The 72,089-nt window shown below is 36.1% G+C and overlaps 1 protein-coding gene across 1 annotated transcript; it reads right to left on the bottom strand.

Moving 5' to 3' along the window:
- Positions 1-12,402: 12,402 nt before the first annotated feature.
- Kif5b (kinesin family member 5B) lies at positions 12,403-56,245 on the bottom strand. Its single transcript, XM_005330815.4, has 26 exons — positions 55,642-56,245; positions 48,479-48,566; positions 41,356-41,429; positions 40,333-40,437; positions 39,775-39,823; positions 39,175-39,230; positions 38,997-39,084; positions 38,688-38,812; positions 36,858-36,962; positions 36,454-36,599; positions 35,473-35,621; positions 33,631-33,824; positions 32,931-32,999; positions 31,251-31,457; positions 28,706-28,849; positions 24,048-24,236; positions 23,322-23,439; positions 22,817-22,878; positions 22,603-22,712; positions 21,796-21,897; positions 20,639-20,699; positions 20,459-20,530; positions 20,218-20,322; positions 19,035-19,251; positions 18,377-18,527; positions 12,403-14,933 (listed from the first exon to the last, which is right to left on the bottom strand). The coding sequence occupies exons 1-25, from the start codon at positions 55,765-55,767 to the stop codon at positions 18,397-18,399; spliced, it is 2,892 nt and encodes a 963-aa protein (XP_005330872.1). The 5' UTR covers positions 55,768-56,245; the 3' UTR covers positions 12,403-14,933; positions 18,377-18,396.
- Positions 56,246-72,089: the final 15,844 nt, after the last annotated feature.

The following is a 72,089-nucleotide window of genomic DNA, read 5'->3' as shown; positions in this document are numbered from 1 at the left end:
ATCTTTAGTTCTTAAAGATGAAGCTATTGCAAATGTTCTTGTCAAAGGCTTTGCATAAATATACAAAGTAAGAGAAAGGCTGTGTCATATGCTAGGTAGAGGTTTTACTTTTTTAAATGGACAGACTTACTGCCCTCTGAAGGGAAGGTACCAATAAGAGCACAGAAGGTTTCTAATTCCTACACTTCCACACCAATGAGAAAGTTGAAAGACTCTAACTGCCTTTGAACAGAATCTCTTGGGAAGTTGAGAGTTGAGAGATGTTGAGACATTCACTGACGTTTGCAGAGGATCTCTCTTGGTGTTGAGGAGGGACTGTGAGAGAACAAGGACATGATTGGCAAGTTCAACATTTGGTTCAAAGATACCCTTTACTTAATTTCATGTAACTTCGGGTGCTTGCAGATACACACCCAAAATTGACAGAAGAATGGAGAAGATTAAAGAATTGGAAACATTATGTCTACCAGTACCTACAGTAAAACATTCAGATCGTGGTAGCAGGCCCTCAATGATGCTGGAAGGAGGAATCCATGAGTCAAGTATCCTGATGAGACTGTTGTGAAGTGACAGGTGTCAGGAAACATGTATGGATGGCTTCATCCAGACCCTCCCAAGCTATGCCATTTCAATTGAGCTACTGAAAATAGAGTTTCATCTTCTAAGGGGATGCCAAAGACACTTTTTTGTGTAAAAAATAATTCTTTACATTTTTTTGTGTAAAGAATAAATGAACAATGCAAACCATTCCCCCCCCCCATCTTTTTTCCTTCATATTTACAAAGCCTATTGTGGGATATTTTCTTTCTTCATCTTTTAATCTTATTCTCTATCCTAAATCCTGAGCAGTTGCACAAAGAAAGCTAGATGTTAATATCTGTGAATCCTAAAGTTGATTTTCTCCTGTGGAAACACCTAATTTTTTAATCCACATGAACTTTTTAATTTTAAGATGACAGAGCAGGGACACAGATTGACTTTGTGTTCTTCCTGAAACCGTATTTTGATAAATATACTCTTACCAAAATGAGTAGACCAGTGAAAGCAAGAGATTGTGGAAGTTCTCAACTACAGACAGGTTTTCATCCCTCTTGGAAAACAGTAAGGTAAACAGACAGCTGATGGACAAGATCCTCAAGGAAAGACTTGTCTAAGAAGAGGCAGTAGAGCCAGTCTGCTGAGCCCTGGTTCCAATGAAGCGAAGAAAAACTAAAAGATATAAAAAAAAGGAAATAAAATTTATTTTAAGAAAATGGCTGATGGGCCCTTCAGTATGTCCCCACATTTTTGCATAGGACGTGTGATGGAAATGGAGACAAGAAAGCAGGGAGCAAAAGGTCCAGTCACAGGTTGTCTAATATGGTTTGATTATCACTATGGCAATTGTATCCAGTGCTGACCACTCTCATTTCCTTTGATATAATGAGACTGGTGCTTTAAATACCACCAGATTTAAAGTTATCTAACCTGGCAAGTATCATTTCTGTTTATTAAATCTTTTTCTGAATTAGTGAGTTATATGCTCTTTTTGGAAAATATTTTTTTAAAAATATTTTTTGTAGTTGTCAATAGATCTTTATTTTATTTATTTATTTATTTATATGAGGTGCTGAGGATCGAACTCAGGGCCTCACACATACCAGGCAAGTGCTCCACCACTGAGCCACAACCCCAGCCCCTTGGAAAATATTTTTCCCTCATAAATTTTACTTCAACATGGGCTCTTCTTCAAAGACAAATGATCACAGAATAATCATGTGCCAGCAAATATTATTTAGCCTTGCAATGACTAATAAAAATCTACCAAACATGACTGAAAGAAAAGCACTCTGTCTATGTCTTCCTATTTTGACAAGAAAATTCAGCATTTGGATTTTTTCTGGGACATTCTTGTCCTGATTCCCTTTTACTGTCGTGAAGCCCAATATTCACCACTTAACAAATTTCATTATTTGATTTAAAGAGGAAAAAAAAGCAAAAACAAAACAAAACAAAAAACCAGACTGTAACTGATTGTTTCAAAGAAATCTGATGTGGGGTCACATTTCACAGAGTTCCTGTAGGACACCTTTGTCTCAAATTCCTACTAGTTCATTTCTGTTTAAAGAAGCCAACCTTTGGGCTGGGGATGTAGCTCAGTTGGTAGAATGCTTGCCTCACATGCACAAAGCCCTGAGTTCAATCCCCAGCACCACAAAAAATTATTTTTAAATTCTAAAACCTATATAAGAAATATTGTTACTGATAGCCATGACTCATGGTTCTGAAACTCCTTCAGGCCATGTGTCTGATACATGTCTCCCCCAGGAGAGAGAAAAACATTGTGATGAAGGAAGGAATGAAAATAAGGATCGGGGTGGCTAAAGTCAGATATGTGTAGGATTTTCCAAATTGTTTTCATCATGTTGATACCCCAAGATCCTAGTAAAATATATGTCTTTCCATTGATGTGATACCCAAGAGCATATCCCTTCTCATAGATATCTCATTTGACTTGTAGGAGACAATAATGCACGTTAAAGTATGGAAGGCTATCCTCCCACATGATTTGAGTTACCTCCCTGGCTGGGTGAGAGGCGCTTAGACACAGCTGTGTCAGAGCTTTCCCCACCCTTTTCCAGGTCCAAGGGCTTGTCCATGCAGAAGCGTGTCTGGCCACTGTCCCGAAGACCCAATCGTCACCCCTGACCTTGGGATGCTGCCCCTCCCCTAACCTTCATTGGATGGGATTTTTCCCTGGAATTTTTTGTTCCCCAATAAAAGTCCACTCCTGGTATGTTCTCTCTCTCGCTAGCCTCTTCAGTAAACCTCACTACTACTGCATTAGGTGGCTGGAGGCTGGAGCTAGGAGGAGCCATCCCAGAGCTGGTCTTAAAGGTAATTAGAGTCTTGTCTCTTTAATTTAAAACTCCCTAGCGTTTACTCATGAATTGAACCTTCTTTCATGAAGCCAGTGCTGGTCACATGGCAGATTAAGGAGTGGACCCACTGACATGCTCATATGACCACCTTTGGTTGATCTAACTTGAATCCAACACACTGCTCCCCTATTCCCTTGAAAATCCATTACATGTTGACTTTCATGACCTTTTCAAGGAAGGCCACACCAACTGGCTTTTTATCGCTCTGTGGAACAAGGCACTGCTAGATTTCGTTCTTCACAAATGCGGATGAGTCTAGAATGTGACCTTCACACATTTGGATCCCTGGAACTCTACAGAAAACAATCTGGACTGCAGGGTCCGGTTGGCAGAGGGATGGATGGATTCAGCTTTGCTGACAGGTGGTAGCCTGCATCTTTCTGAGGAGACAGGGGCCTCGTGCTGTCCTTGGTCTGCTCCTGAGTGGAACTCCCCCTGGGCAGTGGTTGTGATCCTTAGTGACAGGATGTGTTGCACAGGGCTGAAGGACTACTGGAAATAAGGTGGTGAATGCAGGATGTGTCTATTCCACATGGAGGCACACAATAGGACTTCTGGAGTCACACAGCCTGGGTGCCAGGCATGACTGGGCCACTACCAGGTGAATGACCTCAGGAAGATGTTGAGCTTTACTGTGCTTTTGGGACATGCCTTCCAATAAGTAAATGGAACTTGAAGACTGGGATGGGAGGAGGAGCTGATGGCAGCATCCATTCACCTCAGGGAACTGCTCCCTGTCTCCTGAAGCCCAGGCTCAGTGGGTGAGGCTGCACTGGCTTTGGAGAAGGGGCACCAGTTGCAAGGAGTCGTTGAGGTGTTAGAGAGATCACTGGAGGGGCCTAGCATCCAATTTTCCCCAGCCCTGTGCTTCGAACAGGACCTGCATTGCTGCTCCAAGTCCCTACCACCCTAAACTCCCCCCCAAACTCCTAATAGGGCCTCCTCCTATGCACTCCACCAGCTTCCATGTACCAGAGGGTATTGGGGCTACTCACAGTCATTGCATGCCCAAGCTTGCACTGCGCTAGGACTAGGAAGCCTTCACAATATGCACCCAGGATTTAGGAGCAATGCTGGATGGGGCAACAGAACCAACAGATCTCACATAGTGGTCCACGGGCGGCCATACACGTGTAAGGTGCAGGGGCACATTCCCAGAAGCTAGAAAATGTAGCCTGGTCGTGGACAGTGGGCCTTGCCCTTTGTTCTAGGTCACCTTCTCTTAACGGAACCAGGTGAGTCCTTTCCCCATCACATATTCCAACCAGACATCACAAGGGCTGGGCTGAACAATGCGTAGACAGTGAGCCTTTGGCTCCCACAGGACTTCGTGTCCAGGTCAAGCTCTCTTGGGATCTTCACTGGTGTGGGGGTCAGACCGTAGTAAGTGCTTTGAATGGGCACTCTGCTCAATCATCACAGTCCCAGGTGCCTACCAGCCGCTTGGTGAATCCGACACTCACCCGCCCTTTGGTCCGCCACACTTGCGCTCTGCTGATCCATCATCTAGCAAGAGTCCCATGCCTGCAGCCTGTTTGACCAGGATCTCTGTCCTCGCATACCTTATTGTTGACTGCTACAGAGTCCCTATCCCGCAGGCTGTGCTTACGTCTCTGGGGATCCTGTAGTCGATGTCCCAGGGTGACTCCCGGAAAAAACGCTGTTCTATCAACTAGCAACCCGTGGATGTTCCGAACTTCCAAACCCGAAGGATCCCTCAACCCCAGCGCAAACCCATTCTTTTGCCTTCACTACCTGAGCAGGTCCAAGGGGCTGTGGAGTTCAAGGCAATGGCTCACCTCCCTTTTACTTGTGCAATCAAACAAAGGTGAGGCCTCCAGAGCAGCCCAAAGTTGGGATGGCTGATGAGAAGGCCAAGGAGGAGAAGGAGAAGGGAAAATAGGAGTAGGGCTAGGAAGAGACAGACATGCCACAGAAGGATGGAGAAAGGGGTGTCCTTAGCAACGGAAAAGTTGCACCAGCCATTCCCAGGAGATCCAGGGAGAACTCACTGTGGTGCAATTCAGTCCTGGGCCTTAGGAGGGAAACACCTTGCCAGAGAGGGTCCAGGTGTCTCTCAGGAACTTGTGCTCTGGCCACCATGTGATCCCCAAGTGGCACAGACCTGCTGTAGATGGGTTGAAAATGAGAAAGCCTGAGACAGTGGCAGCAGTGTTTAGGAGTCAGCCCCAGGCAGCTCAGGTGCTGCCAAAGAAGTGGGTCGAGGAAGGGCTGAAAGAACTTTGGCCCAGATCTCCAAGTTTCCAAGGGTCAGGCAAAAAGGTACAGGGTGAACAGCCTTCTTTCAGTCTATTTGGGAGCTTTCCTGTACCCACAGCTGCTAGCAAGAGGCCCCACAAGAGAAGTGTTCCATGCCAGTGGCCTTGCTGCTGCTGCGAATATCGAGTAATCAAGGTAAGATGCCTTTAACTCATTAGCATCGTCTTGCTTCTTTGGAGGGAGATTTTGGCACCGTGCAAAAGAAGGTTCTGGATTAGAAAGAGAGCAGGAGTTTGGAGGATAACAGAGGGGCCTTAGAGGGTATATGTAGCAGAGGCTCTGGAGCCTGCACCACCATTCAGTCTGCCCCTTCTTCCTCCCAACTTGTGAACCCCAGGGGGACTTCAGACACAATGGCACCACCCATGGACACTTGTCAGATGCCAGCTATTCCTGCCACCTCCCTACCGGCAGACCAGGCTGCTGGGTCCCTGGTCCAGTCACTCTTCCTTCCCCCAACCTCAATAGAGATGAAGGGGAATCCCTAGCTACCTTTCTTTGCCTCCTCTCAGTTGCCCTCTTCCTTGTTTTAGGTCCAGCCCTAATGTGTGGATCCTGGCCAGTGAGAGTCAATGCCCTACTCACTTGGCAAGAGCTGCAGCACCTCCCATTTACCACCACCCTACACCTTCTATCTCAGAGCCTTTTTCTGGCAAGCCATCTCCCTGCAGAATGGAAATCCCAATCCCCACATGCACAGATTCTCCTCTTCCCTTTCCTCCTCCTCCTTTCCCCTTCCTCTTCGTTCTCTCCCACTCCTCCTCTAGTCCCTTCCATCAGCAATCCCATGAGTACTGGCCAATCCTAACACTAGCAAGTGTCTCTAGCTACCACCAGAGCCGATGCATCTGGGCTTCAGATCCAGTAGCCAGCTGTGGAACCCAAGGTCACTGCTGTGGACATTACTCCCCCTTATAAGGTGGAGATCTTCAGATCTTCCCCCAGATCCAAAGGTATCTGCTGTCCATCCCTCCGGGTGCAATCACCTAGGCAGCACAGGCAGCCAGCAGAGGGACCAGTTTCCATTGGCCCGCCTACACGTAGGGTCTCCTGCCCCAACCATTTCAATTTTTACATCCCTCTGTCTGAGCAACCGCTCCTTAGCCTACATCCAGGATCCTTCATCCACAACCAGGGAAAGCCTGTTTCTCCTGCTCCTGGTCATGGATCATGTGCTGGCCTCCTTGCTACCAGGCAGAGCTTCTGCACCATCACCCTGCAAACCTGCCACCATCAGTGCTACAGAACCATCTCTCCTTCCAAGGCTGTCTTCTTCCTGTCTTTAACTGTCTCCCACAACCACTTGGGCCCATATTCCACGTGCTTCCTGGTTCTGGGAAGTTCCCACTAAATGGCAGTATGGCCCCAGCCCCATCTCCACAAGTTAACATGCACAGTGGGTACAGGGACTGAGCACAGCTCTCTACCATCCAGCTAGGACTCCTTGTAAGCAGTGACAATACAACTTTTCTCTTCGGGCAGTCTGGGAACTCCATGCTTCCTTTCCACAGCCCCAGACAGGTGCTGACCTGCTCTTCGTCACTAGAGGTGTGTCCCTATTCTTTAGAAATATATGTTAATGTGGCCTCTTTGGCTCCTTTCACAAAACAAAATTATTTGGAGAGGAAGATACAATTCCATGTGTGTCAAAATCATGGTCCCCTTCTTGGCTGAGTAGGGTTACATGGTTTGGGCTTAGCACGGTGAGTTTTTTCACCCAGCTCTCAGGACCATGAAAAGAATGTTATTACAGGATCATCTATACCAGGCAGAGGCACCAGAGGGCAGAGCATGAGCTCTGGAGTCACACAACTTGAGTGCAAGGCCCGGCTGGGCCACTATCAGGTGACTGACCTGAGGAAGGGTGTTGGGCTTCACTGTGTTCTTAGGACATGCCCTCCAACAAGTGAATGGAACCTGTCGAGATGGAAGGGGTGGGGCAGGTGGCAGCATCCAGTCAGCCTCAGGACAGTGCTCCCTCTCCTCAGAAATACATGTGAAACTGTGTTGACCTTGGAAAAGGAATACCGGTGGCAAGGCGTCATTGAGGCACTGGAGAGGTGGCTGGAGGGGCCTGGCAGGATCTTGAGTCACCTGGCACTAGGTTTTCAACATCACTGTTGCTGCAGTGTAAAGTCCACGCCCCCTAAGTTCTCCCCACCTCCAAATCCCCATATGGCCCCACTCACTCCACCAGCCTCCGCGTTCCAGAGGAGAGTGTTGGTGACACAAAGGCACTAGGTACCCAAGCTAGCGCCCTGGGCCGAGCACCGCAGAGCCTTCAGAACCTGCCATCCAGAACGCAGAAGCTCTGCTGGATAGCGCCTCAGTCCCAACAATCCTCACATAGAGGCCCACACATTGCTACTCACAAGCAAGGGTAGGGGCACGTCCCTAAGAGCTCAAAAATGAAGCCCGGTAGTGAACCTTTCCTCCTCAAGATGGCTGCACGGCCCTATCTATGGTCACATGTTCCAGCCAGACGTCACTATACCTGGGCTGAACAGTGTGCGTTGGGCCTCCAGTAGGTGTGTCCTAGATGAGCTCCCTTGGTCGCTCCTGAAGGAAGCATCTGCTCTGTGGGCAGATTCTACTGCCTGCCCCTGTCCAACTGAGGTTTGCACTTTGGCCTGGCCCGCAGGTCTACATGGCCCTGGGGCTCCATCATCTACCAAGCGCCCTGCCTGCAGGCTCTTCAGCCGGGATCTCCATCCTCTTGGTCTGCTGGCTGCTACAGAGTCCCTTTCCTGCAGGCTGCACACACCTCTCTGGGGATCGCCCAGCTGGTGTCCTAGGGAGATTCCCAGAAAAAGCCCGTGCTGTCAACCAGCAACTCATGGGTGTTCCCATCTCCCAGAACTTTAAGGATCCTTCCTCCACGCTGCAAACACATTCTCCTACCTTCACCATTTGAGCAGGTCCACGGGGCTGTGGAGCCCATGACACCAGCTGGCCTCCCTTTTCCTCCTCCCAAAGAAAAAGAAGTGAGGACTCCAGAGCAACCCGAAGTAGGGATGACTGTGAGGAGGAGGAGGAGGATCAGGGCTAGGAAGAGACAGACCAGAGCAGGACAATGGGGAAAGCATGCTTCTCAAAACAGAAAAGCAGCACAGCCAAGCCCCTGGAGATCCAGAGAGACTTCACTGTGGTGCAGCCCATTCCTGGGCCTCAGGAGGGAAACACTTTGAGAGGACCCAGGTGGGAACTTGTGCTCTGGTTGCCATGCTGTCCCCAACAGGCACAGCCCTGCTGGGGTGTCCTGAATCTGGGGCAGTCTGATGCAGTCAGCCCCAGGCTCTGTGCTGCCAGAGAATGGGGCCAAGGAAGGCTGGATGAACACCATTTGGGGAGCTATCGAGGTTCCCATGCATCAGGCAATGGGGTGCAGGGAGAAAAGCCTTTTTGTGGTCCATTTGGAAGCTGTCCTCTGCCCATTGCTGCTAGCTGGAGGCCCCTTGAGAGAAAGAGGCCCATGCCAATGGCCCTGCCGCTGCCAATACCGAGAAATTTAGATGAGCTGCTCCCACTTTTGAAGTCTCTTCTTGTTTTCTCTGGAGGAAGACTTTGGCACCCTGCAGGAGTAGGTTCTGAGTTTGAAGAAGAATAGCAGTTTGGAGGATAACACAGAGACCTCAGAGGTTATGGTGGAGGCTGTGGCAGACTGCACTAGTACTCAGCCTGACCTTTCTTTCTCCCCACCTGGCTCCCACAGGGACTGCAGACCCACTGACCCCACCCACTGACATTTGTCAGATGCCAGCTAGCTATTCCTGCCACCTCCCAACTGGCAAACCAAGCTGCTGGGCCCCTGATTCTGTCCCTCTGCCTCCCCACCTCCACACCCAATAGGGATGAGAGGGGAATCCCTAGTTGTCTTCCTTTGTTCTTTCCAGTAGCCCTCTTCCTCTTTTTAGGTCCAGTCCTAAGATGGGGGTCCTGGCCATGACAGTCAACACTCACTTAGCAAGAGCTACAGCACCTCTGGTTTACTACAACCCTATATCTTGTATCTCAGAGCCTTTTTCTGGCAAGGCTTCTCCATGCAGAATGGAAATCCCAATCCCCATGTGCACAGATTCTCCTCTTCCCTTTCATCCTCCTCTTCTTTCTCTCCTACTCCTCCTCTAGTCCCTTCCACCAGCAACCCGATCAGCACTGGCCAGTCCCTAACTCTGGAAGTGTCACTTCCACAACCAGAGCCAATGCATCTGTGCTTCAGTCCCAGGAGCCAGCTGGAGATCCTGAGGTCACAGCCATAGGTACTATTCTTCTTTCTAAGGTGGTCATCTTCAGAATTGTCCCTGACTTTCCAGGGAGCTGCTTCCCCATTCACCCAGGTGCATTGGCCTAGGCAACACAGGCAACTGGCTGTGGTCTATTCTCCACAGGCCCACCTACACCTAGGATCTCCTTCACCAACCATTCCAGTTCACTATTTGTACCAGCAACCACTCCTCAGCCAACCTCTGGGAGCTTTCTTGGGCAATAAAGGTGACCTGTCTCTGCAACACTGCAATGCTTCTCCTGTTGCCAGTTATGGATCATGCACTCACTTCCTTACTACCAGGCAGAGCCTTTGCACCATCATCCTTCAGCCCTGCCACTGACACTGCTATGGACACCACCTCTCCTTCTAAAGCTCTGGTCTCCCACATTCTAGGGTGATTTCTGGTTCTGGGAAACTTTCACCCAGTGGTAGCACTGCCTTGGCTTATCTCCAAGGTGGGGTGCAGGAGGCACCCTTTAGTCAATAGCTAGGGTTCCTCTTGGGCAGTGACAGCACAACTTTTTCTTTTTGGGCATTCCAGGAACCCCAGAACAGGTTATGGGCTTAACCTCTGACATAGCTCAACTGGTGAGTTGGGCAGCACAAGGCAGCCAGAATTGGGCATATGATATCATCTCCAACCCCATTTGGAACATTTAACAGCTGGCCAGCCTTCCCCCAGAATCCAGGTATAGGTACAGTCACATGATCTGGCTAAGGACTTGCCACCAAGCACAGATGGCACTTCACTATTTGCCAGCATAACTCCAGCTCACAAGAGTGGAGGGAATGCTGGGTTTGGCTCCCCATCCCAAGCCCTGGACCCAAGTCTGGAGACCAATCTAGACTGTGCTGGATCTGAGGCACCCCACACTGGAGCTTTATGGATACTCAATAAAGCCCCTTCAATGTCTAGCTTGGCTGATCTGAGCTCTAGGCTTTTCCTTGCATTTGGACCTAGCTCTGATGTCCACTGCTAGTTCTCTCCTCCCTCCCTGCCATTGCTATCTTTCTCTAATGATGTGCATAAAATCCTGTTGATTCTAGTTATCTCTCAGTTTCTGTATCTTCATTGATTTGAAGCAGTGGTGGAGAAAAAAGTGGCATGATAGGTGGTGATATTTGGCGCCAGACTTTTGACAAATGTTCTCAGTCCAGGAAAAAGGACGTGAATGTGCCACTTTTATGACAGCCGGGGCAAAGGGCCAGACAGGACTTCAAGTAAAAGAAAGCAGGCTCTCTATTCTTCAGTGGTATAGCTCTTGAATATTTTGCCTGAATGGACTTCAGTTTTCCATAATGATGTATGATAATCTTATTCCACTTTAAAAATACATACACACACATATTTGTGTGTGTGTGTGTATGTGTGTGTAGGTCCCTGCCCAGCTTTGCCTCTTTTCCACTTCCAGATCAACCACTTCTTTTTACCTCCAAATCTCTAATTATCAATGTATAAGCATTATCAATTTTCAAGTCACTACTACAGACTAGAATGGAACTTGATAGTAATATCAACAACCCTATCCACATCACAATCTCCTTTTCTCCCAATTAGGTTGTATTGTGAATTTATTTCACAGTCCAATGAAATAAAAATTACTGCTGAGCAGTGTAATATGATGACTTTTCCTATTTTAATTTTTTCTTAATGTTCTGTGTACCAGTTATTTACTCAACCGTAAACTCCTCACCAAATTTATAATTCTTCTCTAAATATGTTAAATATATCAGTTTGTCAATTTTTGGTGAAAAATATATCTCTGGTAGCCTTCTTCCATGTGGACTGGTGGTTTTCTATGCAGTCATCTTGGTCATTCCCTTGTATTGCTGGGTCTTTCTTTTGTTCACATCTTCCTCTTAGTTTAATCACTCATTTTGGTTGAGCAATAACTTTCCCAATAAAGGGCATAAAAAGTAAAATTTCTAAACCCTGACCTTGGATGGCTTAGAAATTTTACCCACCCTTTTACCAATTGAGGACAGAGAGACTTTTCCATCAGAATTTTGAAGGTATTGATCTATGTTCTTCTAGTTTCTGGCATCATATTATTAAGATTTTCTATCCTTTCTATGAAAAGTATTTTTATTGTAGGGTTTTTGTACTAAAATTCACAATGATAAACCTTAGTGTGGGGTTTGAAAACTGATGGCCTTCAGTAAATTTCCTTGAATTATTTCACTAATCATTTCTTTGCTCTCCTCCCTCAGTTCTCTCTTTATAGGATGTCTATTATTCATACACGAGGCCTTTTGTTCTGGTCTTTTCTTTCCTATTTTCCAACTTCTCTGTTTTGTTTGTAGTACATTGTAAAAAAAAAAATTCCTCAACTTCATTTTCTAATACTTCTATTGAGTTTTAAGTTTATATTTCAAGATGTTTTTAGTTTTCTGGATATTTGTTTCTTGTTTTGTAATGGAGAAAAACTACTAATTTTTTACCTGAGAAATTAATGGCAATTCTTTAAAAAATGTTCTCCTCTCCTTTCATAGTCCCCCTTTCCAACATACTGGGTTGTTCTATTTGCTTGTTTTGAGGCTACCTTTTACCCCAGATGTTCCTCAAATGTGCGGTGATCCTTGGCTATCTGAACATATTAAATAGGAAGATATGAAGCTGCCAGGAAGTAGTTGGAGTAGAATTCGTTTGTATTTATTCTTATATTTGTTGATAAAACAGACTCAGCTAAACAAAACAATTCACTATTTCTAGACTAAATGAGGAAAAACTACACCAAAGTAAAAAAAACATAAGTGAGGCTGAAAATTCATTTCTAGCTCTTAATTTTTCAGCCTACCTGCTGTTTAAAAAGCTGCAATACATTAGTACTCAAAATTTATATGAACCAGTCACTATTCTGACAGGTCAGAGGGCCATCTATTAGTTCAGGTAAAATCAACCTGATACTCGAAATAGTTTTCAATAAAAAGTCATTATATTTCAAAAAAATTTTCCTCTTTATTGAAACATAAAACACATTTACAGCATGCAGGTTAACTTAAAATTATATGGTGTCTTCCCAAACCAATTATCTTTGCATGTTTTTCAAGCACTGAAAATAAACCAACATATTCCACAGGTAGACTCAGACTCTATTCTGTCACCTCATGTCAAATTCAGAGTCACATACAAATTAAGAGTTATGCACAGTAGTCAGTTTCCTTAAGTTAAGCAAATAATTTAATTGATCACCATGAATAAATATTACTTTTATTTCACTGAGTTTATCTTCTGAACCATTACTCAATACCATTCAGAGTAACATTAATATATCCAGTCAAAAAAAAAGGACTGTAAATTGAAATAAGTGTCAATATTCTAGATGGTCAGACATTTCAATTTGTGAGAGTAAATGCTATATTTAATGACCTACCATAGCAAAAAGAACAGTTCACTGAAAACAATTTTTATGAAACTCCTGGTACACTTTATGAAATTTTGAAATTATAAATAGAAAAGAACCATTAAGATATTTTTAAAAACCTAACACTGTGTATTCTGAACCACATGCTAGTTACAATTCATTGTTTGTTACACAGCACCATACCCATGATACATCTTACAAGAAACTACTGTATTCAGACGAGAAAAAAAGTTTTTTATGAATATTGCTAAAGAAGCAAGTTTTCACTTGAGAACAAAATATAAATGTCTATGTGAAAGCAGCCAAATGTCTCTCCATTTAAAAAACTATCACCACAAAGAGGCTTGTAGTACTTTCTTATCTGTAGTACTTATATTTCACTGCACCCAAGATTTCATCTCAATTTATGGAGTGTTTCTTTTAATCAATTCTAAAAGCAACAATCATTTTAAAGGCTGCAGACTACAACAGCAAGGATTTTTGACTGTTAAAAAAATAAATAAATAAATTTTTCTTTCAAATCAAAATTATTATAAAAGTGGAAATTACAATAGTTAAGGAAATAGAAAAATAAGCCAATTATGATCTGAGTCTTCTGACTAATAGCTCCAAATTTAATAATACAAATATCTGTGTATAAAACTTTTTCAAAAAGTTAATTCTGCCAGCCGTATCCTAATAACAGAATTCTCCAGTTTCTCTACATTCACTGCATACTTCTGCTAATGTAGTTGTAGTCACTCCCCCCACCAATGGTGAAGCAAACATTGAAATCTCTTCCCTAAAATAAACTGTTGACTTAGTATAATGATCTGAGGAAGAAGTGGCAAAAACTGGTACACAGTTTTATATAAACTATGTGTGTGTGTATATACACATACACATATATACATATATATGTGGATATATATATATATATATGCACAAAATTATGGGCTATGGTCAACAATGTAATTTGTTTGAGGATTATTAGTGATTTGCAAACAATTCACTATTTCTAGACTAAACGAGAAATAAATTATAGTGTATGACTTAGTGTAGCAGGTTAAAAACACCTTTAGAGACTGTGACTAAAATTTACCTACATATCTTTAACTTCACTGTGTATCTGTCCTGTTTATTCATTTTCCCCTCAATTTTCATAGACTAAAAATTTAGATCGGCCCATACAATAACTAACAATATAAAATTGTTTAATTTTATAGTATCTTAATTCATTTTACTATATGAAAGATGACAAATTGATACCTGCCCAATTCTTATATTAGCTAGCAGGCTCATCAGAATGAAGCAAGGTATTTTCATTCCGTTAAGCTATGTTAAGCATAAATGAGGATGGGAGATAACTCCCTCTTAAACTGAGATTTACTTTTGATATGTAAAATATTTCCATTCAATAAGTGGGCAACAAGCATTTCAGAGAATAACAATCAAGTAGCCGTGCTCACTCAATCTCAAATGCCTAGTTAGGGCAGTTGTAAGGTTTCAGTGCTTAAACAGCAATTTTCAGAAGCAAACACCAGAGATAATACAAATCATTTTAACCCTGATTTCACTTCAAGGGATTTTAAAATACAGTACTGACCTGATATATTTTGTGGACATGTAGTGTTGGAAGTGGTAAAATGTAAGACATTTAATCTAAAGATTCAATTTTCCCTAAAAAAAAAAAAAAAAAAAGAAAGAAAGAAAGAAAAAGGAAGACATGTAATAGGAAAAGAAAAAGAGGAAGCAGTAGCAACCAGGTAACTTAAACAGAAACTCAAAATTAAACATCCATTAAAAAAGCAAATATAAAAAGCATAGTCCTACTAGGTATAGTTAGCTTGGCACAGTGAAGACTAATTTAAGACACAAAAGACAAACTGTGTAATAAATAGGGCCACAGTTGTAAACTGTCATTTTCTCTTCCTAAGACATCAAAATTGCACTCTAGTTGTGTTGGGAAGCAGCAGAGTTTCCAAGAGCGGGTAGGAACAGCTGTACAGGCCAGGTATAATTTGTACATTTTAAAAAGTTATAGTTCTACTATCCCAAGGGGGTAGAAGTGACAGTCACTGAATGACTATGTCCTCTTCATACTTCAATTACTTTCAACACCTGACAATGAGAAAACAGGGGGAAAACTTTTTAGTTTTACAAAACTCATGTTTGAGACAATCATGAAGGAAATAAAATATGCCAACAGATTATGAACATTTTAGCCATTAGCTTTGACCACTTTTTAAAAGTTCAATCCTTTGGGGCTGAGATTGTGGCTCAGCAGTAGAGCGCTCACTTAGCATGTGTGAGGCCCTGGGTTCCATCCTCAGCACCACATAAAAATAAATAAACAAAATAAAGGTATTATGTCCAATTATAACTGAAAAATATTTAAAAAATAAAATAAAAAGTTCAATCCTTTATGTTTTTTCCTCCTAAAATTAAAAGGTTGGCTAATTTTTAAAGCAATATACAGTCATTAGTGCACTCTGGGGTTTTTTTTGCGGTACTAGAGGCGATCTATCACTGAGCTATACACCTAGCCCTTTTCATTTTTTATTTTGAGACTGACTCTTGCTAATAAGTTGCTGAGGCTAGTCTCAAACTTGTGATCCTCCTGAGTTGCATAGATTACATGCATGAACCACCACACTTGGCCTGTTAGTGACATTCTTAAATCAAGGACCACTAACCAGCAACTAGTTGTCACATACATGGTAGCTATTAAAAAAAAAATGTGGGGAGAGAGGAGTGGAGGGATATGCATAAACAAAAAACATAAAATGATAGGAAAAGAGATGGGTAAAATAAACAATTATAGAAGTTGTTCTCTGGAGTCATCTTCATACTAAATCGCTACTTATGCATTTAGCTAAAAAACTGTTCAAAGTGTGGTCCAAGACATAAGAAGTATCATGTAAAACTGAGAATTAAGGGTATTAATATTATTAACATTGTCATCTTACCCCAAAATAAATACAATGTTTAAAAAAAATTATTTTTGGGTACGAGGAATTGAACCCAGGGGCCCCCAATCACTAAGCCACAACCCCTGCACTTTAAGATTTTTTTAAATTTGAGACAGGGTCTTCCTAAGTTGCTTAGGGCCTCACCAAGTTAATGAGGCTGGCTTTGAACTTGTGATCCTTCTGCCTCAGCCTTCTGAGTAATGAAATTGGGTTTTTTTGGGGGGGATACTGGGGAATGACCTCAGGGACACTCCAACACTGAGCCATATCCCCAGCCCTATTTTGTATTTTATTTAGAGACAGGGTCTCACTGAGTTGCTTAGCACCTCACTTTTGCTGAGGCTGGCTTTGAATTTATAATCCTTCAGCCTCAGCCTCCTGAACTGCTGGGATTACAGGGTGTGCCAATGCACTCAGCTGAAATGTTTAACATTTTAAAAATAACTTAAAATCTTTTCTCTACAGAATTTTTAACTTTCAATAATTTATCACCTAAATACATCTTGGTTGAAGATTGACTGGTATAAGAAACTAAGAACCACCATCCTTTGGAACAGCAATAAAACAAACCTATAAACAATGATACTATTATTATAATTTTCAAATCTTCAAAACTGGGTTTAACTGGGTTACCTATCTCTATCATGGGCTAAACTGCTGCACATGTGTTAAGGTCAGTAGTATTTATTTAACTATGACTTAGTCCAGTCAGAAATGTGTTCACTAAATCTAACCAATACTTTTGATATACATTTCAATACACAGAAAATAGAGGGGGATAGAGGAACAAGGCATATAAAACAATCAGATATACCCTGAAGGAAGTGTATACTCAGAATAAGTGGCCTAGTTCTCTTTAGTACATCAGAGTCATTAAGAAGGGGGGTTATTCTAAATTAGTAGAGATGTAAGGGATAAAACTAAGTACACATTTGGATAAATTCAAATCCAGTTTTGGATTATACACTGTTCTAGAAAAATCAGCTGTATAGGACATTAAAACAAAAAAAAAAAAAAGAGAGAGAGAGAGAGGAGCTAGGGGTAGAGCACTTGCCTAGCATGTAAAAGGTTCTGAGTTCAATCTTCAGCCCTACAAAAACAAATAAAATAAAATAAATCCTAACATGGATTGGTATTAGACAATATTAAAAATTATTTTATTAGGTATCATTGTGGCTATGTTGAAAAAACACTGTTTTAGATTCATTAAATAATTAAATCATAAATCCATAATTTATTTTTATGCTGAAGAATTTTTTATAAAGTCAAAATGAGAAGGAAAGTAACCTAAAAAATTATTTGGCTCAAGTTTATAAAAGTATTGTCAGATTCAAACTTACATGAAATCGTAAGTCCACACTCTTTTCTTACATCATTGGCTTTTAACCTTATATTGTATGGTTCAATTTTATATTAAATTGTTGGAAATGTGAATCCTTTAGTAGAATGCTTTATTCTTTACTCAGATTTAGGGACAGTATTATGCAAAATGCCAAAAACAAGTTAGATTAAGAGAAACTGGCCTGATTATTTGTCAGGACAGTAACAGTTAACCATAAAATTATCTAGTATTGCAGGCGTGAGGCACTGGGTTCAATCCTCAAAAAAATAAATAAAGGTATTGTGTCCATCTATAACTTAAAGGAAAAAAAAAGATCATAATGTATAAAGAAAGCTCTTCAAAGATATATCTAATTTATTGGGTAGTTCTTTTGATACTTTTCTTCTATTTTGATAATTTTTATCTTTCTCCAGGGAACAGATAGTACTTATATAATTAAAAAAAAAAAATAAGTAGGGCTTGGGTTGTGGCTCAGTGACAGAGCACTTGCCTCGAATATGTGAGGCCCTGGGTTCCATCCTCAGCACCACATAAAAATAAATAAATAAACAAAATAAAGATATTTTAAAAAATAATAAAACTTGGAAATCTGTTAGATAAATCACCTACAATAGGTAAATGAAAAAAGTACAGAGATAACTCATAAAAAATGAAATATAAATGGACCGATAGATCATTAAGATGCTATTTCAGCTATTTTAATTAGAAGCTTAAAAACTATTAACACTCAATGCTACCAAAACTGCAACCAAATAGTATATCTGACTCATTGATTTTATGTAATCTTTCTAGGAAGCCTTAAATATATTCACACTTTGTAATTGCACTTCTGGCAATCTTCTGAAAATAATCTAAAAGATGAGGGATGCTTCATACTTCAAATATCATATATAGAAATATCAGTTTTGGAAAATAACAAATATGAAAAAAATTATTATATCTCATTAAATTTTCAAGAAAAAGGAATAATTACAAACCATGGCTTACTCATTAGAGAGAATACCAAGAACAATTACAAATGATCCAATGTTAGGTTTAAAAGCAGTAAGAACTCAAATTTGTAGAGTATGATCTGAATTTAAAAGAAAAAAGATTGGAAGAAACCATACTAAGTTCCTTCTATAATCATGAAAGGAAAAAATGACAGTAATATAAATTAAAAAAAAAAAGTCCAAAAGTCTATTTAACAACCAATGGCTCAACACTTCCATGTGCAGCTATGATTCAAAAGTCAGATATAAACTACAAACCTGTGAAGATGTGTAAATGTTTATACTTGTTTGCCTCCTCCTCCTCGTACAGCCACTGGCTGACTATTCTGAACAAATGCTCCTCCTCCACGAATTGCACTTGGATGAGTTGGAGAAGCTGCTGGATGTTGCCCAGGACGAATAGGTTTAGCTATTAAGAAACACAAAAACTGACTTAGAAAAAAGCTTAACACACAACTGCAGTGACTGTTTAGGTTTCCTTTTCCTTCTAAAGAATTCCCTATATATTTTGCCTTTTTGATTTCTCTCTTTCTGAACACATCCTTTTCTCCAGAACCTATACAATCCTTAGCTCCTTAAAACTCTTATTCCTGCAGCAGTAATTACTCTGAAACATGAAATAAACACTGATGGCTTATTTTCTTGTAATTTTCTTTTTGCTTTATTAATATTATCTATAGTTTCTCGTATCCCTAACCATTCTTGCTTGCATCTACTTATTTATCTACTTGTCCTAGTTATGTAGTTATTTCTCAATTTCTCTTTTCCTTCCTAAAGGTGTCACCCTGGAGAGCTATAAACAAAAGACAAATACTACCATGAGAAGACATCAAATTTCAGATCATGTTCAAGTACACAAAAGCATTTATACTTCAAAGTATTCATAGCTTAAAGGTTTTCAGTATGTTCTACTAACCAATCTGTGCAGAATGCCCTCTTCTGGCCATATTCTTTGACCTGACTGCTTCCTTTATGCGATCTACTTCTTGCTGATAACGTTTACGATCACGAGATGCATTTTCTTTGGCTTCTTTCAGTGCTGACTCCAAAGCTTTCACTCTCTCGGCTGTCGCTCTAAGTCGCTTCTCTAATTTAGGAAGTTCACAGCGAAGATCTGCATTATCCCGTACCAACTAAGGTACACAAACAAAATACAGATTCTAGCTTTAACAAGATGGTTTAAGAATAAGAGAATTTCAAAATTTCTCTTTAGAAAAGAAGTAAAACTACATATTCTGTAAGGTTTTTCCATTTAGCTAGTTGAATTTAAGCAGCAACATGCAACATTATAAACATTCATACCTACTTACACATATTTCTCCCAAAGATATACTTTCATTTAATTTGGGGGAAGAATGGATTGTTCCTTTGTCTCCTACTAAGCAAAAACAATAAAGTACACATAGTGATACTGCATAGTGCTTTCTTCAGTGTTCATAAGGTGAAATTAATATCCTTTTAGGATATTAAAGCACAAGTAAGTATAAACTTAGTGTGTCCCTTAATTAAGTATTGAAGATAAGTCTATCTTACTCTGGTGCTAGATAGCAATAAAGTTAAAAAAAAATAGAGTGTGTTCAACTTTTTATTATTATTATTTTTTATTAGTTACACATGACATTACAATGATCTTGGCAATTCATACATTTGAATCATTGGGGTATAAATTACTTTTTAATAGTAATTTAAAATCATTTATCAAGCCATAATTTTAAAAATCAGGAAAAAACACAGAATTATTTAAAAAAAAAAAAAAGACTGCCTCATTATTTTAGATAGCAGGAGAGTAAATGTAAAAAGACCAAAATGGGGATGATGAGTCTATTTTAACTACAAATACTCACCTACCAAAAATTACTATAAAGAAATAAATAAAACCGACAGATCTAAAATCCTGCAGGGGAAATAAGAATACATGTTTTTACTGGCCTTGGCTGATATTAGGGTTTTTAATATGGCAGTCTTTAGTGGTTTCTTTTTTATAATCACTTACTACAATGATGGAATAGCTCAGGGTATAAAGAATTCTTACGACACTGAAAGATTAAAATACTTTGTACTTCAATCTTAAAATCTGTTACCATAAAATAAACTATTACCTGTTTGTGTACTTTAGTGAGTTGTTCAAGATTATTTTCAAGAAAGGAGATTTTTTGCTTTTGAGCAGCACTGCCTCCGGTGTCATCAGAATCGATCTCAGCACTCTGAGAAAAGAAGTTTGATAAATACTGTGAAAAAAATTTAAAATCCCCCCCAAAATCTAAGCCTATCTACATAAACATTTATATGACAATGTAAAATCGTTTCACTGATGAATAACCACCTCAGCATTATTATTACCTTTTTAACTCTGGTAGCCAGGTCCTGAACAAAGAGCTTGCGCAGATTATGTAAAGTCTGAAGTTCTTTTGCCTTGAATTAAGAATAGCAATATTTTTGGAATTCAGTCTTTAAATTCAGGGAAAACACACACACACACACACCCCTCCCCAATTCTACTCATTTTTACATTTTTCTTACCACAGTCTCTTCCAAACCCTTCAGGTCTTGTCTTGCTTGTTCTCGCCTATCTTGCATAACACTACAAGTAGAAGAATGTATTTTTTCAAGTTTGATTCTATAAATTCTAGTTTTATTTAATGCAAGAGCTGAATCAAAATATTTTGTGAAAGAATTGATCATTAAATCCAAATAAATGAAATATACTTTAAGTTAATCCATATTGTATTTTCCAAAGAAATTTTTATATGCTTTATAACCTTTTACCTGGGAGGAGCAATTACTGGGGACTGGACCCAGGGGCTTTACCATTGTGCTCCATCACTAACCCTTCTTATTTTTTATTTTGACATAGGGTCTCCCTATGTTGCTTGAGGACTCACTGAATTGCTGAGGTGGGCTTCAAATTTGCAATCCTCCTATCTCAGCCTCCCGAGTTGCTGGGATTACAGGTGTGTGTCACCATGCCCAGAATTTTATATATTCTTTTAAATCAATAATTTTCACTTTGAAATATGCCACATATGTAGTATACTGCTACTTGACCAAAATGATACTGATTAACTGGTTAATTAATATATAATAGAGATTATAAACTGTCCAAAATTAACATTTTAAATTGAAATTATTCTTAGCAAAATTATGGCTGTAATTCAGCAGAATATTTATAAAATCTTCTCTGAACTGGTTGATGGTGTAACAATCTCAACAGTAATTCACTGTAAATTGTCTTAGAAATTCAAGAAATGTGAAAAATTATAGCCACAAGTTTTTTATCTGCTCAGATTCTGGAAAACTGAGCATTAACTCAGTAAATGAGAAAGAGTCAACAGTGAAAACCTGTTTGAAAAGATAAGGTTAAAATAATAATTTTCCTTTAATAAAGTCAAATTTGACAAAATGTCAGTTTTTGTGGCAGGTGTCAAAATTCTCTATACTACTGTCATGTTTTAGGTTTATTTTTATAATGGCTCCTGAAGTAATATGACAACAAAGAAATCGTAACTAGGTTGATAACAGGACTCGAAATCTTGACTACACTGAAATATAACATTGCTTTCACTGAAGTACAAGTGTATATTGCAAGCTTTTAGACATAAATCAACTCAGAAGACTGATATTAATTACATAACATATACAGTTTTATTTTAAAATTTTAAATGAAAACAATTACTCACGTAAGTTCATGTAATTTTCTGCTCTTTTCCTGATCTGTAGCTTTCAGCTTCTCATGTTCTACTCTTAGACGTTCTTGCTCTAACATCATTTTCTGGTTTTGGCTAACAAAAGAAAAGAAATATAAGCTCAATTTCAATTTTCTGGATGTCATTGTCACAATTTTTGAAGGCTAAAATTATATAATTACAGGCCTCCTCTGTTATCCCATCAGGGCAGAAAGGAAGGGGACATGCCTAGTTAGAGCCATATGATATTTTTCATATTTTGATTTAATGATTTTATTCAAGAAATTCCTATTCCTGCTTCCATTACCCATTAATACAGCACCCACATGTCCCAAATTTGTCATCACTTTGTTTTTTACTCTCCTACGGTTCCTACTTAAATGGTTGCAAACCTCTAATGTATACAGTTTATGGGTATGAATCTGATTATGGAAGTAGGCAAAATGTACTCTATATAAACTGAAATGACAATTTCTACTAAAACATTAGCATTTTAAATCCCACCATTCCCAGGTAAAGACTTTTCTCAAATGACTCAGAAATTATCTATTTGTTATAATGAGTTTAACATAGATTTCTTTTTGTCTTTTTACTGAATATTTTGATAAAATGACCTAAATTTCCAAGAATTTGACCAGGAACTTAGATGTTTTACTCATAAGTATGAAAATTCCTTATTTCTCAAGTAAAAAAATCTATAGGTTTCTAAGATTGTCAGTTGGAATTTATTATTTCATCCTGCTTAAACAACCACTGTTTATGAATTAATTTATTCTAAGAAAGAAACAGTATAATACTTACTCTTGAAGATCAGTTATAAGTTTTTCCTTTGCCTCAACTTCATCTCTCAAACTACTGATTTGTTTTTGATGAGTTTCTCTGTGACTCTGGATTTGTTGTTCAACAGCTTGCTAACATTTTCAGAAAAAAAATAAAGATATTAAAAAGAGACTAATAAAAACTATTAATAATGATAGACTAAAGCCATTAGAATCAAATGTAACATCAGACTTGCCTTAACTTCATTTGCAGTCTGAACCTTATTTAAGTGCTCTTTTTCCATCTCATGGACTTTTTCTGTTTGGGTAAGGAAGAAAAGAATGAAATAAACCTTCTAGTTTCTCACCAAGCCAAGGAAACAAATGGGTTGTGTTATATTTTTCTTAGCAGTCCTCCAATCAATGATATGTTGACTAGTACCCTTAGTTATATCCGTTGTGCTGATAATATGGAAGGGAAATGAAATAGCCTCTCAGATCCCTATATTAAGATTTAAACATACATGCGCACGTACGTACTCTCTTTCTCTACATAACTTTGTGGGACATTCCTAGATTGGCCATTTATATATTCTAACACAATTTAAAAAAATATTTTAAAGTCATGTTAAAGTATTATGATTTGCTTATCATTCCAAGTTATCTATATTCCTATCATTTTCTTTATAAGTATACAACATTTACATTAAAGTAAAAAAGGATTAATATAGATATAACTCATAGATAATTGAAAGATAATACCTTGTGCTCGGAGCTGGACTAATTCTTCACTGAGACAATCAACAGATTCTTCCAGCTGTCTTTTCTTTTGCTCCACATTTTGAAGGTATTCAGTCAATGACTTAATTTTGGCTTCATGCTTTCGAGAAAAAAATATACTGATATGAAGTGGAAAAAATATCTCATGCACACATTTTGTTATAAATATTTTCAAGGAAATAAGTTTTACTAATATATGTAAATGTATAATAGATCTGAAGGTATTTCACTCCAGAATGTTCAGGTACCAGATTTAAAACATTAAAGAATTTATTCAATTCAATGGTTACATGTATAGCTATGCCAGTTGTAAACTAAAGCAATGAAAGATTACAATATAATATTTTTCTCACTACCTCCATTTAATGTCATCCACTTCCCTTTGTGAATAATTCCTATCTTGGTGAATGACCCGTTACTCAGCAGCCAAAATGTAAAACTGGTGCCCTGCAATCCTGCCCATTCTGAAATTCTTCTAGTCTTTAATGGTCATAACAGTCATATCTTTAAATATACTTATTGTATATACATATTGGCAAATATAAACTAGTTAAGTCATTCAAGTTATTATACTATAGTGAGATTAGGTAAACAACTTGATTAAATTAAGGTTTTGATTTAGTTACTGGCAATTTAATTAGTTACAGAAGCACAATTTATATCTGTTTGTTTAAAAAATAAAGAAATTTTGTTCTGTAACACACATACCTGAGAGATACGAAGCTGGCATGCTGCTAACTCCTTTTCATTTTCTTCCATTTTTTTGTTGCTCTCAGTTTGTGTGCTTTCTAATTGTTTGCAGCGTTTCACCATTGTTTTTACTTCTGACTTCATTTTGCTAATGTACAGTCTTGCAACAGTGAACTCTTCATCTATCATGCCAGTTCCCTCAGGTTGCTGTGAGATAAAAATGAAATAAAAACTTAAAGCCCAAAATATTCAAGTTTGTGTTTTCCTATTAGACTTGAAAGTCTGCAATTTTTTATAATTACTCTTTTAATAAAGGGCAAGAGCTTACTTTTTCCTTTCCTACTTTGAACCCTGAAATAATATTAATCTATGCCTACAAAACATAAAAAAAGAATATAAACATGAATATACTGATGCATTATACCTTTTTCAACTTCTGTATTTCTTCTTCACAGGACCTCTTCTGTAAAATCATTAATATGCAACTTAATAAGGGTGCTTAGGGAGGGAAAAGAAGACTTTTAAGCTTAATAGGAGGAACCATGGTTACTTCTGTAACTTTTACAGATTTTATTACAAAATTATTAGTGGAATTTGGAAAAGAAGAAAATTTTTGTTTTGTTTTGTTTTTTGGGTTTTGTGGTTGTTGATGATATGAATGTCAAGAAAAACTCCTGGAACTAATAAGCCATTATAGCAAGGTTGCAGGATACAAGGTTGATGTATAAGTAAACCGTTTTCCATATATCAACAATGAATAACTAGAATTTGAAATTAAAAAATACAATGTCATTTTCATTAGCACCAAAGGAATAGAAAAAACAATATAAGTCTAACATAATATGTAGAAGATCTACATATAGAAACACCAAACACTGATGAAAGAATATATTCCCATCAAAATCACAGAAAGCTATTTTGTGAATATTGACAAACTAACTTTGAAATCTGTAAGTAGAGTCAAAGATCCTGAATAATGAACAGAATGCTAAAGAAGAACAAAGACTGACACTAAAGATTTACTGTAAAGCTTCAATAATCAAGATAGTACAGTAGTCTCTTTCCTAGGGAAATATATTTTAAGATGTTCCACACATGCCTGAAACCAGATATTACTTAACTTTGTATGTGCCAAGTTTTTTCCTATAAATATATACCTATGATAAAGTTTAATTTATATAGTAGGCATAGTAAGAGACTGACAACAACAGTAAAATAACAATTATAACTATATAATGTAAAAAGTTACTAAAAACTTATGGTTTAGTTATGAAAATTTTTACTTAAATATTTTCACACTATGGTTTACTGCAAGTAACTGAAACTTTGGAAAGCAAAACCATGAAGAGGAAAAGACAAAAGTATTGACAAAAGAAAAGATAATTGTGTCAATGGAATAGCAGAGAGAACACAGGAATAGACCCACACAAATATAGTAAATAAGATCTCTAACAAAAGATAGTCTTTTAAACAAATGGTGCCATAACCACACATCCACACACAAAATAATGAAACCTAATGCAGATATTATATCTTTAAGTTAAAAAACTTAATTCTGAATGGATCACAGACCCGAATGTAAATACAAAACTAAAAAATTTTTAGACAATAAAAAGGAGAAAATATAGGTGACCTTGGGTTTGGGGGTAAATATTTAAATATAATACAAAAAAATGCAATCAATGAAAGAAAAAAAAGGTTAATTTGGAATTCACTAAAATTAAAAATTTCTGCTCTATAAATGACATTGTTAAGAGAAATAAGATAAGACACAGACTAGAGAAGTATTGTAAAACACTATTTGATAAAAGACTCATAATCAAAATGTACAAAGAATTCTGAAAACTCAACAAAAACCCAAATAACCCAACTACAAATTAAAATAACAATGACCTAACCTTATACATTAAGAAAATAGCTAATATCCAAAAAAAAAAAAAAAACCCAAATAATATTAAATGATGGTGAGGATCTGAAACAAGAACTCAATTAGTTGCTGGGAGGAAGGTAAAATGCTATAGCTATTTTAGAAGACAGTATGGGAGTTTCCAAACACATAATCCAGCAGTCACACTCAAAATCACACTGCTGGATATTTTTACCCAATTGAATTGAGAACCTTATCCATAGAAACCTTGCATATGAATATTTATGGCAGCTTTATGCATAATTCAAAAAGTAGAAGCCACTGAGTAGGTGAATAGATAAGTTATTCATAAATTGTAATATTACTCAGTAATAAAAGAAATAAACTATTGCACAATGAAAGACATGAAAGAATCACAAATGAAAGGTAGTTTGAAAAGCTTACAGTGTGATTTCAACTATATAACATTTTGGAAATGAGAAACACAGATCTTGTAAAAACATAAGTCTCGGGGGTAGAGGTGAATAGGTTAAAAAAAGCATGGGGGTAGTGAAAGTATTCTATTCGATACTGTAATGATGTAATGATGGAGCTATCATATACAATTTTTATTCATACAAATGTAAAACAAAGATTGAATTGTTATATGGAAAAAAATGTAGAGGCTAACAGGAAAATGTACCTATTTGCAAGACTGACTGACATTCAAAACACTATAATGGCATAGTGAATAAAGCAGTCAAGTAATCAGGGAACCCATACTCTATCTCTGGCTCTGCCACTAAACATAAGCTACTTCTATTTATTTCTCTAACTTTATCATTTTTTCACTTAGATTATGATTACTTGAACACAAAATGGAAAGGCTTTTTTTTCTTAAAAGAAGTACTTTAATATATAAAGCAAATTTTGAACAACCCCATTCTAGTGTTTAATGAAAAGAAGTCAATCTTTTCCATTCCCAGAGGTTCCTACATATCTCTGTATCTCATATAACTTCACCATAAACAAGTTAAGGCAGAATGTTCAGACTGATGGTAAAGAGAGTGTAAAGTAAGTCACCCATAATTTAATAATACCTTTCCTTTGTTTCAAAGGTAAGTCAATGAAGAAATGACCATATATTCGAAAGGTCACAAGAATCCTTGCCTTCATCAACAAAAATCAACTTTAAACAATAAACAAATGGAAAGAATGTGTGTTCCATATAAAAAAACCTTTATCTTCATTTCTAACTCTTGTTAAACTTGACTTTTTGTAGGCGCTCACTATAAACCCAAGTACAAGCTCATTTTCCATGTTATTATAATTATTCTTTTTTTTGCATGTGTGGGGGGCGAATACTGGGGTCTTACAGTTTGGATGTGGTGTCCCCCTAAAGCTCACATGTGAGACAATGCAAGGTTTGTAGGAAAAATGACTGGGTCATAGCCTTAACCTAATCAGTGGTTTAATCCCTGATGGTATTAACTGAGTGGGAACTGGAGGAAGTGGTTTACTGGGGGTGTGGCTGTAAGGTATATATTTTGTATCTGGAAAGTGGAGTCTCTGTTTCCTGATCACCATGTGAGGTGTTCTCCTAGGCTACCCTCTTCTGCCATGATGTCCTGCCTCACCCTCAGCTATGGAGCCTGTTGTCTATGGATTGAGACATCTGAAACTGAGAGCCCCTAAATAAACCTTTCCTACTCTACAGTTATTCTGGTCTGGCATTTCAGTCACAGTAGTGAAAAAGCTAACTAAAACAGGGGGACTGAACTCAGGGGTACTTAACCAGAACCACATCCCCAGCTCCCCCTTTTGATTTATTTTATTTAGAAACAGGGCCTCACTGAGTTGCTTAGCACCTCGCTAAATTTCTGAGGCTGGCTATGAACACATGATCCTCCTGCCTCAACCTCCCAAGCCTCTAGAATTACAGGCATATAATTGTTTTAATCAAAAAAGTAAGGTCCAAGGAATAACTACTACAACATACAAAATTTTCATATTAATGGCATATTTTAGAACTTAAAAAAGATAGGAGCCAGATGCAGTAGCTCACATGAATAATCCAGTAATTTGAGAGACTGAGGCAGGAGAAGCCAAGTTCAATGCCAGCCTGGGCAAATTAGCAAGACTATTTAAAAAAATAAAAGGGCTAGAGGTAAAGCATCATTGGTTTCAATCCCTAGTACTGAAAACAAAACATCAACAACAAAAGATTATTTGAAGGGGCAAAAAAAGGGCATAAAGCATGGCAGATTTTTAAAAACTGTTAACTCTAGAAGTTCTCCCTTCTAGAGTTAACAGTTTTTAAAAATAGGGATTGAAATTGATAGGGATTGAAATCAAATTCTCTCCATGTATGATTTTGTCAAAATGAATCCAACTACTATGTATAATTAGAATATTCAAATTAAGAAAAAGATAACTCTAAAGTTCATTATTATTCTCTGTACTATTGTATATTTAAAATATTTCATACTAAAATTTTTTAAAAGAATGAAATACTCATTTTTTACTTAGAGCACCATAGTTTCTTTCCTGAGCTAATCTGTTCCAAAGACTTTCACATATGGCAATTTATTAAGATTAATTTCCAAGTGTGAAATCCTTTCACAGTAGGAAAAAAAGCCAAATGTGAGGTTTGATAAGTGCTACTTACTGAAGATTTTATTTGGATAACCTCATTCTCTTTTTTTTCCCTATATACCATCCACCACACATGGCTGTCTTAAGAATAAGTACGGGTATGGAAAGTATGTAAAAATTAAGTGGTAAACGAAAGTCTGAGTTACATATAGATTATACTTGTTATTATATTTACCTTTACATCATTATTTCCCACAGCAATTCCTATTTCTGCAAGGTCTTTCAGTAAAGATGCCATCATCTCAGCTGCTCGTTTCTTCTGGTGGTTGGTCATTTCCTTAAGTTTCTGAAGCTCAGCATCTATACTTGCTAAAGTTGCCTAACCGGACCAAAAATAAAAAGTATAGTTAAACTATTAAATGAATATAAAATTCAAATATTCACAGGTATTTCAAGTTTTTCACCTAGCTCTTACTAAACTGCTGAGAGACATAGCCAAGTAGGAATGACACATGGCAATTTCCTTGTCAGCCTACCCCATGTTGCTTAGAGGGAGGACTCTCCATTGTGGAAATGGGCTTGCCTTGGACCCAGGTCATTTGCAGTGACATTGCATGAATGTTTGAGAAAGGTGACCCTGCTCAAGGACCAGGGTGGATCCGGGTTTAGGGCGGTTCCAGGTTTAAGGTGTATCTTGCTGGGAATAGGGCATATCCTGCTGCCTCCAGGCCCCCGCTCCTGGAGTTCCTGTTGAGTTCTCGCAGGATTGAGAGGGTTTTTGGAATGCAGAGCCAGGTGGAGGTAGTGGATTTTTCCCCAGAACATGCAAGTAGAGTGCTGGTGAGAGTTCAGGAATAAAGAGTTGCTGTTTGAATCTACAAGGCTGTGAGTGGCTCGTGATTTTGTGTCCAGCCAGACTGCGGCACTAAACCATGTATCATGTTCCTGAACTATCTACTGAATACTGGGCCAGCTCCCATCTCAAGCTTAATATGTACTTTAACTTATAAACTATGTCATAAAGCAGCTGTATTATATTTCACTGAGATAAAGTACCTACTCTTAAATTCACTAGATTTTTAAGACTGAATGTTTTCTGCCTAGAAATGAGACACATCAAAATTAATCTTTGGAAATAACATCATTATTTACAAATAACAAACTAACTTTATAATCAAACTAACAGTTTTCTATATGGTTAATGTGCTCTCCTCATCCACTCTCTATATACTTATGACTTAAAAGAATATACTTAAACCCAGGGTTTTTTGCATGGTAGGCAAGTACTCTACCACTGCACTATATCCTTATCCCCCATATTACTACTTTTGATACATGATGCAATTCAATAGGTGTTAGTGATGAAGTAATAGTATTACTTGACTTTAATGACTGTAAGTTTAAATTAATAGCTATTTTACCAGGTACAAAAATCACCAAATATTGAAAATTATAACCCATTTTGGCTCACTTTAAAGCTCTTATATCACAGATCAGATGATGCATTTCTAATGCGACCTAATGATTTTTAGTCAATATATTTTAGTAATGATGCCCTCATCTCAGTTGTTTATTTCTTCTAATGGTTGGTTATTTCCTGGAGTTTCTGAGCATCAGTACAGTGTATGTTCACCCACTTTCATCTACAATATGATACCAGTTTTCTTGAAAGTGTCATAACATAGTATGCTTCTATCATATATGTTTAAATTGCTTGACATTTTCTCTAACTATCAATTTATTATTAATATCGGTTAAACATATAAAATGATGCTAAACACTAGTGATTTCTAACTAATTATCAATGTAATGTTGACTTTAGCTCCACAATTGAGACATAATTACCACTGTTTGGAAGACTAAAACCAGTAGACAAGGACCAACTTACAGACTTCTAAGAAACTTCTGTTTTTCTACCAGATAACAATTAAGTTTCTTAATATTAAATCAACTCAGGAAAAAATTTATAATGATGTCTTCAATCTCTGTGGTACAAAATATAACTTCAAGTCAACAATTACTTTGGAGATTAAGAAGAGAAAATGAATTCATCAGGAACAAGAAACCTTTTAAAAGTGCTATTTTGTAGAGTTCATAAACAGGGAAATAAGTGGTGGATATTGATCCTGACTACAACTCTAGGTGCTGATTTCTTAACAAAAAGCTAGCATTAACAAAAACAAAACATAAGAAGACAGCTCATTAATGGTGAAACTAAAACAATTAAAGCTACTTACTATTCCTGGCATCAGTATTAGAGGCTGGCAATTCTGTCCTATTGCAACAAGTAAACATCTCCATCTATTGGAGAATCATATGAAAGATTCTAATAGGGAAGGCATAGGTGGTGAGTATATAATAGTGAACAAAAGGTTAAGTTATGTGCATCTATATATTCTCATGACTACTACAAAGAATTCACTTAAACAGCATTTTATTTTATGTGCATGTCTGTATTTGCTGTTTGAAAAATCATTTAATAGCTTAACTAAAAAAATAGGTTTCTTTCCCCCTTTAGCATTTGGAATATCATTTAAGAACAGCCAACATCTTCAAAAATAGAATTTAAGTTACATATTAACAGACCTTTATGAATCTCAAGAATAATCCTCCTTCCCTACCTATACCTCTAAGGCTTCACAAACAGATGGAATTAAAGTTGAGGGCCTTGAAAATTGATGGTTTCAATCATAGTCTAATATAGAAATAAGATACTTAAGTAATTTTAAAATGAATATTGTACTAATGTTTTAAGAAAGAAAATAATAAATAAATCCTACCGATTTCTGATTCAATTCATCGCTTAGTAGTTCATATTCCTTAGTTTTGTCTTCAACTTCCTGAGACTTCTGATCATAATTGACAGCAAGTTCCTCTAAGGCCTGTAAAACTTCTTTTACTTCTTCCTTAGAGGCATCATTTTCTGCTTGAAGGCGATTCAGCTCTGCTTGCATATTGTCTTGATCCCTTCTGGTAGATGCCAAAAGCTATACAAAAAATAAAATATCTATTTGTACTGAAATTATATAGGTTTAAAAAAATCTATTTGATTCATCATTGCTAAGCACAAGGGAAATTAAATGTGGGTGCTAGGCATATCAACATTCATCAATTTAACAGATTTACTGAATGCCTATTATGTCTAGGCACTTTTTTAGACACTGTGGCAAACTGGAAAGCAGATATTAAAATAAAGACATTGGCTCTGAAGAATCCAGTAAAAGAGAAGACCATCACATAAATAAGTGCAATACAAGATGGAATGTAAGAGCCACAAAAGAGGAAAGGGACAAATAATGTGCTTGATAGTATAAGAAAGGGGGATATTTCTCGAAGGAATTCATAAAAAAGTCGGCTAAGGATAGGGAGATTTAAGTCTTGTGCAAATCAGAATTGATAGCAGACAAAGGAATTCTAGACTCAAGAACAGTATACACAGACACAAGAAGTCATATACTCAGAAGAATTACTTAAAAGTTTAGGGCTGGGGATGTGGCTCAAGCGGTAATGCGCTTGCCTGGCATGCACGGGATGCGCGGGGCGCTGGGTTCAATCCTCAGCACCACATAAAAATAAAAGATGTTGTGCCCACCGAAAACTAAAAAATAAATATTAAAAAGTTCTCTCTTTCTCTTTTAAAAAAAAAAGTTTAGACTCATTTTGGGTGAAACAAGGAGTAGCATCTGTGCCATGCCTCAGAACTATGGCATCAACATATAAAAATTTAACTGGAAGAACAAGAAGAGACTAGTCAGGAAAATACTACAACCATGCAGGTAAGAAGCTTTTCAGTAGGGACATCAGGAAATGTGTATGAGTGGTTCAGAGTTGTTTACAATGCTGGGGATTGAACCTAGGACTTTGTACTTCCCAGGAAAGTACTATACTACTGAGCTACATCCCCAGCTTTGTGAGAGTGTCAATAATGGGAGTAAATAGCATTTAGAAATAGGGATGAGGGGTGCTAAATGTCCTATATAATGCATAAGACAAAAAAATTATCCATGTCAAATACCACTTTGAGAAACAATGCTATAGTAGAAATAAGCATAAAAATGAACTGACCACAACACATGACATTTTCAATTCCCCACAAAAAGAGTCATATTCAAAATTAACACTTTAGACCTGTACCTTGTGTTTAAATGAATGAGTGAATATAAAAAATTGTGTTTATACATTTGTTTCCTCATGTACTTTTTATTGAGGGAGAATAAAAAGATAATCAGCAATGTATTTCGAACACAAAGTGGAGGATAATTAAACAATCCAATAGATGTTTGCTAAAGAATGAATATTTTTAAAAGATCTCTTCTCCCCTCCAGGTTAGAGGAAATTCAAACTTCAAAATATGATCTTTTATGTATCACATCTCTGTAATTCCTTCACCTTTTATATTAAAAGGATAAAGACCAACTATAAAGCTTTTCTGGAAGCATCATAAAAGGTATTTAACTCACCTCTTCCTGATCTAACATTTGTGTCTTCAGTTTTTCTACAAGTTGGCTCTGTTGGTTAATTTCTTCATCCTAGAATTTTAAAAGTACCCAGTTAAAAAAGTAGCTCACAACTTGGTTCTGTTTCCCAATATAAATTTAAAAATGAATTTCCCTCAAAATATTTCAAAACCATCTCTATAAATTCAACATAGCTTACATCTTAAGAAAATTTTGAAAGAAAAAGAATTTCTTTCAATCATTGGTATAAAAGTCATTCACTAAGTACTTTAATGTCTAAACAAAAAAATAAAAGTTTTTAAAAAGTTTTTATTGAAAATGGTCATGTAGCCCACTTTACACATACCATCTGTTTAAAATATATTAAAAAAACTGTGTGTATGTGGGGGGAAGGGATGATTGGGGACTGAGCTCAGAGGGCTCTCTACCTCTGAGCTGTACCTCCTAGCTCTTTATTTTTATTTTGAGATGGTGTCTCATGCAACTGCTGAGGCAATCCTCCTGCTCCAGTATTCTGAGTCACTGGGATTACAGGCATGCACTATCATACCTGGTTAACCAATTTTTTAAGGTTAAAAGAAATCAATGAATGTGTATAAATATCATAAAGACCCTTAATACTGAAATTTGAAAAAAAATAGAATAAAAATACCTGTTAATAATATTCTGCAACAAAAAAAGATCTAAAATGAACAATGCCTACCTTGTCATCAAGTTGTTTATACAATTTAGCAATTTCTTCTTCACACTTTCTTCTTTCACCATCAGTAAAAGTTCCAGTAACTCCAATTGTGGCTGCTGGTTTATCATTGGTAATATTTATATCCTTATCCACTGCAAAAGCTTCCAAGTTAGCTTTCTCTTTGTCAAACTGTTCATCAACAGGCACTGTTTCCCCTAAAATGAGACAATAAAATGGTTAATCAAAATCTACCTATCTAAAACTAATTTCAATTTTATTCATTTTTACTTTCCTTCTTGACTGTATATTTTCAAATAACATGTCTTTAAGTTTACATATTCTTTTGCTTTGATCAATTCTGCTGTTGGTGTTCCTCATTGCTTTTTTTCCCCCCCATTATTTGTTGTATTTTTTAGCTCTAGGATTTCTGGCTGATTTTTAAAAATTATTTCAATATCTGCTAAAATTTTTCACTCTGGTCACTTACTGTTTTCATTGGACTCTCTCTCTCTGTATTTTCCTGAAATTTCCACAGCTTACGACAGTTAATTCCAACTCTTTGTCCAGTAGCTAATATCTCCCTTTCCTCCCTTCTTACTTCCCTCCTTTTCTTTTCTCCTCCTCATACCTTCCCTCTTTTGGTACTGGGGACTGAACCCAGGGGCATTCTATCACTGAACTTCAGCCTTCTCACTAAGTTGCCCAGGCTGGACTCAAATTTGCAACCCTCCTGCTTCAGATTCTCAAATTGCCAGGATTACAAACATGCACCACTATACCCAGCATATCTGCATTTCTTTAGGGTTAGTCACCAGCACTTATTTTATCCCTTTGGAGATGCCACCTTTCCCTGAATGTTCTTGACACTTATGGCTGTGCTTTGAGGCACATTTGAAATAGCTATTTATTCCAGTCATTGTAGATTAGGCTCATCTGGGAAAGCCCTTCTACCGTCAGCCCACCCAGAAATTCCAGGTAAGCTGTTATGAAGTAATTGTATAGTCTGGAGCCATTAGGGTGGTTTAGTGTTAGGATAGGCTGTAAGACTGGAGTTGCAATAGCAGCCATGTTGCTGAGGACTGTCCAGAGTCTGGGCTTTTCCACCTGACACTGAGATGATCTGAAGGCTCAGTCTGTAAGTTACTCCTTGGATAGGGCAATGGGAGCCTGCCTACTGCTGGGTTTTAGTGTCCTGGGGTCCACTGAAAAATTCTGTGTTCATTTCCTTCTCTTTTTCCTAAACACTATGATATGTGGGACTGAGAAAGAGATGACACAGGTAAGATAAAATTGTGCTTTCTATCTTCTTCATTAAATCTTTTCCTAGTTTTATGCTATAAACAGGTATTGTGATTTCACCTGGTTTCTTAACTCTCATGGTATTTTCTTGTTGGACAGTTATTCAAGATTCATGGTTCTGCAGAGGATGACTGCTAGCATCCTATGTCACCATCTTGCTCTGTCCCTCTCTTACTCAGTTTTAACAGCTATTAGCAACTTTCTTTTCTGTCCAGTCTCTGAGATTCTAATATCTGGAATTATCTTTGATCCTCCTCTATTCTTTGAAATTCAGTCACCAAATCTTGTCATTGTATTGCCTCCACCCTTATCTAGGCACCCTGCTATGTTGTGACTTTCTAATTAGCACCCATGCCTATATAATTACTATGTCAGGTAAAACCAAAATTTAATGTAAAAGATTTTTTTCCTTTTTATTTGAAGACTCCCAAGTGTTTCAAAACTTAAAATGAATATGCTTTGTAATTTTTATTTATATTTTATGTCAAAATCTCAAGTTTATAAAATAGACCTAAATCTCTATTCAAAAAAAAAATGTAAGCAGACAAATTCTGAAGTTATTACCATTACGCCATCGGTTGAGTTCATTTTCAAGCCACTGAATGGTGTTCCTCAGGGTCTTATTTTTTTCTTTTTCTTTTTCATACTTCTTTTTCCATTGTTCTGCAGTTAACTCTACATTGACACAAACTGTATTCTTAATTGTTTTGGCCCTAAAAAATGTTAATTGGAGGGGAAAAGGATGTGACTGAAATTATTTTTCATACCTTTATGTAATATGTTTACATGGTTAAGTAATGCTCCAGACTGTCCTGTTAACATGGAGTTCTCTCAGTCTAAATACTAAAAGCTATTAGATAGAGTGCTCATTCTATTCACAAAACAGCTAAATTTGAGCCAGACCCAAAAATCTATGAAAAGTTTAAAAAAATAAAAATCAACCACCCATTAAGTTAAAAAAAAAAAAAGTACATATATATTCTCAAGTGATTTGCATAGTTAAATTAAAAAAGTAAATTATCACTAAAAGGTCAAAGATAAGGTCACTGCCATTGATTTTCCTAGACTAACATTCTTATACATTATTTGAATCTGTCAGGCATGTAAAGAAGCTTAATGAAGGATTATATTTGTTGGGCTTTATTATATGCTTCATATTCTCATTTGCATTAATGGTGAATATAAAGTTGCTCACATAAATTTGGCTAAAGTTAATGTTTGACTTTAAATGTCATGAAATTCAACTCAAATTTAAACAGCATAAATAAAATGTAGACCCAACTAGTATTGTCTAGTTAAATTAAAAAGTAGAGTCTAACACATCAATAATATGCACTAATTTAAATATTAGATATTTGACAGGAATAAATATAATAAACAAAAGGCCTATATTTATTTATTATTATTTTTTTAGTTGATGGATCTTTACTTTTTTATATTTATGCAGTGCTGAGAATAGAATCCAGTGCTTTGCACATTCAAGGCAAATGCTCTACCACTGAACCACAACCCCAGCCCTAGGCCTTAGATTTCTTAACAACAAACCTTTGACCAAATAGAAGTGTAGATTTTGTCTCAGACTCATTATATGATGATGGAGAGCAGCAAATAACAATAGTGGTTCTACAGTTGCCACCTAATGAATCTTGAAGAATTCTTGTCATTTTACTGTCTCGATATGGAACATATGTCTATAGTCAAAAACAAAGAAAACACAGAAGATTGAAGGGTTTCTATATAATAAGTACGTTATATACTACTCTAAATAATTAATCAGTTAGTTTAACTGCTTGATATTAAGATGGGAACTAGGAAATGTACACTAATAATATAAATTATTAAAAGATGATTACATTACACATATTATTTTTCTCTTACTCATAAGAATACATCTATAGTTAAATAATTCCCCATAAAATAACAAGATAATTAAAAATATGTATACTCACACTACCCTCAGCCAAAGCAGAAATGACATTTCCAAGTGCAGAAAGTGATTTGTTAATGTTCTTAGCTTCATCCAGCACAGCACCTTCAGCTCCAGTTTTACTAACCTATACGTAAGATCCCAAATAATGAAAAAAAAAAAAAGTTGAAGATGATTTTCTTTGAATTAAAAAAAAAAACTCATATAAGTCATCAGTAACCAGAAGAAAAGAGAAAAAAATGAAAGATTCATGATGCTATTTGTCAAACATTTAAGGTACTCCTATTTTTTGAGTTCTACTTTTAAAGACTTTATCAAACAACTAGTTGCATAAAAATATGATTAAAGAGACATCAAATTTTATTTTTGGTTTGTGTTTCTGAAGATAACCAACTGACATGCAAATTTCTATTTAAATAATTTGCTAGTCCCTTTGCTACACTGAAAAAGAAATCTAAACTTTACTAAGCCTAATATTGATGCTATAATTTAAAAAGCAGTTTAAACATATAAGAAAACTTGCTTCTTTTAAAAAAATGTAAAATGTCTAAATACCATGTTAAAGATAAGTTAGAACAGTAAGTTAGCAATGTTACTAAATAAATGGTTTCTTGCACAATGAGAGGTAGTCTTTGAAATATGTATACAAGACTTGAGTAGAAGGGAATAAATACATTATTCTAATCCGAAGAAATGATATTACCAGAACAATATAATAATAATGGTGACAGTGGTCCGTACTAAAACATCCAAACATTCAAAATTTAACATAAACTAGAACTAGATTAAACAGAATTATAATAATGACAAACATTCAAAAGGAAAGAAAATAAATAAGCAGAATGGACCCTTTGTATCCATACATTCAGCCATGGAAAAAACTCGGGAAAAAAAAATTCATTTGCACTGAACACATATAGAAGTTTTTCCCCCTTGTCATTATTCTCTAAACAAAATAAAATAACTTGGGCTGGGGATGTGGCTCAAGCGGCAGCTTGCTCGCCTGGCATGCGTGAGGTCTGGGTTCGATCCTCAGCACCACATACAAACAAAGATGTTGTATCCACCGATAACTAAAAAATAAATATTAAAAAAAAATTCTCTCTCTCTCTCTCTCTCACTCTCACACACACACATTCTCTCTTTAAAAAAAAACTATTTATACAGCATTTACATTGTGTTAAGTATAGGTTATATGCAAACACTAAGCCATTTAATATAAGGGACTTGAGCAGCTGAGGATTTGGGTATAGAGACTTGAGGGGTTTCTGAAAAAAATCCCCACAGACACTGAGGAACAACTGTAGGATGAAACCAGAAAGGACTAAGGGACTAGTTTTAATGGTCAATACAGAGAAAATAAATAGCAAAATTAAGAGATATCTAATAAAATGCATAATGACATATGCTGAACAACTTTTTTTTTTTTTTAAGAGCTTTATGTCTATACATAGTATACATAGTTAGGTTCACCCGATAAACTCATACATGCATGAAAATCAATTTCAGTTCAGGAACCCCCTTTCCCTCCTGTCATCACCCACCCCTTTCTCTATTCTGCTAGATTTCTTTTTGCTCATCAAATAATTTGTTTTTTATTGGTTCTTTAAGCAATCAAAATATAGATTTTAAATCAAGGTAGTACTTACTGGTTGAACCAAATACGGCCAGACGAATTGGAAACAGATAATTCAACTTACATAATCATAAAGCATTGGCAATTAAATTTTCAGATTACCAAATACAATATTATAGATTTTCAAATTATAACAATGAAATACTACATAAATCCCAATTTAAAATTTAGAAAAATGCTTAAGTATCTATGAGAGTATATAAATTAAGACTTTACCTTTTCACTACCGGCTAAATCAACGAGATAAAGTTTTCCACTCAGCTTTTGCTCTGTTTGAGTGTTTTCTTGTTTTACATTAATAAGAAATATACTGTGACTCCTAGAACTATGTTCATTCATATCTGAAAAGAAAATAAACAATAATAAACACGGCTTTCCTTCACTAATTAATTTTCCTAAAGCATTAGTTTATATAAGAAAAGCCTTGCAATTAATCAACTAGAAATAAATCCACTCATTCTCATATCCTTAAGGATATAAAATTTGACTTATTTCCTAAGTAGTATTAACAAATTTTCTACTTACTTGTAACTGCTACATGTCTGTTGGATTTTCCTTCATCTATGGTATCCATAACTTCATCTGGACTACATACAAAACGCTCTGTGCACCCCTGTGAAATAATTTTTAAAAGTAGGTCAATATTCTTCAAAAAAATTGTTATGAGGCTATTCTAAACATTCTCTATTATTTTAATAAGTACCTTTACGTAGGGAACTCTGTTTTTGTCTTCATGAACTGAAAGGTTGGTCTTTGAAACTGAAAATTAAAAATAAATAATATCATCAATATTACTCTAAACTCTAACACTAGCTATGAAATAATTCCTATAAATAACAGGCTTCCTTGAACAGCCTAAAAAAGTAAACTTTTAAAACTATGAAAATACTGCTCCTAAAGCAATATTTCATATACAATTGGAAATTCAATAGAAACCAATGCAGCAATATACAATTTTAGGTCCATTCAAACCTCTATTACTCACATTTTATAAATAAGAACATTAAGCTTAAGTGATTCAATAGTTTATATATGGACAATGTATCTAACTGACAGCTCATCAGAACTCGGGTTCTGTAACTCCCAATTCTAAGTATTGTTTAAAAAGTACTCACTAGTATATTCTTTAAATCAATTATTCTGTATGTCAAAAGATATTCCCTAGAACCTCAAAAGCAAAACTTTAAATGCCCATTTCCTATCATTTAAGTCAATTTCATATATAACTTATTAAGAAATGGTCTCATCCTACTAATAACAGATAACCACTTAAAAATGAACAAAAAGCAAAATTTTAACTTACCATCTAGTAGGTCCCTTATCTTATCCAAATATATTTCAAAATATGAAACCTAAAGGGCAAAGAAAAAAGATCAAGCCATTAAAATTAGAAATTAGCTTATTCACTTACCCATTAAATATTTAATGAGGTCTGACTAGCAGTTATAGTCTACACTAGGGGGACAGAGTTATAGATTAATTAGTGACACTTCACATTCTAATAGAAAGACATAGATTAATTAAGTTGCTTAAATACTTAAAATTAAAAGCAATTTCTATTATATATCTTCATCTAAAATAAATCAGACTAGACAGAACAGAAAACAAGATTTTTTACTTTATATAGAAGGTGGCTAGAGAAAAAAAAGAAGGTGGCTAACTACTTTGCTTACTATCCTCAGATAAATGATAAAAAAATTATAGACTTAATTAACGTATTTAAAGTAATCTAGTGGCATATGAATAAGAATCAAGGTTACTACCTTTCAACTATATATGGCTGAAAAAATAATTTTACTATTCTTTTGGAAAAAAATTATTCTGGTATAGGCCTAAACACAATTTTCCCACAAGGATTTACCTTAATATGAAATTCCAAATTCTCATCCATGGAGTAAATATAATTAAAAATATCTTGTACTATTCTTGGAATAATACCCATACCTTCTGGATCATGAAGTTTACCCTATATGGAAAACAAAATTAGACTTCTTAAATTAATATAAATTAAAAATAAAAACTTTCAATCTATAATTTATATTCAATAGGATAAAAATTTGTAATAGCTATTTTTTAATGTATAGCTCTACAAATACCCCTAATCCTATTCAATAATATACATAATATCATACATCAATCTCATAGTTTATCAACTGATCCTCGATCTTTATCACAACATCTAGATGACCAATGCTTGTAAAATGCATATATTTGAAAGGTTTTAGTTTCTTTCCATATAAGTCTGCATTGTTCCTTCTACTTCAAATCAAATTCATGCAAATGTTAGGAATGTCTTTATTCTCTATTACTTTATGAGAATGAGTATTAGAAATTATACCAAAATAAGCAGTCAACTACTTTGCTTACTATCCTCAGATAAATGATAAAAGCAGACGACCTGAACCAGTGGTAGAGAATCACAGGCTGTTTTATAGAAGCAAAGCTAGAACACACTACATCTATTATTAATAGCAGCACTGATAATTGTGACAACTTTCTTATCTGAGAAATGTTGCAGGTATTTTGGAGGGAGGGGTCAAGGGATGGAGAAAAAATTAATGTCTCTAAATAGAATAAACAACACATAAGAATCCAAATTTTCCCATGTAATAAGGGGGTGACAGAAAATCCCTGTTATACTCTAAAATGTTATCACGTATGCTAATTGATAAGATAAAGGTACATGATACTTCAAGCATAGGTTATGCCTTATTATTCAAACTCAGGAACTAATTTGATTCCAACAATGATGTTCCCTGTATATTATTTATATGAGGAAAAGCAACAAAGAATAAAGATTTAAGCATAGTAAAATAATCTCACAAATAATGAATGACTTGTCTGTACTGCAAACCATATTCAAGTACAGATTATAAAGTATTACCTCCATTGTGTGTGTCTTCCCAGAGGATGTTTGTCCATATGCAAATATTGTTCCATTATATCCTTCAAGTACATCTATGAGAAAATGAGAGATTTTATATGTCAGGGAATGTGTTCCTTCAGTAAGATTCATAAAAAATTACGTAAGAATGTTATAGGAAAAGTCACACCTAACCTTAGTGACATATAAACCATTCTAAACAAATTCACCAACACAACTATGTTCTTAACCCATGTATATTCAACTCTGCAATAATACAATATTTGTAGGAAGAATGATAAGATTCAGATTTTCTTTACACCAATGTGAAAGAGTCCATCAAGGTCCATCAAAGTTTAGTACAGAAAGGATTTTTATAAAGACATCAAAAGAAAATAAATAATACATTTCATAATAATTTTTCTTAGTGATGATCCATCTAAGCAATTTCCTACCCTCAGACCTAAATTACTTTCTATGATCAATTAAGAAACAAAATTTAAATTAGATTACTTATAACCAATCACCTCAAATCAATGTATTTCAAATGTGTTACATTTGTATTCCAAAGTATTGTGACCTAAAAAAAAAAAAAATCCTTATATACAGACATGAATTAGTTTTTAGAAACAGGATTAATTATAATTAACTGGTGGTTAAACTTCACAAACCCATACTTTTCTCCTTACCCCGCCCATAAAACATAACACACTCAGCCCTATCTCAAAAACAATTATCAGAATATTCTTATGAAATTACAAAAATATCTTTTTTAACTCCAAGATCTACCATTAACATATTAAGTATCTTCCACTATGAGGCTGAAGGAGATTAAAAAAAAAAAAAAAAAGGTTACAAACAAGGCAACCTTTAGATTTTCAGTTTCAATGATTTTGTTATTTTGGTTTTGATGATAAGAAAGGTACTATATAATTGTCATATTTTCAAGGAAGGCAAAATAAAAAGCCTCTGTTACAAACAGCAGATGGTGACAGGAAAAACTAAAGCAGTAAGAAAGTGAATCCTTGTTTTTATTATTTCTAAAAGGAAAAGGAAACAAACTCCCAATTCAGACACATGTAACTAGACAAAAGATTCACTACAGAAGCTAATGAGAAAAAGAAGGCATCAGTACTCAATTCCCCAGAAGATTTAAATTTTTTTTTTGAGAGAGAGAGAGAGAGAGAGAGAGAGAGAGAGAGAGAGAGAGAGAGAGAGAGAGAGAGAGAAAATTTTAATATTTATTTTTTAATTATCAGCAGGCACAACATCTTTGTTTGTAATGTGGTGTTGAGGATTGAACCCAGGCCGCACACATGCCAGACGAGCGCACTACCGCTTGAGCCACATCCCCAGCCCAGATTTAAAAATTTTAAGAGACTCCAAACATTTGAAACTTTCCTTCAAAATTGGTTTTATTTTTAAGATGGGGCACAAAATCATCTCACAAAGCACATTTATGATAGATGGGATTGCGACACCTTTGCCAGTAATTCTTCAGAAAAAATTATTTAGGAAATAAACCTTTTAGACCCATTCCAATTCACCTCCTTTATATAAAACTATTCTCAATAGGTCTATGTCACATTCCCTGCTTGAGATGTTTTAATCGATTACATAAAACTTAAGCATAAAATTTTGTTAGAACTTTAAAAGGTACTTTCATGAGATGATCTTACTATTACCATGATAGGTATTAAGTAAATATCTGTAGGTGAATATCCATTATCATAGTATATTTATGCTATATGAAACTATATAGCATACGAGAAGTCCAGGGATAACAAATGATATTTTAAGCATATCTTTAAAAGTTTTATGATTCTAGAGATTGACACTGAAATATTTGTTTAGTGTCCAGTATGATCTAGGCTTTGCTCAGGGAATAGGAGATATAATGATTGATTAGGTGATTTTTAGACCTGTCATATGTACTAAATGAGTATTTTAATCAATTAGAAGCATATAGTAGTCTTTTGTTATCCAAGAAGGGTGATTACAGGGCCTTCTACAGGTAACCAAAATGTTCACTCAGTCTTCCATAAAATGAGATAGTATTTTGCATTTAACCTATGCACATCCTCTCATATACTTTAAATCATATCTAGATTACTCATAATACTTAATCCAATGGAAATGCTATATAAATAGATATTATATTTTATTGTTCAGGAAATATATAAATCTGTATACATTTAGCACAGACATAATTTTTCAAATATTTTTTATCTGAGGTTGGTGGATGCAGAACCTAAGAATACTGAGGGTCGACTATAATATGTTTTCCTCTATCTTCAAATCTCAACCTGTTTTCTACAGCAATTTTACCCTAAACATTTAATTATAAAAATTTAAAATTTAAATGTGTAAAAATTTGAATTTTACAGTGAACAATCCTATTATCAAATACTCTACCACCAACATTTTATATTTTTACTGCTTCTATTAATCAGATATTTATCCACTCCTCTAATAATTTAAAAGTAAAATGCAGACATCAATACATTTCAGTATATTTTCACTTAGATATTTCACCATGCATATATACTTCTAACTAGAATTCAGTATTTTACATTTTTCCTTAGGTGTGTATATTTTAAAGTATACAAATAATACTCAACTATTTGAAATTCTAGGGAACACTAAACTGTAATCAGATAAAATTAGGTACTTTTAAATTTCATATGGTTCAACTTCAAAGTCATAGTATAAATGTTTGCTATTTCTGCACATGCAATGGTTTGGTCCAGGGGTCATCTCTCTGGTTGGAAGGCACCATTCTCTTCTCCTTAGTCTTTGTGTATCCTTTAAGACACACTTTTGTCTGCAGAGACATACTCTTAATCCCTGTACTATATTCTCAAGAAGCACAAGAGATAAAATACATATGTTAGCAGACTACATGTGAAAAAATCAGAAGTGGCAGGTAGTCCAGGTAGCTATGGCAGGAAACAAAGAAATCTCTGAAAGTTTGGTGTTATACATGGCATTGTATGAACAACTACTTAATATAGGGGCAACAAATTCAACGGACTTACTCAGATTCAGAATTCAAAAGAGAATACAAGTGGATAAGTCTTGTTCAAAAGAAGCAATTCTACTAATGAATCTACAGAAAGATAACAGCCCCATACATAATAATGTTATAGTACAGATATTTATGAACTGATGCAAACAGGATGAAATGTCACTGACATGGACCCAGAGAGTACTATCTGTTTTCAACTCATTTCTGGCAACTTACCTGTCAAATCAACATCTCAGGAGAAATTCAAACTGGCCCATGATAATGCTGATCTTGCCCACCAACAGCTTCTGTGTCCTTCATCTAACTGATTTATCAATGATTATACCAAGTTCAATTGGCCTTATATTTAATTGATTTCCTATCTTCCCACTTCTCTAGGCACCCACACCATCTTTTTCCTTAAATCTCTCTGCATACGTATGTATGTATGTTTTTGCGGTAGTAGGGGTTAAACCCAGGGGCACTCTACCACTGACGTATATACCTAGCCCTTTTTATTTATTTGTACTTTTAAAATATTTTTTATTAGTGCAGTGTAGTTATACAAAATAGGTGGGTTCATTTTGACATAATTATACATTCACAGAATATAATTCACTATATTTTAGAACTCAGTACTTCCCCTTTCAGAGTCTCACTAAGTAGCCAGGGCTGGCCTTGAATTTGTGATCCTCCTGCCTCACCCTCTCAAGCTGCTGGTATTACAAAGCATGTGCCACTGTGTCCAGTTAAACCTCTGTTTAGTGGTAAATGTCACATTCACATTCTTAGTCAAGACAAGTCCTACTAGCTACCACATTCAGGCTCCCCTAAAATGGTAGAGACGACGGGGTGAAGACAAAAGGAAGTCATAGCCAGGTGACACTGTACTAATATAAATTTCAAAGTTGGCATATAAAAGGAAGAAAGATAATGACAGAAACTTTCTATCCCAACACTTGTTGGGCATCTAATTTTGCAGAGTGCAAATATACTACGAGTTTCTCCCAGGTACAGTCTCAGTAAATTGAATTAACAATTTTGTCTCAGAAGATAGAGGAAACAGTAGCTGATATCTGTTGTGTAAGAACTTATAGTATCTCCTATTTTGCAGAAGAGAAAATGAAAGATTAGGTAACTCATCAAAAGTCACACAGCTAAAAAGCAACAAGAGCTTAGACTTCAGTGTAGGTCTGTCTGATAATAAATTCTATGTTCTTAACCGTACTGCAAAAGAGAACTATTATCCTGAACTCAGTTCCAAACAGTAAAATAGAAAAATGTCAAAGGAACTAAAAATTTAATATGAGGGAAATTTCAGGAAATAAATTATCTTTGTTTTAGAAATGCAAACAGTAATAAAATAGAACAAAAGTAGTACATGTACCCTAGATATCAGGACAACGTATTTCAAAGCATTCTGAGAATGGTAGGTATGAGTCTATTATTTAAAAAAGACTATATAATCAAGAATTTACAAAAGACAAAAAAAAAAATCACTAAAACAGTATGTGAAAGGTAAACACCCAGGATAAATCTTATAAAAGCAAAAAAACAAAAAACAAAACAAAAAACCCTAAAGCCCAAAAATGAGCTTTGAAAGCAATACCCAGAAAAAAATAATTAATGAACAAATAAACTTGCACTGCTTAAGAAAGAGGATGTTAACTGATTCCAAAACAGAGATGTTCCTATTTTATCACTATCTTCCAGAAAGATGATCCTCAAAACAAAACCAGAATAAATTAGAAAGAATTGATGTGTGGGTAGGATGACAGGAAAAAAGGTTTTAAATGAGCCCAAGTTTCTAGTTACAAAGAGAATTAATTCCAGGGATAAAAATCTCTCAGTTACTGCAGGTAAATTTTAAAAGTCAAGAGAAAACAAAGGTTACAGGATATGAATAACTTTCGAATGTTATACTCATTTCCAAAAAGGAAAAAAATAATAGATTATGGGACCTATAAACAAGTATACCAAAATTTCATAAGGAAAAAATATGGTCAAACTAACTTAATTTCTTCTTTGATTTTACATTCAGTTGGTACTGTGGGGGAAATACCAGAGCCATGCAACACAATTTCACAGAAAGAACCAAATTTTTCATTATCTTTTTGTAGGTATCTTGACAATGAACCAGATTGCACAGGTGACAGGCTCTGAAGTTGGCTGAATACCACCAAGCAGTGTGATTTAATTAAAAGCCAGCATTTTCTAGTTTTCAGAAAAGGACCACAATCCATTAAGCATTTACAGATGATTTAAAATTATATTTTTTAAACTTTGATGTCCTAGACACCATAAATGACTTAACAAATATGCTAACAGTCCTAACTTGGTAGAGTTACTAGAGTAAGACAAATATCAAAACAACACTAAAATATGATCAGGAGCTAAAATGAACAAAATGGAACCTATTCTTTAAAGGCCTGCACTGTAGTGTACAAGTATAGAATGGGGTTTAAACTGGCTGTAACTCATGTGAAAAAGATCTGAACATTTAAATTGCCCACAGCTCAAGGAACAATCATGTCCTTGTATTTAAAAAGCTAATAAAAGCTGGACACAGTGGCACATACCTATGATTCCAGTGGCTCAGAAGGCCAAAGGGAAATAGTTCAAATCCAGCCTCAGCAACTTAGTGAGACCCTGTCTCAAAAAATAAAAAGGGTTGGGGATGTGGCTCAGTGGTTAAGTGCCCCTGGGTTCAATCCCTTGTACAAAAAAAAAAAAAAAAAAACCGAAAACTAATCTTTCAGAAAAGTGGAAAATTTCAAGAAACACATGATGCACCTTAGAATTCTAAACAGTTATAAAACAGAACAAAAGTAGTAGATACATTACTTTAGACATCAGGACATAAGACATTACAAAGAATGTAGTAATTATGTTCAATAATAGATCCATTTGGAAAATTATCTGATGCTCACATCATAAGATGACACTACCTATACCTCTTTTTTCTAGTCACAAGTTAATTCCCTCTCCTCTTATAAAGATTTCAACACCCAGTTTACTGTCTCTCACCAATACCACTCCTGTTGCAATTCTTGGTGATCTCAGTGTCCATATAGAAGATGACTCACTAAAACACCCTGGCCTCTAAGATATTAATTTTTCTATGATTTAGTCCTTAACTAATACCACTACCCTCTCCTAATCCATCTATTTCACGTCTTTCCTTAAACCTCCCCCATCTCTTCCCCATTGTTTGTGATGACTTTGCTTCTTATATAACAGACAATATGGTATTAATATGAAAAGATTGTCTACATTTTCCATCACATCTATAAACTCACTTCTATCTACAAACTCTACTTCTTCTCATGTTACTACCGTCCTGTCTGTGCTCCTACTTAATCTAACCTTTTATACCAAATCCTAACCTCTAATTTGAGTGAATGCCACAAGAAAAAAGAGATTTTTTGCTTCTATCTAAGAGCCCCTTTTAACACTACAGGTGTCAAAAAAAATGAAATGAATTGTATCATAAATAGCTAATTAACTGTAGGATTCCTTTGAAAAAGGTACTTTTATAGTAACTGGAAAATAAGCAATCAACTCAGTACCCTTTCAAATCTAGAATTCTATGATTTTAGAAAATATAAAATTGGGACATATTCTAGTATAAGGTAACAGTATTAACTGGACTGTGCATGCTTTTCTCACCCTTGGCAAATGCTGTTAAGTTTCTCAAAGGTTTCTCTGCTGACTACAAAAGTTTGGGAGAAGGAATAACAATGAAACTAAAGAAAGATAAATGCCATTTTCTACTGTTTTTTTGAAATTTGTCTAGCCATTTTGTTTTCATTTTCATGCTGTTCTATTTCTAGAATTGCTACCTTGGAGACTTCTAGTTTCTAACAGAAATGCATCTTTCAAGAACAAGTATGTAAGATAATTCTTAGAACACCCTTGAATACGAGAATGAGATCATGGTATTTGAGCATTATAGAGTATTTACTAATTAAATAGTAATTTATTATTTAAAATCTTTATTCTGCAACTAATTTAAAAGAAAGGGGCATTATAATGAAAAAGCAAATGTTGTGTAAATGTGAAAAAATCACAAACAAATTTTATTTACTGCTTGGACTATAATAAGTAAACTGCATACATCAAGTTAAATATATTTACCTTTAACAATCTTCTTTGCACAATCATTGTACACTTGCTCTTGAGATGTACTTGACTGGAACACCCGATCAAATGCATAAGGTTTGGACTGAAAAACAGAAAAGCATTTCAATTACACAAATAAAATGGTGAGAGCATATTTCTAAGCTCCTTTAAAGATGTCATCATATATTTAACCTTCAAAGTAACATACACAGTATGCATCATTTCATGTTATTTATCTTAAGTAGAAGAGATCTTAAATGGTTCCCCATGTACAAATCCATTAGAATAATCTCTATGAAAACAAGAATTTCTGTTTTAGTCTTTGTTATGTTCCTAGGGCCCAGTCCAGTAATTACAATTAGCACTACTATGGTAGCCAGTCAGATACTGCTGATTTTTTTTTTTTTAATGTCTAATGTCTACTCTGGCAAGCATTGTGTCTCTATTTTCAATGCTTAATATGGTTTTGTAGATAAGGAAACTAGGACTTTGAAAGTCCTAGTTACTTACAAAAATTGGTAATGAGAAAACTAAATTTGAATTCAAATACTTCCATTAATTTTGTTAGTAAAACAATTATACTAAAATCAGGCCTCTTTCTAACACTCTACTCAGCTTTTCAGTTTACTGAAACAGCTTTTGAAGCACTGTTTCATTTAACATATATTTATGGAATGTGAGATGCCACCAAAGAATGATGACCAAGATGATACTCTCTTTACTTTAGTGGAGATTAAGTAATAGTGGGGCAGACTAGTTAGACTATTAACTGACTAGAATTCTGACTCATGCAGCTGGATACTTTCACAGTTCTAAGAGAATACAGGAGAACTTGAATTTAGGGGAGAGTAGGAAAATGTCAGGAAAACACTCTTAGAAAAGAGATGTTTAAGAATCTAAGAATAAGTAGCACCTAGCTCACTGTCACCCTCTTCAACAACAGTCAGGAAGGGGTGGAGGTTAGTGAAGAATAGTAGTGTAGGAATTAAGAATAGATGCTTAAAGATTCTAAAGCAGAAAGGAGCTTATAGCATTCAAGAATCCAAAGGAAGTAGAAAAGAATCACAATACAGTATCCAGATAAATCAAAGAAAAAAAATATAGCCCTGAGGCCAAGACAAAACTGAAAAGTATAAGGTTGCAATAGGTTAAAAAAAAAAAAAAAAGAACAAGAAAAAGGGAAGAAACCAAATAGAACAGAAAATTTGGCCGTGGTCTACTTTATTCGCTTATATTTTTAAAAGATGGGCAGACATGAATAAGTATAAACACTAGCAGGAACAATCAAATAATCCAGTAGGGAGAGTGAGTATCTAAAGATGAGAGAAAGAGGACAGGAGGTTCTGGGTATTTGCAACCATTTGCCTGCCCTCAGTTTCTTCTAAAGGAAAAGAAGCTGGGCCCTAACAGACAAAACAATTATGACCCCAGAAAAAACATAACATTATAGAATACTTTCTAGGTCTTAGTTGGAAAAGATCTACTTTTTCAGAAATTATATTATAGTCCTCTCCCCAAAGCTTGGAAAACAGTTAAAATGAAGCAGACACTCCCTAAAGAGCTATCCAAAGTCATTCCTAATTCCCTTTTGCCTTGCTACCTCCCATTGGAAACCTGAAGGCCAGCTAGCCTAGTCTCCTTGCAATTAGTGGTCACATGACCTAATTCTGGATAATCTGAAATGGTCATTTGCTGAGAGGTCTCTGAGAAGGGTGTTGTTTTCCTGATAAAAGGGACCATTTCAGCTGAAACTGCTCTTTTTCCTTCCTATAATGAATCACTGGAACTGTAGCATCCATCTTGGAAACATGACAAATATTATGATGAAAATTCAACAGTTATGAATAACAAGAATTTAACAGAACAGGGTTATAGAAATAGAAGGAGTTAAGGGCCTGTTCTTAGCTTTTTGTTATGTGAGAGAAATAATCTCCTATTTATTGAAGCCACTACTGTTTGTTTTCCCTGTACTTCTAAAAGCATTCCTCATAAATACATTAAGATGACCTCACTTTGTCATCAATTTTAAAATGGCATCAATATCTGATTATTCTTTAGCTATAACATAGATGAAAGTATCTTTTGCTAAGGTGCTACTGAAACATTAATATTCAATTCCACAGTTATGATTAAAAAATATGAATCAAATTTAAAAGACATATTCATGGTAAATAACACTGAAAACATATAAAACTAAAAGTGTATTCACTCCTAGCAGCTCAGGAGGCTGAGATAGGAGGATCATGAGTTCAAAGCTAGTCTCAGCAACAGCAAGGCACTAAGCAACTCAGTGAGACAGTCTCTAAATAAAATACAAAACAGAGCTGAGGATATGGCTCAGAGATTGAGTGCCTGAGTTCAATCACCAGTACCAAAAAAAAGAATATTCACCACCCAGAGATAAACCATGCGAATAGTTTTTCTATATAAAAGAAAGTAATCTTTCCTCTTTATTTATCCAGAAAACACTTAATGATTATAAAATATCAGATATTATGGATAAATAACACAATTTTATAAATGATATTTAATTATACAATAGACTGTAGAGTTCAAAAAGTAATAAAGGATAAGGCTGGGTAGAGCTCGATTATCAACATTAGTTATATACTAGGAATCTATAATATAGGTGATAAAGTAATGTTAATTGAGTTGAAATGGAGATAGCCTAAATCTGGTAAAGAAGCCAAGAGATTGTAACTAGTCAAAATATACATTTAAAATCAGTTATGTAAATAAAGAATGATACGAAAGCAAAAATTAATAGTTAATGCTAATTTTGCTTACAAGAAACAAGTTAATGAATAGAAAATGGGGAAAACTATGAAGTATCCCTTCAAAAATAATAAAACCTTATTAAAATAAACATTTAAAACAGAAAGAATAATATTACTAGGCTTAATATCATCACTCAATTTTTATATCAATTAAAAATAGTGGTCCTAAACCATTTACAAAGAGATGTGCTAGAAATGACGGGTAACAGTAAAGCCTGCCTTAAAAGAACTTCATGCAATTATTTACTTTATTAGCATCTCGAAGCAAATATGCAAAACTACCACTACAACCTTATTAAAATAATATAAATGGCAATGACTAAGTTGCTGAGGCTGGCCTCAAATCTGTGATGCTCCTATCTCAGCCTTGTCCCTAGTTGTTGGGATTATTGCCTTAGGCCACCGCACCAGAATAAATGTCAATGATTAAAAGATAAAGCACAAATATAAAAATAAATAAGTTGAAAGAGAGTGATTTATATAATTAATTGTTAAACAAAAAAATCAACTTAAATGCTTAGCATTAAGTTGACAGTAGTCTTCTTGACTGCAAAACTTAATTATAGTTTTAGTAAGCAAGGTGAATGTTTTGATTAAAGATCTAGTTGAAAAGTTATTAATTGACCCTGGCTTCCTGGGTTGAAATCAAGACTGTGAAACAAAATTTATTTGTAATGGTGTATAATTAAGGCATCTCAATTTTTCAAATAGATTAAACAAAGAAAAATAATTATCCAAACAGCTATATTTTTAAAACTTGGTTTTTAGACTTGAAATATACATGATGCAGCCTATAATTCTATGTATCTTCAAAATTACTCAGTTTTACAAACCTCAAGTCATAAGATGCATTCATATCTGACTTAGGCTTCAGGAGGAAAAATGAAAAAGAACAAGTTTATCTGAACTAGAACTCATACCTCAGATTTCTTAAATGAAGTGAGCCTGTTTTGAGTCTAAAACAGACCAGACTGAATACCAAATTTGGTTTTGAAGCACACCCCCTAAGATTTTTCTTTATCAGACAATGACTTTGGGTTAACATTCCACAATTATAAAGGTAAGTGATGATGGTTCCCTCTTGCGATTTTCATACAAAGTACACCATCAAATCACGCCCAAATCATTGATGACTTAAAAAGGGAAATCATGTTTTGCTTTAGGCAAGGAAATGGGCAAGATGATTTAATTAGTATTCTTTTTCTAATTTCAATGAACTACAATAGGTGGTTTTGGGTTCTAGCCAACTTCTATAGTATACCACATAAGAAACTACAATTAGCAATGATTTAATCATGCAAATGAACATAAGCAGGCACAGAAGTTTTTCTATTGATTTTGTTTTTAGTGTTTTTCAGCAAGCTCATTTGAACTTCCTGTTTTGTGGGTAAGTTCTCTAATTTAAAACAAACTGATTATATTTGTATCATTTTAAAATTTCCATTAAAATCATTCATTTCATTCGATGTAATATTTATAGCACTTCACTAAGCATTTAAATTGCTAATAAATTAAAAGCTGTATAACACAAAGAAAAACACCATAAAATCAAAAGGCTTGCCTGCCATGGGGTAATATTATGTTAAAGTCACTGCTTCCTTGAGTAACAGAATGATATTTACACAAAGTATTAAAAATTAAACTTAGAAGAAAACCAGAATCCTTAAAAATTATTTTCTCCATGAGCACTATTTATGCTTACAATTCAGTAACATCATAAGCTAAAATACATGTTTTAATTTTTTTTAAATATTTTTTTAGTTGTAAACAGATACAATACCTTTATTTTATTTATTTGTGGGTTTGTTTTTTTTTTTAAATATGATGCTGAGGATCAAACCCAGTGCCTCACACATGCATGGCAAACACTTTACCAACTGAGCTACAACCCCAGCCCACATGTTTAAATTTTTATGTAATGTTTACATACATGTCAAAACTGATCAAACTGCATACTTCAAATATGTGCATTTTATCGTACTTCAATTTTATCAATAAGGCGATGAAAAAAAATTTTAACTTGAAAACTATTCAGATGTTTTTAAATCACATTTAAGATAAATAAAACAAACCAGGCGATGGATCTCTGGAGATTTTCTAATTTTATTCCTTCCAGTTGCCCTATGATTGATTCAAAAAACTGAACAAAATACACAATTTTCACATAATAAATGTACCTATTATATGCAAGAAAGCAGTTCCTGAAAATAAGGAACTACCCATTCCCTTACACTTTTTAAGGCTATGTAACCGAATCATAATGTATTTTCCCTTATACTTTCTAAAAAGACCAACAAAAGGCTCACAAGTTTATCTAAAGGTCAACAAAATGCTTATTACTGATTCATAAACAAAACACCTATCCTTTACTTCTAATATTTTCATTTATTCCTACTTTGAAAGAAACTTATAAATTTTCCAAAGGAAATGGCCTAGAACAATGTTTGGTTCCTATGATAATTATTTGGTTTCTTTTAAGTCTTTCTTCATATTTTAAGTCATATTTGAGCAAAAAAGTTTACTTTCTAACCTAATCATAATAATTTTGTGAGTCCTAGATTTTAGCATTCCAACAAACACAATTCTTATACTCATAGGTTTGTTTAAAAACAAAAGTCTGAAGAGGCAATACAAGTGGGAAAGAAAAAAATAGCTATGTTAAGTAAAGCATTGCTGAGTAATCACAAAAACTTAAGAAACTGGTAGCCTCAAGTTTGATAACTAATCCAGGAGACTCAAGCATCCACTCATTCCATGTCAATGCCATGGAAAATACATCCTCCTAAAGGAAAAGGATCACTGTGCTTAACTTCTCCGCCTTGCTATGATGTCATTTATAGCTAGAGTTTTTCTTGCAGACTTGTTAACAAAGAACTGGCTTGACAGTTTTCACACAGCAGCAGTTTGCAGTTATTAGTGACCTAATGATTTTTTCTTTTTTTCCCTCAAAAGCCTATTAAGAGGATGTGAAGTTAACACATTCATTTTCTAAAGTTGAACTTTGGAAACCTTCACATTAAAATTCCAAACAATTTCAGTCCTGTTTTCTACATTAATACTTTCAAGTCATCAATGTCCCATCTCCTGTGACCTCTCTGTTCTATTTCCAAATTAAACAGCACAAATACACTAAATAAAAAAATGCATTAGAGGAAACAATGTATTAACATATTACAATTGTATACCTTGATAACAATGTAGGAAAAAAAAAGTACTACCACATGACATTACCAAAATAGATGAATTTAATTTTTAGTCATAGTTCACTGTATTGTATGCAATATCTTATTCACATTTAATCTACTAGAACTAAAAATGCTACTTTCTCAGATCTCAAAAAATCCTCACTTCTGGTCTTCCTAAATGATAGTCAAAACTAATTGTTCTACTCTAGGAAAGAACAATGGTTTATTATCTCTGGGATTACCAAAATCAATTTTCTTCAACGTGGACCTTAACTGTATAAATATGAATCCAACAATGGTCAACTGTTACTTTAAAAAGTATCTTTATTTTGTTTATTTTTATGTGATGCTGAGGATTGAACCCAGTGCCTCATATGTGCAAGGCAAGCCCTCTACCACTTAGCCACAACCCCAGCCCTCAACTGTTACTTTTTATAAATTTGTTTTTATTAGTACTTTCTGTCTGATACAGTGGTAACACTTTTTCCTAAACTGCTACCCCATAAAACCGAGTAAATTTGAGAGTCTGAATTTTTCTGATGTTTATCTGACCAAATCTTAATCTGCTTAAATCTACCATAAAATTAAATTGATAATTCCGATTTTAAGGAAGACGATTTCTTTTTACCGTCCTCGATTTTTCACAGTAACTGTTTAAATGAAAAGTCATTCATCTCTCAAAAGATAGGTAGGTGAACATTTGGGACAGGTATGTTTGTAGTTGTACGTTAGCTTTCCAAAACTAGTTTTATACTAAGCATCGTTAAGAGTTAAGATACATTAGGACTGGTTTCATGGCTCAATGCTTTAGTTACACTCGGAATTAATATTACACATTTAATGAATGGTAAATGAGGCGGGGGGCGTAATCCAAGATACCAACAGCATCAGCAACAGTAGGAGCACAAACACTGGCAAAAGTGCCCTAAGCTCCCCGAGGGTTCCCCCAGCGCCCCAGGTGGGGGAGTGTCCCAGGCTGAGCCTAGGCGCCTCCCATCTCCTCGCGCGGAGGACCCGGGTGGGGACGATCCAGGAATGCCACTGGACTCAACTGAACAGTTTCCACGACTGAGTGATTTGAACCTGCGAAAACCCGCAGGAAAGTGTTCGGGACACCAGTGTTCCCTCTCGATTCTGCACCCCGCCACGTCCCTGAACTCCCAGCCCAGGCAGGCTCGAAGAAGCGGCACGAGAGGTGGGGGCGGGGGTCACTCACCGCGATCATGACCGTGTCTTCTCCCTGAAACTTGGCGATATACTTGTCGCCGCGGTTCACCTCAGACTCGTTGAGAGGTCTGAAGCGACACATTACTTTGATGTTGCACTCGGCTGGGTCCGCCATCTTCCTTGCAGCCGGGGCCAGAGGCCGGGAGCCACTCCCCGCCTCTCAGTCTTGGAGGGAGCGGCCTGAGCTGAGGGTCCGGGGTCGCAAGGGACTTGAGAGTCTGCCGTCTGCCGCGCTGCGCCGCGCCTCCCCAGGTAGGGGCGGCCGGGGAGCCGGGACTCTAGACGCCGGCGCCCGCAGCCCTGGCCCCGAGGCTCACTTCCGATCCATCATGGCAGCCATGGCGGCGGCTGTACCCGGTAGACCCGCGGCTGCTCCTTCAGCTTCTCCCTCGCGGGGCTGGGCAGACTCCTGGAACTGGGGAGATGCTGGGGCCCTAGAAAGTGGCCCTATCCTTTCTCCCGATAACGAGCAAGTCGGGCCCACCTGTCCGCCCGCGCGGCTGTCCACTTGCCGGCTTACACTGCCGGCTGACGCCCGATCCCTAGAGGCCACAGACCGGCGACTGGGCGCCGGGCAGGGTGGCGCTGAGGGGAGGACTGCGCAGGCGCGGTGGCCCGGCCGTCCAGACAACCAATCCCCGCTCGCTTCGCGCCGGCGGCTCAGCTGCCACTCCGGGCGGGGGTCGCAGATTCAAGTTCTCTGGAAGTTCAGCGCAGAAATTCCTTTAGAATCTGCGGCGGCTGTGTGCGACCAATCCGACCCGCCGCCGAATTCTTTAGACTCTCTCAGCCAACTTTTCTTTGGGAGAGAAGGAGTTTAACTATTAATGTTTTAGTTTAAATACATTTCCAGATCCCTATAAGGAAGTGTTTGCTTTCGTTTTTGCCCTGGGGAAAACATCACCTTTTTAAAGCGCGCTTCCAAAAAAGGGAGGTTTGAATGAAAGGGTGGGGCATGGCTCTCCTTGACGTAGTTGCTCCTTCTTCAGCTAATAGGTGGGAACCCAGGAGTAAGGGGGGTGTGGGGTGAGATTTCTCCTAAGGAATTAAAAAGGTTGCTGAAGAAATGTGGAGCAGTAGGATGAGATGGAGAACCCCTCCACTCCCCTCACCCCACAGTTTCTGTCATCCTCAGTTGTCCAGGGCCTAGCATCGCACAGGTGGGTGGCAGCCTCCCAAACCTGCACAGGAGCAGCCTCATACATATTCAATCAATCAGGGGTCCTACTTTCCCTCAACAATAGATTTACAGAATTCATCAATCTCAATGAGAGGAAAGGGTTGGGATGGGTATGACTGACCTGTAGCATAAAGATGCTCTTAAAAAGGCCTAGATAAGTTTGTGGATTACATGTCTAAGTAATCCACTCCAGAGGCTGGTAATGTAGCTCAGTGGTAGAGCACTTATAGAGCACGTCTGAGGCCCTGGGTTCGATTTCCAGCACTACAAAAAATTATTTTTAGAAGAAGGATACCATATATCTTCTTCATGCGGAAATGGCTCTGGGGTGCTGAGAACTTCAATGACATTTAAAACTCTCCCTCCGGCACCCAGTTTTTGTTTGCAAAATGAAAAATTGGACTATGAAAACCTCCAGTGTCTTCTGTGCTCACCCAAGCATCCTAATACCTCCAGAAATGAACCTATTGTTTTGTAGGTTTAGTTTGACATGCTGAATGAAGGAGAATTTACATCAGCAGGATGGTGGAGCATCCCACCAAACAAAGGAAAAAGTGGAGTAATCACAGGCCATTGGGGAGACGTGTGGCATCCTGGTAAAATTTAAATGACACAGTGTTTTGAAAGGCCTCATGAGAAACAGAACTATGAGTAAAAGCATCAAATTTAATATAGATGTGAAACCTGCAAATTTAATATAGATGTGAAATGTCTTCAGAAACACCCTTCCCCCGCACCAAAAAAACCCTCTTCACCTACCTTGGAAATCAAGGCTATTTCTCTATGTATTAGATTCTCCAGGCAGGAATGTTTTGTTCTGACTGTTGTAATTTGTAACAGTAATTTCTGATTAGTCTATGATTTTAGAGAACAAAGTTTCTCAGCAAGAAACCAGTAATCAAAGAAAGAGGTTGTTGTGACACTTTATGGATTCAGCATGTCCTTGAAGGAAATACTTTTCCCTGTTCATTTTGAAACTGTGTTTTTTAGCCCAGTCTTTCTCACTTCTTCAGTCTTTTTATTCTTCATCTGATTTCTCCATTATCTTTATGTCCTATTACCCTTATCTCTAATTTCAGAAAAATTAAAAAACAGCTATCTCCCTCTCTAAAATTAATTTTCACTTACATCCTGAATTCTAACTCCAATAACTGGATTATACCAATGTTCATCAGCTTCTTATATATTTAATTTCTCCCTTTTCTCAGCTTCCTTGAAGGAAAAACAGGAAACAAATATGCTTAATCTTTCCATCTTTCAAACAACAACAACAAAACCTAACATCTTCATTGCTGACTGTTAGCCTCTGTCAAAGATAAAGCCAGACCCTAAAGTGATAAAGACAGATTTTAATCAGTAATAAACTATTGCAATAAGCATTAAAAATTACAAACAAACAACAATGACAAAAAAACAGGAAGTGGAAGTTGTTTTATGTGAAACCTATTTGAGTTTGTTTACTGGTCATATATAGAAGTTAGGTTTCTACACTTTCACAGATGCTGAGAGATAAGGACCCTATCTTCTGTTGTTTTCTGGTAGTGTTTTCTGTGAAATGTACTTTAAAGGCAGCTGAGGTCATCCTAGGGATGTGTCATTCAGCTATTAGAAGTTATGTTAGTATTTTGTTCAAGAACTTGTAGGCCAAGGGTGAGACCTAACTGAGAAAGACCTCAGAGGAATCTGACTAGAGTTCAGTCAAGAAGAGAATCTTGTCACTTTTGTAGTATATGTAGGTGAAATTCACTAGAAAGGATTATGTCCCACTGCTCAGAGTCAGCCCCATCTGATAATAGCAGTGGTTATTTAACTCTCTACATGAAGAATGTGGGCCCAACATTGTTAAGTCTTCCTGTTTTCCAAAAAAAGGCATAATTTAGATAGTGTTTAAACTCCTGATGTTAAGTTAAATTTGCCATCAATATAATAATAATTTAAATAATATGTGAGCTAAGTAAAATGTGTCTAGTATGCTAGATACAGGTGTGCTGCCAGCTCAACCTTTGCAGCAGGATGTCATGAAGGTTTTATCCTCAGTCCTCTGCTCTATTATCTCTCAGCTCACTTCCTCAACAATTGCTGGAATCTCTTTGTCTACAACCTTACCTTTTCATCTCTATAATGTTCCCATCTCTCCAGCCATCTTATCATAGCATATATGCTATACCATAGCCTCAAATTTAGCATTTCAGAAATGGAATTAAAGCCGGCCACAGTGGCACATGCCTGTGATCCCAGGAGCTCCAGACACCTGAGGCAGGAGGATAGTGAGTTCAAAGCCAGCCTCAGCAACAGCGAGATGCTAAGCAACTCAGTGAGACACTATCTCTAAATAAAATATAAAATAGGGCTGGGGATGTGGCTCAGTAGTCGAGTGCCCTTGAGTTCAATCCCTAGTACCTACCTGCCCCCCCCCCAAAAAAAAAGAAATGGAATTAATTGTCTTCCACTCCCTGCCAAGACTTAATTCAACTACTCAGCTTTCTAGTTTTGATGACTGGAATCAATCAGCATCCTTCCAGGTTAAGAAGTTTACAATCACTGGTAACTAGTCTGTATCTGAAGTTTCTCAGTTTTCCACTCCATTGCTCTCTTTTGTTCCCCAGCTTGGGAAATCTGAGGAATATTTGATCTAGAGCAGTGATTTCCATATTCTACTCCATGGAAACAGAGGTTCCAAAGAGGTGACTCAGGAGACTTTCTGGGTATAGGCAGGGAAAGGAGGTGAATAGAAGGGCCACAGAATGAGGCTCTGGGAATCTCTATAAGGTACCAATCAACTTCTATTGACCCTCAACCCACACCACTTCCTTTTTCCTGAACAGCAGATTCTGAAAGTTCAGGCTTCATTAAAACAAAAGCCAGAAAAGAAAGTGTCCTGCAAAAGCCTTCTGCTTTCAGACCTGCTGTGCATACTTCTCCTGGACAAGGGAGCATCAAGATCATGAGTGTCACCACAAAAATAGAGGAGAAAGGGCTGGGGCTATAGTTCAGTGGTAGAATGCTTGCCTAGCATGTGTGAGGCACTGGGTTTGATCCTTAGCACTATATAAATATAAACAAACAAAGCAAAGGCATGCTGTTCATCTACAACTACAAACATTTTTTAAAAGAAAAATCCCATGTGAAAAACAAAACCTATCTAGAAATTTCCCCGTCACACTAGTAAAGAATAATGGTATCAGGCAATAAGGGTTCCAGAAATACTTTCATGGATAAACAAAAGATTGATTTAAAAAAAAACTGGTTAGTTCCGTTTTTTTCTCAGTTCCAGTTTTTTTCTCAAAAAGACTTTTTATTCCACATTAGCAGAGAAATAATAGGTTTCCATATAGTTTGAAACTTATTGACACAACTTTTAAATATGAAAATCGAAATCATACCTTTACTTATACAGATTAAAAACATTAAATTATCACTGTGGAAGTTAGTTGCTAATGATTATCCTCCCAGGAACCATGCCTCCTTTGATTCACACCTTTGTGCAATTTCCTTCCTAGAACCTTGGCTGGACCTATGATACACTTATAACTAGTGTAATATGCCAGAAGTGCATGATATTGCATGCTGAGATTAGGTAAGAAGAACCTTTGCTGCTTCTATCTTAGTCTCTTGCAAGACTCTTTCTGACTGCCATATAAGCAGACTAGCTATGCTGCATGGTACTGGAAAGGTCACATGTAGGCACTCCAAGCTATTGTCCCAGCTGATCCTATCCTTCTACTCATCCCTACCTAAGGACTAGGCTTATGATAAAGCCATCTTGGGCTATCCAAATCAGTATATTAACCCACTGAATACCAGTGAGTAATCTCAATTGACAATCTCAGAATAGAAGAATCACCTAGCTGAGGCCTGTCCAGATTCCTGACCCATAAAATCATGAAATACAATAAAATGGTTATTGTTTTAAGTTGCTCAGTTTTGAATAATTTGTTACATAGCAATTGATAAATGAAATAATAACCTACAATTTGGAACTTAAAATTTACCACAGAATAATCTGTAAAATGTTACTTAGATCTAATAAATATATTTAAATTGAACTCTATTTTAGATTAATTATAAATTAAATAGTTGAAGGAAGGTCTTACAACTACTGTTTAGGACATTATTATTGTAAGAAAATATGTTTTATATTTCTTGTGAAATTACTTTTTAAAACAGGTTTTTAGAATAGGAAATAATAGCATATCTTCCTTACTCTCCCACGCGCCTTGGTACTAGTGTTTAAATACTGGGGCTACACCCCCAGTCCTTTGTATTTTATTTTGACATGAGTTCTTGCTAAGTTGCTGAGGCTGGCCTCCAACTGCAATCCTTCTGCCTCAGCCTTTTGAGTACCTGGGATTCCAGGTGTGTACCGTGATGCCAGGCTAGCTTCTCTCTTTTCAAGTGTGTAGAAGACACACATCTTTCCCTTTGTATTTCCACTTCCCCTTCCAACTCCAGGGTTTCATTCAGTACTTTATGCTTCTTTCTTATTTGATCGTTCCATAAATATGGGTTGAGTTCCTACCAAGACCAGTTACTGGGACAGGTGCTGGGACAGGGGATACAACGGTGAAAAGACTGAAGCATTCTTCCTATGTCCACTATTTTCCAGGCCCTTTTCAGATTAACTTTTCTAAAACACTGTTTGTATTACATCATCTTATTGCTCAAGAACCTACAACTCCCCCCACTTTTTTTTTTTTCTATCTGATTCAAACAAGTTCAAATTCCTCTGGTTGGATTTCAAGGCCTTTGGTCACCAACTTCCCCATAGATATGTAGGATTTTCTCACTGCTCCACATGCTAGGCAAGTGCTCTACCACTGAGCCACAACCCTGGCCCTAAACATCATTTTTAAGTTCAAATTTTTATTTTTTAAGTTAGTATATACTATTGTGTGTGTCTATCATGTACAACATGATGTTTTAAAGTATATATATATTGTGAATGACTAAATCTAGCAATTAGCCTCACATAGTTATTTTTGCCACAAGAACCCTTTATGTTAACTTTCTTAGTATTTTCAAGAACACAATATAGTATTAACTATAGCTGCCATGTTGTAAAATAGATCTTTAGAACTTGTTTTTCCTTTAAAATAAAACTTTGTATAATTTGACTAATGCTTTCCAACTCTCCTCCTACCAAGCACCATAGCCCCTGGAAATCACAATTATAATCTGTGCTTCATTGAAATCAACTATTTTAGATTCTACATGAGTGAGATTGCCGCAGTCCAGCTGCAGCATAATAACCGGGGATACAGCAGGAATGGAAGCCGTTTATTGTAGGACAACAGAGCTATTTATACATTTTGCACAGCTTATCTAATTAGCATAAACTAGATACATCAGTCAACCAATAAGGAATCTCCACACTTAATGGCTTGCTTTTGTTATTTCTCAAACCACTCCCTCTGGCATTTTGCCAGGCACCATCCAGACTTGTTTACGAACTCTAACATTTCCCTGACAAAATACCACGTGTTATTTTGACTTGTCTACAGACCTTAACATGAGATCATAAGGTATTTGTCTTCCAGTGCCTACAATATTCCCACTTAACATATATCCTGTAGATTCATCCTTATTGCACAAATAACAAGATTTCCTTCATTTTAATACCTGAATGTATCCATTGTGTTTTATATGGCATTTTCTTCATCTATTTATTTATTTATTAGTGCTGGGGATCACTATTGTGAATAATGTTGCAATAAACACGGGAGTGGAGATATCTCTTTGGCATATTGATTTCATCACCTTTAGAAACATACCCAGTAATGGGATTGCTGGATTTTAAAGTAATTCTGTTTTTCATTTTTTGAGGAAACTCCATATTGTTTTCTATAATGGTTGTACTAATTCACATTTCTACCAACAGTATATAAAGGTTCTTTTTCTCCATAACCTGGCAAGCACTAATCTTTTGGGATTTTTTGATAATAGCCATTCTAACAGGTGTGAGGTGCTGTCTCATTATGGATAGTTCCCTGAAGATTAGTGATGCTGAGCATTTTTTCAGGTATCTGTTGACCATTTGCATTTCTTCTTTTAAAAAATGCCTATTCAGGTCCTTTGCCCATTTTAAAATATGTTGTTTTCTTGCTACTAAGTTGTTCACATTTCTTATGTAATTGAATATTAACCCCTTTCAGATTCGTAATTTGCAAATATTTTCTCCCATTCTGCAGGTTGTCTCTTCACTCTGTTGATTATTTCCTTTGCTGGCAACAAGCTTTGTAGCTTGATGTAATCTTTTTTTAATTAATTTTTTAATTTATATATGACAGTGGAACGGATTACAATTCTTATTACACATATAGAGCACAATTTTTCATATCTCTGGTTGTATACAAAGTATATTCACACCAATTCGTGTCTTCATATACGTACTTTGGATTATAATGACCTCACATTCCACCACCATTTCTAACCCCTTGCCCCCTCCCTTCTCCTTCAACCCCTCTGCCTATTTAGAGTTTGTCTATTCCTCCCATGCTCTGGCTTCCTACCCCACTATGAATCAGCCTCCTTATATCAGAGAAAACATTTGGCATTTGGTTTGGGGGAATTGGCTAACTTCACTTAGCATTATCTTCTCTAACTTCATCCATTTACCTACAAATGCCATGATTTTATTCTCTTTTATTGTTGAGTAATATTCTATTGTCTATATATGCCATAATTTTTTATCCATTCATCAATTGAAGGGCATCTAAATCGGTTCCACAGTTTAGCTATTGTGAATTGTGCTGCTATAAACATTAATGTGGCTGTATCCCTGTAGTATGCTATTTTTAAGTCCTTTGGGTATAGAACCAAGGAGAGGGATAGCTGGATCAAACGGTGGTTCCATTCCCAATTTTCCAAGAAATCTCCATACTACTTTCCATATTGGCTGCACCAATTTGCAGACCCACCAGCAGTGTATGAGTGTACCTTTTCCCCCACATCCTCGCCAACACTTATTGTTGTTACTGCTTTCCATATTGGCTGCACCATTTGCAGACCCACCTGCAGTGTATGAGTGTACCTTTTCCCCCACATCCTCGTAAACATTTATTGTTGTTTGTCTTCATAATAGCTGCCATTCTGACTGGAGTGAGATGAAATCTTAAGAGTGGTTTTGATTTGCATTTCTCTAATTGCTAGTGCTGATGAACATTTTTTTCATATATTTGTGATTGATTGAATATCATCTTCTGAGAAGTGTCTGTTGAGTCCTTGTCCCACTTATTAATTGGGTTATTTGGTTTATTTTGGTACTTAGCTTTTTGAGTTCTTTATATACCCTAGAGATTAGTGCTCTATCTGATGTGTGAGGAGTAAAGATTTGCTCCCAAGATGAAGGCTCTCTATTCACCTCACAGATTGTTTCTTTTGCTAAGAAGAAACTTTTTAATTTGAGTCCATCCCATTTATTGATTCTTGATTTTAATTCTTTTGCCACAGGAGTCTTATTAAGGAAGTTGGGGCCTAATCCCACACGACGGAGATTATGGTCTACTTTCTTCTATTAGATGCTTGATGTAATCTTATTTTTTGATCTTTGCCTTCGCTGCCTATACTTTTCGGGGTATATCCAAAAAATCATTTTCCTGCAACTGTAGTGGAGATTTTCCTGTATGTTTTCTTCTAGTAGTTACATAGTTTGGGGTGTTATATTTAAGTCTTTAATCCATTTTGAATTGATTTTGTATGTAGTATGAGACAAGTTCTAATTTCATTCTTCTGCATATGAATAGCCATTAAATATACCATTTATGGAAGAGACTGTCCTATCCCCATGGTTTGTTTGTGGTACTCTTGTTGAAAACCAGTTGGCTGTAAATGTGTGGATTTATTTTAGAGTTACCTTTTCTGTTCCGTTGGTCTACATGTCTGTTTTGACACTAATTATGTGCTGTTTTGGTTACTATAGTCTTGTGTGTTTTGAAGTCAGTAATCATTATGCCTCCAGCTTTTCTCTTTTTTACTTAAGACTATTCATGGTCTTTGTAGTTCCATGTGAATTTTAGCATTTTTTCTATTTCTGTGAAGAATGATATTGGTATTTTGATAGGAATTACATTGAGCAGTATGGACCTAAATGTCTTTAACTGGTTAATTCTCCCCAGAGATGAGCTCTCTAATTTCTTGTTAGATTAGCATAAGTCTGGTTACCAGTTTCTCTCAGATAAGTGTGGTTAAGAAATCTCAACATTCAGTTTGAAGACTTTATTTCCCTGTTTTCAGTAAAGCATCCCTCTCTTTAGCTGTGTCTAGTGCCTATGAGTCCATAACCTACTCTGGTTCAACTTTTCCAGATAGTGAACTTTTTTTCCTTTTTTTGTCCTGAGGGAGGGAGAGATCTTTCGGCACTTTTGGTTGAGGGGAATTGCATTTTAACAGCTCTCTACATAAACTTCTAACTAATCTTTCTATTTTCAGCTCTATCCAGCACCTCTACCTTTCCTTATCTGTAATTCCTGAGGCTCTCTGGTGTTCTTTGTAGAAAACAGATTTAATTCTTAACTTTCTACCCCGCCAGTATAGGTCATAACATTCTCCCTGCTATTTAGGCACTTACACATTTCCAAAATTTTGCTGAAATCCAGCCTGATGATGGTCTTCTATCAAGTTTTCCTTATACTTGTAGCTTTAGGATTTTTGTATATCTTTACTATTTTAGTGGAGCTTCGGGGGGGATCAAAGGTAAATGTGAATTCACTCAATCTGCCATATTTAGTTGGCCACCGTTTTTGCCTTAGTCTCTAGCTATCACTCCAAGAATATAACAAGTTTCTTGAGGGCAGTGACTCTGACTCATCTTCTCCAAAAACGTTTATTTAGCTCAGTGTTCAGGATCTCTTAAGTACCACTAAATCCCATGTATTAAATGAAATTGAAGTTCAATAAGAACCTATTAATTACCATACTGTGCTCAAGATGGTGGTAGGGTGCAAATGTGAACAGCTTCCATGTGAACAGTCTTCCTTTGAGGAAGTCCTTGTCTATTGGGGAGTTAGAATAATCAAAATCTTAGGGATAATTTTAGTAAGAGCAGTGCCCTGAGAACATAGAGTGGATATTTTGGGAAAACTTCCTGACAATTTGAAGTTAGTTTCAGTCATAAAAGTAGAAATCTTTCACAAAATCTGCCTCTCATTTGCAGAACACTGGGCTGATTATATCATGGGTTCATGGTTTGACAAGATGTAGCAGCTCCCTCATGTCTTCATCAGCTATGATTTTGTTTGCATTCAGCAAATCATACAATATTAACTATTAATTACATCATTGGGAGAGTGGATATAATTCAGAAAGCTGAAACTGAAGAATCTCTTCTATTTTTTCATTTATTTATGATGATTGGCAAGTTTACTTATTCTATTTTTTAAAAACAAGACTTGTATACATTCTATATATTTTATACTCAATATGTGTGTGTGTATTATGCATATGTGTGTATATACATAACAACCAATATCTAGGATTAAGCAGATCAAGTCATAGGAAAACCAGAAGAAATTTTATTGCCACCAGCCCAAACACTCAAATCAGATTAATAAAGCAATAATCTACAATGACATAAAGTTTCTAATTATACCAAAGAATTTTGCCCTGTGTCTTAGGTTGTTTCACTGAGAAAAGATACCTTATCTGTGGCAGAAATTTGCTTTCAGGTGATTAACCAGAGAGAGCTAACATTGTCAACAAGGGAATGAAGGGAGCAGGATTAAGCAGAGATTGGACTGAAATGCAGTTGCAATGGAGGCCTCATCTGATGCTAAGGGGAAGCTTTGAAGCAGGATGACTATCCTTCTTGTTCTAATTGAAAAGGGGCTAGACATGGGATGTTTTCTATCTCTGAGGAAGGGGCCCAATTTTAGGAAAAACAACTTTCTTCTGTGGAAGACAATTGCCAAGGAAGTTGTGAGCTACCACCAGCCTCATTAATAAATGGAAAACTGGGGAACTTAGATAACACATAAGAGCACTCACTACATCTATGTTGCAAAACAGTTGGAGAGTCTATAGTGTTTATTTCTACAAAGACTTGATTTTTAATATAGTAAAAATTGTCAATCTGTGCCCTTTTACCAACTGCTCTTTTCTTTACCAAAAGCTAAGTAAAATCAAAACCAAGTGGCTAAGTAGCTTAATTGAAAGGCAGAGAATTTGCAATTTATTTTTAGAAACACATTTCCAGAATTCAGGTCCTTCCAGATTTTCTGACTGACATAGTAGACTCTTTCTAAGAGTGTTTCTTAATGTTGAAGAACTTTGGAGCCTTGAACCTTGACCTGTCACCACTGCCCACCTCCCTTTCAGTTCTGTTTATTATGGACACAAGATAAGGAGCCAGAAAAAAACCTATTTAGAGGGGTAGAAAGATTTTCTCTCTTATTTTGGAGAACCTAAGGTGCCATATAAAAGTATAATCTGATATTTTATCAACTACAATCTTAATTATAGACAGAATTAAAATAGAAGACTCTTGAAATCAAGAAGGGGAAGTTTCTCTCATCCTAATCATTGTCCTGTTGTAACATGTCTGTTCTAGTTAAACCTTTTTCAGGAGTGCATTACCTCAATCAGGACAACTGCAGCCTCACCCCTGAGTTTCAACTGTATAAATACTCAAAGTAATCATTACTATAACAAAGACATACAGTAGTTCCCTCTCATCTGAGTTCCAAGGCACCCAGCGGATACCTAAAATTGCAGGATAGTATTGAACCATATTTCACACTCTACTTTTCTTATACATACATACAGTATAGCATGGCCACCCTGGACAAAGGAATGATTCACATTCTGGGCAAAAGAGAGAGTAGAACTGCATGGTATTTCATCATGCTACTCAGAATGACCTGCAATTTAAAATATGAACTGTTTATTACTGGAATTTTCCATTGAATACTTTTGGGTGGCAGTTGACCAAGGATGATTGAAAATACAGAAAGCAAATCCATGGATAAAGGGGTACTACTGTGTAAATTCAATCTTTGTAAGTATCTGGTCTTCTTCAAGACCCTGGAACTATAAATATTTCATTTATGGGTAGTAATTGAATGGCACTGTCAGTAAACTAGTGTTATAATGGCTTGCTTGCTACATGAAACTATTAGGCATCAAACCTTTTATTTACAACATTAGGATGTAATTGTTTGATGGTTCTGAAAGTGATTTGTACTCAGCACATTTGCAGTTCATAATTTCAAAGCTCATGATATTAAAGAACTGACATTATTATAGGTGTACAAGGAAACCACTAGAAGGAAAATGTATCATTTTATTTAGAACAGCAATAAAGAAAGATTTTAGGTAAGAAGAACTATGGTTTTTAATTATTTCTTTTGTGGACAATATTTCATATTCTTTGATTTACTCTAAAGGGTGTTTAGATTTACATATTAGAAGAAAGGGAGGACCTAGTATGATATATGTGTGTCTTATCTAAGCAAAGACAAAGTAGGCTTCTATTCTTTTTTGTGCAAAGTATACATTTTACTTTAGTTGTCTCTGTAATACATAGTTTATATAATATATAATAGTAGAGACACTATTTATCAAGTATCCACTGGCCTTATACTAAAAGAAAAGTAAACATTTGTAGAGCATGTTTATTTAGTTTATCCTTCTGACTTTTAAGATTTAGTAGACTTAAAAGAATGTTCAACTATTCTAAAAGCAAACACCAATATTTATGATGAAATGGAAGAAAACACACTTTGATTGATTCAGGAGTCAAAATGGAAACTCTAAGTATGATATCTATAATTCAAATGCAGCTTTTTTGTTTCATCATTGGCATGCTGAGAGTAACCACATGACTTACCAGAATCAAAGTACAATATGTGTCCTGACTACAGAATCTTCAAATCAATATGTGAAAGTAGTTCAAACTATCTTTTGCCAAATTTTACTCACTGTGAAATGACTTGCTCTTCTTTTCAGAGCACTAAAGAAAATCTGTATGAGATCTGGCTAAGCTCATTCTAGAATTCTTTGGTAGCTCTTTATACACACATATACACTCACACACATATATGATACTTATGTCAATCCATATATATATATATATATACATATATAAAATACCTATAGATAGATATAGATGTAAATACAGATACATCTGTAACTTAGGATCAATCATTTATTTCTACATCATTATTTCTCCCCAAATTCTGTTCTGCATTCCATTTATTATAGCTCTTGGAAGTCTAAAAAGATAAGAAATTTTATTCCTACAAGTCCAAAGTTACAAGAAAGAGAACTCTGACAGCCACTGAGTGAAGTCTAGGGCAACCTTAGAGTACCCATCATTTATTTTTCTTATTTGCAATCAACAGTCAGCACTTTAGCTGAGCTGACAAGGAACAGGGAAGAGGGTGGACTCAGAATTCAGCTACCTCACGCTTTCCTCCTAGTCTTGGCAACAGCACAGATTAGAGGAATCTCCAACCCACAGCAGTGTCTTCCCAGGATTGACATCTTCATTCTCATATTCCACCTTTAACACATAATGATTGACCATCTAGTAAGCAATGGGTCCTGAGGTTATAATGAGGCGGAGGGCAGAACTGTCAAATTTCCATGGAATGAAAAGACTAGGATACAAGGTTAGCTGAGATAGAAATCTAAGTTTTTAAATGGACAGACTCTTTCCCCTGCACCATTTATTAAATAGTTCATCACTACTTTATAATGCTACTATTACATACTAAGATTCATATATCCCTAGTTATGTTTCTGGGCTCTTTAAGATGAAAGATGATAAGATTTTACTGATCTATTTGTGTATTCTCTCACCTTATAAATTTTAAAACTTATAGCATTCTAAAGAATTTTATTGTAATCCTCGGTACACTTACCATTAAGATTCTACAATTAAGTCACTCTTCTTTCTATCTCATGTATCCAGCCAGTTATACACTTTTCTATCCATCCATTGACCCACCTTTTGGTGCATTTTCAATTAAACTATAGATACTGGTACACTGATTCTTATATACAACACTACAATTTTAAATGTACTATACTTTAATAATAAGTTCAGAGTTTCACTATTATCATGACAGAATTTTTCTATTATATATCTCAGAAATTTGAGTATTTAATTTCCTATTAAAATATAAAAGATGATCAAATCTGGGACAACAAAGGCCTGCTTGAGGGGAAGGCAAATATAGCTCAGGTTACTCTCAAGCCTGAGAGCTACTCTGATTATCTGGGTCCTTGTTATCTTTAAAACAAAAAGCAACATAAAATCACAGACTCAACTTTGTGTTGCCAGAGGAGTAAGCTCAGATTTATCTCTGAGAGCAGACTGTTCCCTTATTTCCTGGTTTCTGGAAGAACATGTTACTGGACTTTTTGGTAAAGAAAAATTCCACTTTATAATTTTTAAAAAATCCAGAAAAATGAGGAGCTATACTGTTCTGCACAATATTTGAAACATTTGTCTTCATTTTGGGAGTTAATTCCTGACAATTAAGAATTTCTTTAGAATAACATTTCTTTATTTCTTTTCTTTCTTTTTTTTTATTGTCATATTAGGGATTGAAACTAGGGAATCCTATCATTGGGCTACATCCCAATCCCTTTTTATTTTTTATTTTGAGGCAGGGTCTCACTAAATTGCTGAGGCTGGCCACGAATTTGCAAACCTCCTGTCTCAGCCTCCCAAGTTGCTGAGATTACAGGCGTGTGCCACCAAGCCTGGCGTTGAATATGGTTTTGCTCTCTTCTGTCCTTAAAAATTATTGATTATTCCTGTAGATGTATATGTGTATTTCATGTTTCCTGTTTAAACTAAGATCAAAATACCTGGCACATAAATACTTAATAAAAGTTAATCATTATTAATAATAAAAATACTGGACTTCCATGGGTCACATAGAATGGAGGTTCAGACTATTCATATTTCACCATGAAGGAAAGTGAAATCTTACAAGGTAGAGTCATCAGGCATATCTGAGTTATAGATTATTATAGAAATTTATTGCTGTACCTTCTATTTAATTTTCCAGAGAGTTGAATGCTAACTAGTGGGAAATTATTAGCTACTGATTCCTACCTGAAAGTTAGGCAGCTGGGCAAAGGAAATTGTTGAAAGGCGGAGAGGATGCAGGGAATCTGAAGGATCATAGGAAAATTCCAGCTTTCAGTACCTTCTAAGTTGCTTTCCTTGCTCCACTGCTCTTTCTCCTTCAAAACTTTCTTCAGTAGAGGATTTTAAACTTAATCACCAATAAGGAACAAATGTAAGGGTTTGACATGTTAACCTCTCTTAGGGGCATTAGCATTTAAACTGGAATTTGGTTTTAATTTAGCCCCTCTAGGGCTCTGAGCAGGTGTTGGGCACAAAGCATAAATAAACAAAATGGTCCAAGATCACAGGGTCTAGTGAGGTCTGGATGAAAATTCAAATTCAATTGCAAGAAAATCACCATGCCAAACAAAACATGTTGGAGGACCAGATTCAGCTTGTGGGTTTATAACTCATCAGATAAAGGAAATCTAAATGTGATTATATAATTATTATTCAGTGAAGAGTTGAAAACTGTGTTTATGAAGGCCCTTTTTATAGGAGGAGAAGGGAAGATTTGGAAAGCGGAGGGGTTAGTAAGTTTTTCCAGAGATGTATATGGTGGGTCCTCGCTCTCTTCAATGGAAAGAGTCCAGACTTCTGGGATCAGACAGTTCTGTTTTAGATTCCTATTTGATATAGTCACTTGCTTCCTATAAGAACTTGCACAAGTCACTAAGGACTTCTGGTTTACTCATCTGTCTAATGGGAATGGTTCTTACCCATTGGGCTGTTGAAAAAGTTCAGTGAGATAAAGTGCCTGCTACAGTACACATGACCAAGGGCATTCAATAAAGAGATATTTGTTTTGTTTTGTTTTGTTGGTAGTGAAGATTGAACCCAGTGGTGCATTACCACTGAGCCATATCCCCAGCACCTCCCCACACTTTTTAAAATTTTGAGACAGGGATTTGCTAAATTACTTAGGGCCTCACCAAATTTCTGAGGCTGGCCTTGAACTTGTGGTCCTCCTGCCTCAGCCACCTGAGTTGCTGGAATTACAGGTGGGGCCGCTGTGCCCAGTTTCAAGTTTTTTGATTCCTAGATGTGTCAGTAACTATAAGTAACTAACACAGATAGTCTCTCCTCTAGTGAGGAATATGGTTCTTAAAACAAATACTCAGAGAAACAAGCATCCAGTAAATGGGAGAGCCTAAAATCTAAGATCATCCAAAAAATGACC

Source organism: Ictidomys tridecemlineatus, chromosome 10, assembly GCF_052094955.1.
Source record: "Ictidomys tridecemlineatus isolate mIctTri1 chromosome 10, mIctTri1.hap1, whole genome shotgun sequence".
NCBI classification, from domain to species: Eukaryota; Metazoa; Chordata; class Mammalia; order Rodentia; family Sciuridae; genus Ictidomys; species Ictidomys tridecemlineatus.
Note: the sequence above shows the minus strand (reverse complement) of the source record. Positions and strands in the feature narration are given on the sequence as shown.

What these genes read in the sequence shown, in the direction of transcription:
- Kif5b (XM_005330815.4), bottom strand. Translation starts at nt 55,767, where the DNA reads ATGGCGGACCCAGCCGAGTGCAACATCAAAGTAATGTGTCGCTTCAGA. An exon ending in CTGCTTTGGCTGAGGGTAGT is followed by an intron (nt 36,600 to 36,857) that starts GTGAGTATACAT and finishes TTTTGACTATAG; the next exon opens with ACATATGTTCCATATCGAGA. An exon ending in AAATGTTAGATCAGGAAGAG is followed by an intron (nt 31,458 to 32,930) that starts GTGAGTTAAATA and finishes TTTTTTGTATAG; the next exon opens with CTTTTGGCATCTACCAGAAG.